The sequence below is a fragment of the Primulina eburnea genome, chromosome 9 (genome assembly GCF_022965805.1).
Source record: "Primulina eburnea isolate SZY01 chromosome 9, ASM2296580v1, whole genome shotgun sequence".
NCBI lineage: Eukaryota > Viridiplantae > Streptophyta > Magnoliopsida > Lamiales > Gesneriaceae > Primulina > Primulina eburnea.
Genome location: NC_133109.1, coordinates 11,144,120 through 11,216,208, shown reverse-complemented (window position 1 = coordinate 11,216,208; position 72,089 = coordinate 11,144,120). Strand labels below are relative to the sequence as shown.

Below are 72,089 nucleotides of genomic sequence, written 5' to 3'. Positions count from 1 at the left end.
AGCTGACTATTGGTTTAGCTATACTCGAGAAATATTTAATGAAACGGCGGTAATATCCTTCTAAACCCATAAAACTACGAATTTCGGGTACTGATGTCGGTCTTGGCCAAGAAATCACGGCTTCAACCTTACTGGGATCAACTGATATACCATCTCCGGATATAATATGACCCAGAAATACTACTTGTCTTAACCAAAACTCATATTTCGACAGCTTAGCATATAATTTCTCAGTCCTCAAAATTCGCAACACAATTCTTAAATGCTCAGCATGCTCACTCATATTCTTTGAATAAATCAAAATATCATCAATGAATATAATCACAAATTCATCGAGATATTTCTGGAATACACGGTTCATTAATCCCATAAATACAGCTGGAGCATTCGTCAAACCAAACGGCAGGACAATAAATTCATAGTGTCCATACCTGGTTCTGAATGCTGTCTTTGAAATATCAGAATCTCTAACTCTCAGCTGATGATATCCAGATCTCAAATTGATCTTAGAATATATCGAAGAACCCTGCAACTGGTCAAAGAAATCATCAATACGTGGCAAAGGATATTTATTCTTTACCGTTGCCTTGTTCAGTTGCGGTAATCGATACAAAGTCTCATCGAACCGTCTTTCTTTCTTACAAACAATACTGGAGCACCCCAAGGAGACACACTCGGTCTGAGGTACCTCTTGCCCAGTAGATCCTCCAACTGATCTTTCAGCTCTTTTAATTCTATCGGTGCCATTCTGTACGGAGTTCTAGAAATCGGAACTGTACCTGGCATCAATTCGATGCTGAAGTCTATCTCTCGGGCTGGAGGCAATCCCGGAATTTCATCTGGAAAGACGTCAGCAAACTCACATACCACTGGCAGGTCTGCCAATGATGGACTCGACTTCAGTACATCTACTGAATAAACAAGGAATCCCTCTGCTCCTTTTTGTAACAATCGAGTCATAGATAATACGGATACTAAAGGAATTCTCGATCTAGAACCCTTACCGTAAAATTTCCACTCTTCAGCCATATCTGGTATGAATCTTACAATCTTGTGGAAACAATCAACAGTCGCTCTGTACTTGGTCAGCATATCAATACCGATAATACAATCAAAATCGGACAACCCAAGTACGATGCAATATAATTCAATCTCATGCCCGTCATACTGTAGTATACAATGTTTTACAGAATTTACGGATATCAAACATGTCCCCAAAGGAGAAGAGACAGACACTACAGTAGCTAAAGACTCTACAGGTAATGCATGACTTAATGTAAATCGTTCAGAAATAAATGTATGTGAAGCACCAGTATCAATCAATACATAAGCAGGGTAACCACATAAAGAACAGTTACCTGCCACAACGTCATCTGGTGCTTCCTGGGCCTGCTCCTCTGTCAAAGCGAATACTCTGGCCTGCTGTCTAGGAGGCTGGCTACCTGTCTGGCTTCCTACTAGCCTTTTCTTTGACTGAGCTGGCGCTGGCTGGAATGTATGAACAGCAGCTGATCGTCTCTCAGTCTGTGCTGCTGATCCCGATGACTCGGCTCCGTCGGATATTTGGGAACCTCTCTGTGGACACACTTTAGCAAAGTGTCCCGGCTGCTTGCAGATGTTGCAACTACCAGTCACTCCCTGGCATTGCTCAGTTGCATGTCTTCCTCCGCAAGTCCTACAATAAACTCCAGTGTAACTCTGGCTCTGTCGAGAAACACCGGAGCTAGAAGAACTACTGCCAGATTTCTTAAATTGCTTTCCTTTGGCTTTCAAAAATTCTTTCTTCCCACCACTGCTGCTGCCACCCTCAAATCTGGGAGGTGGTTGATGTGGTCTCGGTGCTGGAGGCACAAATGAAGCCCCTTTCTATCTCATCAGACCATCTTCTGCTTCTTTGGCTCGATTCAGGGCATCAGTGAAATTATTCGATCGCCCTGTGTTCACCAATGTAAAAATATCGGGGTTCAAGCCATTGATGAACTGATCAGCAGTAGCTTCCTCACTTTCAGCAACATGTTGAGCAAATCTCAACAGGGTAGAGAATTTGGACACATACTCTTCTATATTCATCTGCCCCTGTCTCAAATTAGCAAATTCTGCCCCCTTATCTTTCCTGTACGACACTGGGAAGAACCTCTGATAGAATTCAGTTCTAAACACATTATAGGTAATGGTCGTACCTCGGTGTTCCAATGCCCTCTTCGTCGTAATGCACCAGTTCTTGGCAACGTCGTGTAACTGGTGTCCTATCAGTTTCACTTTCCGCTCATCAGTATATTCCAAAGACTCAAACATCATTTCAATATCATCCAGCCAATTCTCACAATCCACGGAAGTCTCCGTTCCCTTCAAAGTTGGTGGGTGAAATGACTGAAGTCTTTTCAAAAGTGTCTCCATTGGAGTGGCTATGACATCCATCGGAGGATTTGAAGTACTGCCCTGTTCTGGGATTTGTCTGGGAGGCATATCAGGTTATCAACAGGATTAGTAACCCAAATACAATAACCAGCTTCTGCCCTCCTCTGATCATATTACTGCTGATCTAGAATCGGTGCTGATCCATTCTCAATAAAACATATTACTATATCAAATCAGATAAGGAAGTAACATGTATTAAAGCAGTAAGACATGCTAGCATTCAAAAGCAGTAAAGAAAACCTCAATCTACCCCGCTCACTAGCCTCTTCTATCTCAATCTAAAGGATCTATCGCTCTGATACCACCTGTTGTGGGGACCCGGACGCTAATCATCTTTTTAATCGTCATTGGGACTAATTTAATCAATTATATTAAACAAGGTCTAATTTTTTTTTTAAAAGTACATTGTCAAAGGCGGAACGTAATGGCATACATCTTAATATACATGTCAGTATTAAAAGTACAAGTTTTGCACTATATACAATCAGTCTCAACTAAGGTTTAACAACTATATAGTGTGGGGACCCGGACGCTAATCAAGTTCTTAATCATCATTGGGACGAATTAATCAATTATAAGACAGGGTCTAAATTTTTTTTTTTAAATACAAAGCGGAAACGTAATGTAATTTACTCAAATTACATATTAAACATGAACATACAAATCTTGTGTTATCTACAAGAATTCAACTAGGTTCAACTACATATCAGTGCTGAATCCTATGTTGCTTCGAAGCCCGGATCTCCACGCTATCTAATCTTCTCTCATCCTCTTCCTGACCCTGATCCAGCCCCACCTGTTGTCATGCCCACATACAAAACAAGACAACAGCCGGATGACTCCGGTGAGATATAAATATCCCAGTATAAACAATGTATACATGCAATCATATAAAAGCATATACGAAAGCATATAAGAATTATTCATAACATGTCTCAAATCAGAAACATAAATCAATATCTAGCATTCAATAAACATGAATGATATAACCAATGTAAATCAACCAGGAGTATCAGACTCAACTCAATCGACGCGTCGTCTCAGACTCGACTCCACTGACGCGTCGTCTCAGACTCGACTCCACTGACGCGTCGTCTCAGACTCCACTGACGCGTCGTCTCAGACTCGACTCAACTCTAACCTAGGGATCCCGATGTCTGGATAATGATAAATATACCGAATCTCAGTCGATAGGAATGAATCAATCCCTAAACGACATCGATATAATTAATATATCCAATGTCTGGGCGAATCAGCAGCAGGATTGACGAATCAGTCAATAATTTGGCAAATCAACCAACAACTAGGCGAATCAGCCTGTAATTAAGCGAATCAGCTTAAGTTAAGACGAATCAGTCAATAACCAGACGAATCAGCCGGTGACTAGGCGAATCAGCCCATGACTCAACGACTCAGTAATCAATACATGCATTCAGTATCTAAGCAAATCAATCGATGACTAGCGAATCAGCAGTCATTACATGCAGTGGCTATAAATCAATAGACTACAATCATAAGTCTCATCAATTGCAAATATCAATGCAATAAATGAAAGTATGTGATTTAGGGAGACTCGAGTCAAACCTCACTCGAGTTATGCAATCCCAACTCAACATTAATTTATACCTTTCTTTCTGATACTCTAGTTCTGTCGAAGTCTCGAACCCCAAGCCTGTCAATACTCAGTCAGACAATAAAAATATTGAAGGTACAGTATCAATACACCACTCAATCCATACTGGATAAAATCAGAATTCAATCAAATTCTGTTTCAACAACATAACGGCGTAATCTCAATATATCCAGCCATATCATATCAGTCAGATATCAATTCTAATATCTCATAATCAATAACATCTCAATTCTGATATCAACTCGACTCCAAAAATACTCCGAAAATCATAACAATTTCATAATCAGTCCGTTTCTTAATCTGACTTCGATTCTATGATCTCTAATATGTCAAGAACAACATATATGAGTTCCATTCAATTCTGACAATATCATAATTTCAAAGCATGTCAAAACGTAGCAAAACTTACGTCCAGTTGTAGCCTACGTTGCTAGGAACTCGATACCGAAGTCGGATTCGAAATCAGACGGACGGATTTCTCGCAAAAGGCGTAAGGAATTCCCAAAATCTCTCCTCTTCTTTCTCAGATTTTCTCCTGAATATTTCGAAGGATCCCTTGCTATATATGTAATATCCCAAGTTTTTATTGTGCTATGATCATTGATTTCATGTGTTATGGTTAAGGGATATTCATATATTGATATGATCAAGTTTTGGGAGATGTTTTATGCTTGATTATAGAAGGAGTTTGGTTGTTATAATTCATAAGAATTTAGTGGAATAAGAAAAGGTTGGATATTAAGTCAAGAAAGGATGTTTTTAGGAGTTCGTGTCGGAGGAGTAGCGCTCGGGTACAGCAGCGCCGCACCTGCGCTGCCATTGGCAGCGCAGAGGCGCTGCCTGGCCGAGGGCAGGCCGCACCTGCGCTGGGCGCTGCCTGTGCGGCAGCAGGCCGCACCCGTGCTGCTATATGCAGCGCGGGTGCGTTGCCTGTGCGGCAGCAGCGCCGCACCCGCGCTGCTATGTGCAGCGCGGGTGCGCTGCCTGCGCGGAGCGCTGCCCAGTCGAGCGCGGGTGCGCTGCCCTGCATTATTTGTCGAAAGTGTTATTTCAAATCACGATTTTAAGTTTGGGGATTGATTTTTATGCTTGGTTTTGAGATTTATCTTCATTCCTTCATTTCTCCTTCTCTCTCATACGCTTCCTTCTCATCTTCTTCCCCAAAATTCTCTTCCAAATCTTCAACCAAGTTCAAGGATTTTTGAGGAAATCTTAGCATCTCCTAGTCTAGGTGCAAGCTACAAGGTAAGATCTTAGTTATTCTTTGGTTTTGCAAGGAATTGTTGGGTTGAAGGTTTGAGTTGACTTTTTGGATCTATGTATATATGGTGTTAATTCATAGATTTTATGGTGTTTATTGTTGTAGGGATTCTTTTGAGGTCATCTTTGCCACCAAGTGTTGATTGGGTTGTAAGTAGAGGCTATTCCTTGTGCTCACATGATATATATGTATCCAAGCCATTTTTATTGATGTCTAGCTTCTTTAATGGACATGTTATTGCCATATTTGTTGATATATATTCATTGATCCAAGAATTTTATAGATTTCATTGATAAAGAAGCTACCAAGCTATTGTGCCTATCAAGTGTTTGTTCAATTGTCCAAATGAATTTCATATGCTACAATTCAAGGAATGATAGTAATTCATGCATGTCATTGGCCAATCACATGAAGAGTATCTCTCACAGTCTGGTATATATTTTCATATATCACAGAGATACTATCCATAGGTTATCTCTCACAGTCCGATATATATTTATATATATTAACAGAGATAACATTCATAGGTCACAGATTACAAGTTACAGACTATCATTTCCTCTCATGGCTATCTCTCACAGTCCGATATATATTTATATATATTAACAGAGATAACATTCACAGATTACAGATCATTGAGCTATTGTTTCATTTCCTTTAATTCATGTTATGATATACCATCTATATCGATTTTATCATTATTGTTCATCGAAGATGGTATTATTCAATGTTTATTGCCATTGCAATGTTTCAAGCCAAGCCATATAAATATGTATTTGTTATGTAAAGTTCTCTACTTACTGAGTTTTATCTCATTTCAGTTAATGTCATGTGATGCAGGTAATAAAAAGATTTGAAGCAGATTGTCCAAGGGGAAGAAGTCATATAGCTACTGTACTGGAAAAGTTTTATTTGAATATGTTAATGATTTTATTGGGGTGTGATGAACATTTAAAGTTTTAAAAATAGCATGTATTTTATTATATGTAATAATGGTATTTGAATTAGATGTTTGAGATTATGTATTGTAAGATAATGTTTGCAATGTATATACAGTATATTTTATTTTAAAGATAAATGGTTCCGCTGATGTCGAGTTATTTTTAAATTTAAAAATGTTTATTTAAGTGGGGTGTTTCAATATATATCAGTGCATGCATGTCATGAGGTGTCCTCATTTTCGCACAACACGTCGCACCGCGGGGGCGGTAAGTTCAAGACCGCGGGTGCGCTCATGCTTCGGCATTCTTATCTATTCTGAAATTGCACGACCGCGGGTGCGGTCACCCTTCGATAAAACTGACCAAGTTTCTGTCCATGCACCGCGGGTGCGGTACATGCAAGGGCGCGGGTGCGGTGTTGCTTCGGCAACACATTCTAAAATTCAGAATAATGGCCGCAGATTTTCTTAAATCGTGTCTCAGTTGGCCCTTCAATACTCACGTTAAATTATAAATCAATAATCCTTGATTAACAGTGATTAATTCTCGGGCATTACATTTCTCCCCCTTAAGATACGATTTCGTCCTCGAAATCAAAGTAATCAATTCAGATTGGTCAGAAGAAATGTATACAGAGTTTAAATCAGAAACTCATCTCAATGAATCTGTTCTGAAATTTTAATCTCATATCAAGTTCTATTTCTGGAAATAGCTCTGATAAAGTCAATCTCGCAATACTGGTTATACAACATCTGTATATACCCAACTAGCAGTTCGTAACAGCTCAACACCATCAGCTGTTATTAAGTCTGTTTATCTCAATCAAAGATATATTCGATCTTTGGTCTCAAATACCAACAGTCATCGTCCGACGTTGGCATATTCAGTCTGTCTATTATGCGCTGTTTTCATTTTCATCTGAATTAGCTTCCTCTTTTCAGTCATATCTTTGATCATTTCAGATCCAATCTCAAGAACTTCAGAGATATCATTTCAATAAAGAGAAAATCCATATATCTTTCCATACAACGCTTCGAAAGGAGTTATCTCAATACACGTTTGATAGCTGTTGTTGTACGAAAATTCGCAAAATGACAATGAATCCTGCCATTTAGTGTTAAAATCAAGCATTACAGCTTTCAGCATATTCTCCGAAATCTGGATAATCCGCTCTGACTGTCCATCAGATAGTGAATACTATTCAGTATTCAGATATAATCTAGTATCTAACTCTTATGGTACATTCTGTCCAACGTGTAAAATCAACCAAAATCACGGTCTAATATACTCAACTCTCAGTACTCCGTGTAATCTAATCATTTTCCTGACGGAATACTAATAGTATATCATATTTGTACATCTTCATGTACGGTTTAGCACTCGCAGACTGGATCAGTCTGTCATTCCTAACTCAATCCATACTCAATTCCGAGAGGAATGTAGTAACTTTATCACGATATCCTTGGAAATGTAATCTTATTTCCATTCAGGATCCGACAAGTTACATAACCAATCTCTTGGTTTGTTTTCTTTCTATCTTTATCTGTCTGTAATTCAGACATTTCAGCCCAAATTCTGCCATATCTAATCTCATCTGTTTCTATCAAAACATTTTCTGCTATCAGGATGCCTACTGAATCAAGTATTGCACCCTTCTGACAATTCTGTCATTTCAAATTTAAAATATCGGGCACCAAAAAATCAGTTATTAATATACAATACAGTATTACTTACCTGATATTCTGATCGACACTCTGTTCTGACTATTGATATTGAGTTCTAAACATTCTAATCAACTTTTTGAGCTTCTAACTTTTCAAAATCAGCTCTAGTTCGGACAGTACAATATAATCTCCATTGTCTACAATCTGTCCCAAACACGTATTCAGAATAACATCAATATTCAATCAGATTCAAAACACGCTAAACTCATTGATACGGATCTGTTAAACTCATAAACCTCAATGTCTGACACCGATGTCAACCTCGGCTGACTAATCATGGTTTAATTCTGCTAAAATCAACAGATACCTTATTTTCAGATATAAAAATCCTTGAGCCCAATCTGTCTCAATCAGGATTTACTATATCAACAATTTCTGATATCAACTCAAAGCTGAAATCGATCTCTCTGAAATCAGATCTAGAGTCTTATTCGAGGAAAACATTAATAACTTTCTTATCATTGGTAAATCAGCCAATGATAGACTCAACTTCAGTAATCAACTGAATACATAAGGAGTTACTCTGCTCCTTTCTGTAATAATCGAGTCATAGCTTGTACGAATATCAAAGGAATTCTCAGTCTAAAATTCTTATCGTACAATATTCATCTCTTGGTCATCTCAGGTCTGATTCTCACCATCTTCTGGAACTAATCTATGGTAGCTCTGTACTTGATCAGCATATCAATATCAGTAATGTAGTTCCAAAATCATAGAACACCAGTACAATACCATCTACCACACAATCTAACTCGATCTCATTCTTATCCTACAGTAGTATACAAGATCTAACAGAAATCACTGATACAAGATCTTTTCCCAAATGAAAAGAAACAAATACTACAGTAAATAGGGACTCAACAGATAATGCATGCATCAATGCAAATCTCTCAGAAATAATAGTATGTGAAGCATCGGCATCACTCAATACATATGCAGGATAATCAAACAAATCAGTTACCTGCAATATCATCATCTGGTGCTTCCTGAGCCTGTTCCTCCGTAATGCCCGGAAATTTAATCCTAATAATCTATAATTATTGAATTATAATTTGACATGATTATGAGAGGATTAATCGGGACATGAAATAAGAATACGTGTGGAAATGTATGTGCGAGGACAGTAGCATCGGCGCACATGCGCGATAGAACGCGCGCACTTGCGCCAAGCAGACAGTAGGCCTTGCGCATATGCACGGCGTGTATCCGCGCATATGCACGACACAACCCGAGAGTTGTGAAGAAATCCTCGCGCATATGCGCGGAAGAGTGTCGCGTATATGCGCGAGTCCCCGTGAAGCTACGCGCCGAGACAGAATGTCTCGCGCATATGCGCGGAAGGTGATCGCGCATATGCGCGAGACGTGGTTGGCCAAGAGTGAGCCATTTGCCATTTCGCATGTTACGTATGTATATATATATATATATATATATATATATATATATATATATATATATATATATATATATATATATACATGCAAGCTTCTTTCAGAAAAGAGGGAAAACGGAAATCCGGGGAAAACTTTGCTCCTTGATTCCAGAATTCGATTTACGATCAATCCGTCCGTTAGATTTTAATTCCGACTTCGGTACTGAGTTCCTAGCAACGTAGACTACAACTTGACGTAAGTTTTACTACGTTTTGACATGCTTTGAAATTATGATGTTGTCAGAATTGAATGGAATTCATATATGATGTTCTTGACATATTAGACATCGTAGAATTGAAGTCAGATTGAGAAACAGACTGATTATGGAATTGTTATGAATTTTTAGGGTATATTGATTTATACCGAACAGATTTGAATTGTGATTGAATTACAGATTGTAATGGATAAGAGTTATGATTGGTAATTGATGTCTGTTGATTTAGTATTGACGGGGATACTAAGACTGTACCATTATGCCGTTGATGTTGAAATAAATCCAGATTAATCAGATTGTTAGTAATTCGAATGGTATATTGATATGAGATTATTGGTATTACCATTGTCAGATTGAGGGATTGACAGAGTTTGGATTCCAGACCGAAATTGCAACGGAAGGTATAAGTCAATGTGTATTGGGACATCGACTCAAGTAGGATGTACTTGAGTTTCCCTAAATCACATACTTATTATTTGTTTATCATTGTGTTTAATGATTTGATTTAGATGCTTGTTCTATGGAGTTATAGGAGCATGCATTAGACGAGTAATCTTGTGACAGAAGTACCTGATAGTGGAAGGTAACCACGGGTACATTGCACGATGTCACAAGAAATGGTGATAGACCATAGTCTATGACGGATGCGTCTGGACACTAGATGTTTGGTTATATCGACTTGGATAGAACTGGAGTCTTTTCTATTACTGGTTGTCGATATAGGAATGCCACATCTGGAAACCGGGATCCCTAGGCTAGGAATGAGTCTAGTCTGAATCGTGGAGTCACGAGTATTGTCGACAGATTGATATTGTTTACATTTCTGATTTTGATATGTATTACTGTTATCTGTTTCATACTTTGTATTGAACATATGACTGGATGTTCTTGAAAGGGGATCGGTTACGGTGACCGGAAGCGCAACGGAAGTTTAAAAAATCAAATTTTTCATAGAAATTTTCGGCCACTCCTCATTTCATGTAGCAAAAAAAAAAAAACACAACTATGTCATACATAGGGTGTAAGAAAATCGTTACCTATCAACCTCTTGAGGTTGATGAATGGCACCAACCAAGTTGTAAACAACTTGGCTCTTCAAGGATGACAACTATCTTCAAGCTTTCCAAGTTCTTGAATCTTTCCTTCAAATTAGGCCCACCACCAACTAGGTAGATCCCCTCATATTTTGCACTAGAAAAATATGAGGATTTTTCAAAGAGAAGTGCAAGATTTCCTCAACAAATTGAAGAACAAAAATGAGAGAAAAATGGGAGAGAAATGTATGGAGAATTTCGGCCAAGAGGGAGACAAGAATGAGGAGTGAAGTCTCTTCTTGGTTGTGGGAAAAGTTGGGAGAAAAAGTTGCATGCCACGCCTTGAAAACTCAAAAAGTAGTCTCCCAACCTTTCACCTCCCATGCATGCATATTATATGGTTTTTATCAAAATAAAAACCATGGACTAAATTTAATTATCTCAAACATATTTGAGACAAATTAAACATTACTTGAATTTACCCAAGTCCCACTAGTTAAATAATTAATTTAAATTGAGCTCTACAAGACTCAATATAATTTAATTAATTCAACACTTGAATTAATTTAATTATTTGGACTCTACTAGGTCCACTAGTGTTTAATTAATTCAACACTTGAATTAATTTAATTTAGACCATAATAATGTTTATGAAAATCACAATTTTCAAATATATTATTCACTTGGCCAACTTTTAATTTAGGAACACTTCCATAAATTAAAATTTACATTTATCTCATAGAAGTCATACTTCTATTTTCTTTACGCTTATAAACTCATTTATAAGCCGTTCAACACATTGAACTATTTTTCTCTTTTGTAGAAGTCATACTTCTAATTTTCCTTACGCTTATAAACTCCTTTATAAGCCGTTCAACACATTGAACTATTTTTACTTCTCAACGGGATCTAGAAAGCTAGTACTTGTGTAGCCCTCAATGGTTCATTGATACAACTAGCCGTGGGTTCACATCTCCATGTGATTCGGACTAACATGTCCTTATATTAGCATACCCCAATTGCTCCATTCTTACTTATCAACACCTTGATAACAAGAACGTCAGAACTCAAGTCTGATAGTACCCAACCAATCATGTTAAACGCCTAGCAGCATCGCTTACATGATTCCCTAGGTATCAAATGATAGTGCCTGCAAGAACCATTCAATTATGGTTAGCGTACAGTATGGTCCCTTCAACTCATATATCCCGACCGATTCGACAACCATTGGTTTATCGAGAGTTGTCAATGAATCGATACTATGTGTCATGTCGTAGTTGCCTCGATGGTGTAATCTATGAAACCCCTTTCATAATGACAACCATACTCTGGCAAGAGATTTCAACCTACATACACATGATAACACATAGGATATCCATACCCGAAGGTAAGCGGTGAATCCCCGACTACAATGCATCGACTCCTATGTGTTTCGACAGAACACCCAACCTTGCCACCTGATGACCCCATAAGAGTTGGTAAACAAGTCAAAGTGTAATTCTAGCACATAGAGTCTCAATGTTGTCCCGGGTCATAAGGACTAATGGTGTACAACCATAAACCAGGACTTTTCCACTCGATAAGTGAGAACCACTTGGAAAGTCCTTTTATGGAGGGTTGTTCAGTGCACTCTACCAGGAGCACCTATCTGCATGCTCGGACATCACAATGTCCCCTACCAATGAAACATGGTACTCACATCGCAGATACTAGTCTCTAACTCGAGCGGCCTATATCGTTCTTAGTGGCGGCTGAATCGACTAGGAACCGTTTAGAATATACAGTATTACAAATATGAGTTTCATGATACCCATCATATGAGCATCTCATATTCTTTCTACCATTTTTATATTCAAGGGCTTTATCTATGCAACTAGCATGGGTATACAGATAAAGATGTACCAAAATAATAATATCAAATATTACTAAAATAAAGATTGCTTATACATAGAGTTTCATTGTGAACACTCGGCCAACACTTGGCTCGACGGGCACCTACTCTAACAATCTCCCACTTGCACTAGAGCCAACTACCAATATGCTTTAAACCCATTGATTCGCGATGCTTGTCGAATAATGGTCCAGGTAAAGGCTTAGCTAGTGGATCAACAACATTGTCTGCGGAGCCGACTTTGTCGATAGACACTTCTCTTTCCACAATCTCTCCGAGGATGTGGTACTTTCTCAATACTAGTTTGGATTTCTGATGAGACCTTGGCTCCTTTGCTTGAGCTAAAGCTCCCATGTTGTCACACAATACCGGGATAGGAGCAACTCCATTAGGAATAACGCCCAACTCTTGGACGAATTTCCTTATCCATTCAGCCTCCCTTGCTGCATCTAATGCAGCAATGTATTCGGCCTCTGTGCTGGAATCTGTAGTATTGTCTTGCTAGGAACTCTTCCAAGAGACAGCAGCACCATTGAGCATGAATACAAACCCAGAGGTTGACTTCGAGTCATCGATATCGCTTTGGAAGCTAGAGTCGGTATAGCCTTCAAATTTCAGTTCTCCACCCCATAGACCAAGAACAATTTATTGGTCCTTCTCAACTACTTGAGGATGTCTTTCACAGCTTTCCAATGTGGAAGACCGGGGTTCGATTGATATCTACTCATTACACTTAGTGCGAAAGCCACGTCAGGACGTGTAGATATCATCTCATACATGATGCTACCAATCGTATATACAAGCGCCGCTATCTCTGCATCAGTCTTGGGAGACAGACTTGGATAGGGACATGCCATGACACATTGGTAGATGTCCTCTCTTGGACTCATCCATCGAGAACCGCTTCACGATGGTATCAATGTATGTGGACTGGGTGAGACCAAGCAATCTTCTTGATCTATCTCTATAGATCTGTATTCCTAATAATAAGGTGTTTCACCCAAATCCTGTATCGAGAACTCACTTGCTAACCATATTTTAGTTGATTGCAACATTCCTACATCATTCTCAAAGATTAGAATGTCATCAACATAAAACACCAGGAATGTCACAACACTCCCACTGACCTTCTTATACACACAGGGTTCCTCAGGATTCTTAGTAAAACCAAACTCTTTGATTGTACTATCGAATCTGAGGTTCCAACTCCTAGATGCCTGCTTTAGACCATAAATAGATCTTTGAAGTTTGCATACCATATGCTCACTTCCGATAGATGTAAACCCTCCAGGTTTGAGACATGTAAATCTCTTCCTTAATATCCATATTATGAAAGGCTGTCTTAACATCCATCTGTCATATCTCATAGTCATACCATGCAGCTATGGCTAGCAATATCCTTATAGACTTGAACATTGCAACTGGTGAAAAGGTTTCCTCAAAGTCAACTCCTTGTCTTTGAGTATATCCTTTTGCCACCAATCGCGCCTTGAAGGTCAATACCTTCCCATCCGCCCAAGTTTCCTCTTGTAAATCCATTTACACCCTATGGGAACAATTCCCTCAGGTGGATCCACGAGATTCCACACTTGGTTCGAATGCATGGAATTCATCTCAGAATCCATAGCTTCAAGCCATTTGGATGAATTGGCATCAGATAACGCTTCCTTGAAGATCCTTGGATCACATTCATGGTTAGGCTCATCATGGCCCTCTTCAAGAAGCAGACCATACCTCATAGGTGGTCTCGAGACTCTCTCGGATCTTCTAGGAGTTTGTATCTCCTCACTTGGCTCTTCAGGTGTGGGTTCTATAATTGTGGGTGTCTCTCGAACCTCTTCGAGTTCTATCATCTCCCATTTTCTATCCAATAGAAATTCCTTTTCCAAAAAGGTTGCATTCCTAGAAACAAACACTTTTGTTTCTTGGGGATGATAGAAATAATATCCAACTAAATTCTTTGATATTCCACAAAGTAACATAAAATGGATCGACTATCCAATTTTATCACCCACTACCTGCTTCACATAAGCAGGGCTCCCATATTCTAAGATAAGAATATTTGGGAGGCTTACCCATCCATATCTCATATGGTGTCTGCCTTTGAATGGACATTTAATGGAATATCTTTCAATTTTAAGTTATAGAGATCGTTTTCAAGTTCTCAAGTACCAATTAAACATTCATTCTTGTAAATGTTGCAAACACCTTTGCTAAATAAACAAGAATATCCATTTTTATCACCATAGAAATGGAAACATTGTTTTCACCAAAAAGGTACAAACAAAACATCTCTTAAAATTAACTTAAAATCATTGTTCAACAATAAGTAAACATTTCTTAAGGTCTTGCCAGCAACTCTTGCTCCATAGCCATTCTCAAGAAGGTCTCACCTTCCCTTAAGCTTCCTACTTCTTCCCATCACCTGTAACCCATTACAGAGATGTGAGCAACATTTGGTATCCAATACCCAAGAAGTAGAGTTAACTGAAATGTTTACTTCAATGTAGAATATACCATTTCCAGAACTTTTCTGGGCAAGATATTCTTTGCAGTTACGCCTCCAATGTCCAGGCTTCTTGCAGTGATGACATACATCATCAGTCTTGTCAGCCTTAACTGGTCTGGCTGCCTCAACGGGATTCGGAGATTGCCTCATCAAGGGCACGTTCTTCTTGGGACGTTGGAAAGAACTCTTCTTTCCCTTCCCATGTGGATCAATCTTCGTACCAGATGAAGAACCCACATAAAGAACCAACTTCTCTTTCTTGATGGTGGATTCAAACGTAACAAGCATGTTCACCAACTCCTCAAGGGTCGGTTCCATCTTGTTCATGTTGAAGTTCACCACAAAAGGATCAAATGAGCTAGGCAATGATAACAGCAACACGTCGGTGGTCAACTCCGAAAGCAAGATCATATCCATGCCAACGAGCTTATCCACGAGCCCAATCAACTTCAGGCCATGCTCATGGACCGAGGCCCCATCTCGAATGCGCATAGTGATCAGCTCCTTGACGGTAGCATGCCTAAGAGGCCGAGTCTGCTCACCAAAGAGCTCTTTGAGGTGCTTATGAATGTCAGCAGCATTCTTTGCATCCTCAAAACGCCTCTGCAGCTCATCATTCATAGAAGTCAGCATATAACACCTGGCTATCAAGTCATGGTCACACCATTCCTTGTAAGCCTGCAATTCCTCAGGATTGCAGTCAGTCGGAGCCTCAACAGGGGGCGACTCAGTCAGTGTATATGCTACCCTTTCTGAATTCAAGACGATTTTCAGGTTTCTTAGCCAAGTGAGGTAATTAGGTCCAGTTAATATGTGTTTGTCGAGTATTATGGATATCGGATTGCGAATCGAAGACATTATCAATTTGTACTGAAAAGTGAAAACAGATAAGTGTTGGTGACTATTTTAAAATATTTAGTAAGATATGAAGTTTGGACTTTTACTTCATAAATATTTGCTCCCACTATTTTGACATCTTTCACTACCCTCTAGTGAAAACGAGAAACTCCTTTCCTCAGTAGGTACGTAAGGTCCAATTAGCGAATTATGATCCCGAATAATATCAGCCAACCAAAATTCCTAAAAGGTAGTTTCCAATTGCATCACAATGCAACCCTTTACGTAAACTTTTGTCTCACGTTTGATTAGGACCCAATAATATGACGTCGTTCATCTTCACGTGTCAAGCCTTACCCATCGATGTTGAACCTTAATGGACGGTCGCCATGAGTTCCCCCAATAATATGAGCCGAAATCATGGGAGTTCCACGTAGTTCACATCACCATGTCAATGGATGTCACAGCTTTCCGGCACCCAAAGCTCTCCCAATAATATGAGCCGAGCCCCGAGTACGGGTAGCGTTCATCATGCACCCATTGTCGATGGAAGACAAGGAAATTATAAACAAATTTATAATTCCCCTTTTCGGGCTTGATATTAATTTTGAATCTTATTCAAAATGAGGGTTTTTAATTTTGAAAGGTCTCATCATTAATTTTATTTTAAAAGCTTGCCATGTTTGATCGTATGTTTGCCGGATTCATGCAACTTTGTTATTATCATAATAATAACGCACATAATCATTATTTATAACATATCATGCATATATTATAAACAGTAAACAAACAAGGATGATCAATCGCCCCAATACTAACGGACCGTGTGAGCTAAACATGGGCCTAGGTCCAATCCTAGGGAAATGCACGGGATGCAAATGCAACTATTACATAAGCTTCCAATATTTACATGTCTTCGATCTTCATAATCATCATGGCCACCATCTTCCAATCTTGATCATCCACTATACTAATATTTACAAATAAATATCCATGGCAAATAGGGATACATCTCATGGGGTGGGAACGGGCCATAAACCAAGCCCACTTTATAAATTGATAATTATTACAATCATTCAACACAAAATATCCTAGCGTACACCTAGCAAATTGGGCTTGGGCTTTTGATCATCCTTCATGCATAATATTACATATCATACACCATCAATTAATTATCACAATAATTAATTGATCCAATATTATATATCTTGATCAAATCACTAACCGCCACGATTATAAACTAAATTAACAAAGTATACAAACACCTTTGTCTACTTTCCAATTAATTTATTTATAACCGAATTTCTTGTAAATCACCATTTACTATAAATAATTAAAGTCCAACTTAAATTATTTATTTCATGAGAAAATATTTGCAAATTTTGTAATTTTAAACTTAAGGGCCCAAAAACTCATTTTTCACCAAAAATATTTTGGCCCATTTAAAATTTCACAAATTATGTTAGCCATCCAATGGCCCAACAACTCAAGGCCCATGACACTTTGATAATCCAAAACACTTTTGGAAACCATAGCCGTCATCGCCGTCGCCGGAGCTCCGTCGCCGGATTCCGGCAACAAAAATTTTTTTTTTTTATTAAATTGATGGGGCTGTTCTGGGCTGCCCCAGCTGCCCGAAACGGGCAGCCCCTCGGGCAGCCGAAGCTGCCCGACACGGGCAGCAACATGCTGCCCGAAATCCCCATTGTAATGCCTTGATTTTTCTTGCAAATTTCATTCTCATGCGGTTAGAAATCAATCTCAATATAATATGTTGTATTTGCTACACAAAATCGTAACCATAGCTCTGATATCACTTGAAAGGGGATCGATTACGGTGACTGGAAGCGCAACGGAAGTTTAAAAAATCAAATTTTTCATAGAAATTTTCGGCCACCCCTCAATTCATGTAGCAAATACAAAAACACAACTATGTCATACATAGGGTGTAAGAAAATCGTTACCTATCAACCTCTTGAGGTTGATGAATGGCACCAACCAAGTTGTAAACAACTTGGCTCTTCAAGGATGACAACTATCTTCAAGCTTTCCAAGTTCTTGAATCTGTCCTTCAAAATAGGCCCACCACCAACTAGGTAGATTCCCTCATATTTTGCACTAGAAAAATATGATGATTTTTCAAAGAGAAGTGCAAGATTTCCTCAACAAATTGAAAAACAAAAATGAGAGAAAAATGGGAGAGAAATGTATGGAGAATTTCGGCCAAGAGGGAGACAAGAATGAGGAGTGAAGTCTCTTCTTGGTTGTGGGAAATGTTGGGAGAAAAAGTTGCATGCCATGCCTTGAAAACTCAAAAAGTAGTCTCCCAACCTTTCACCTCCTGTAATAGCCGAGCCCGGTGTACGGTACGGTTTAAGCTTTATTGTGTTTATTGGGTTTTATGATTTAGATGTTTAGAGTTGTGTTTTGGGCCATAGTATTATTGGTTATTATTGTCTTGAGGTATTAGATGTTGTTGGTTGTTCGTTTCAGTGTTTCGGTTCGATTTTCAGTTGCCTTGGTTTGTTCTTGGCCGAAGTGGTACCGCACCCGCACCCTTGCAAGGACCGCACCCGCGGTCACTAATGTTGAATTTTGATGGTTTTACCGTGAGGACACCGCACCCGCGGCAGTGTAAGCACCGAACCTGCGGTGAGACCGCACCCGCGGTAATTGTAACACCGCACCCGCGGTGATCGTGCATGGGAATTTTGTTGGAAGGCCGTGAGCTTAGCGCACCCGCGGTGCTTGTGTGACCGCACCCGCGGTGTAAGTATGGGCGAGATATTTAGTACCTTTTTGATTGAGTTGACTTCATTTCTACCTTATCCTCCCCTTCATTTCGAGATTTCCTCTCATTTCTTAGGGTTTTCTACCATTTCTTTTGTTCCCTATCTTCAATCCAAGCTTCTTTTCGACGATTCGACTTGAGATCGACGTTCTCCGTGGTATAAGGAAGCTTAGGTAAGTTTTTGGTGCGATTCTAACATGGTTTTTGGAGATGAGTTGTTATAGGGTGTTGTTATTGTTGGTTTAATGGGATATTTGACTTGTATTTTTGGATATAGAGTTGATTTTGGTGTTGTTTATGGATTATTGTTGTAGGTGGTGTACCAAGAGTATAGTTTGAAGGTGTTCTATTGGTTGTAAGTGGAATTTCATCCCTTTGCTCACATGATGATATATGTATTGTGTTTTAAAGATTTTAAAGTGATATTCCCTTCAATTGATTCATTGTTATGTATTGATTTCATTGATTATCTATTGGAGGCATTGTATGTCTCACTATTGTTAAAAAGGGAATACTAGAGAAAAGATAGAGATTGCGAAACGACGGCTTTAAATGCTATTCAGAGTTCAAATGTTTTATTGGATTGATTTATCATAGTCAGAGCATTGCATGCAATTAGATGATCATCGACCATAGGCTTTTATCCCTCACAGTTATCGATTTATATCGATGGGATATTTGCAACCACAGACAGAGATACTATTGATATCAATCCAACCAGAGAAAAGAGAATACCATCGTATTTCTATTGCTATTGCTACAGTTATTGCTACAGTATTCATGTTTCAGAGTTGATGGTATTTATAATTTCAAAGTCATGTTTTACAGAGTATACTATGTATCATTGCTATGTAGAGTTCCACTTGCTGAGATTTATTCTCATTTCAGTTATTTCATGTGATGCAGATAAGAGTGACCGACCAGGACAGTGATCGTGGATGGGGGTCATATGCATACACCGTTGGAAGGAAGATTATTTTGCAAATATTTTGGGACATGATCATAAGAATGATTGTTTTGTATTTTGTATATCATTTGAATGATCATGTATTTATTTTGTAAACATTTTATGAAATGTATTTTGAAACTCCTTCCATATTTGAAATAAAATTTTAAATTCCGCTGTATTTTAATCGTTACGGGATAGAGGTGTCACATTTAGTGGTATCAGAGCGGTGTTCTTCGGACCAATGCATATGACTTCGTCTGCTTTCAACTGTCCGGGTATGTTTTCTTGCATCTATCTATTCATTGTTATCTATTGATTGGTGTCTTGTGAGCAATTGTAGAGTATGCCTCCTAAGCGTAAGGCGACCGAGGGTGAGGATAGTTCTTCCTCGAGAGTTGTCGACGAGTTCGGCAAGTTGCTTAAGGAGCAGGCTCAGGTGCATAGCGAGCAGATTCAGCAGCTCATTCGTATGCAAGGAACTGGACAGGGTAGAGGCCAAGTGAGAGGTCAGGTTGCACAGGCTGTTGGCACTGATGCCGTCTTTTCTGCTTTCAAGAGAATGGATCCACCGGAATTCGCAGGTAGCACCGATCCTCTAGTTGCTGTCGAGTGGGTCAAGGCTTTAGAGGCGATCTTCGATCATCTCCAGTACGAGGACAAAGACAGGATCAGCTGTGCCGTTTTCATGTTGGTTAAGGCTGCCCGCATTTGGTGGAATGCGACGAAGGTTGGTGTGACTGTTGCGACATTGAAGTGGTCAGAGTTCACAGACTTGTTCTATGACAAGTATTTCCCCGATGCACTTCGAGCGAGGAAGGTTACGGAGTTCTTGGAGCTTCGTCAGGGGAGCTTGGATGTTGGTGAGTATATTCTGAAGTTTGAAGAGGGTTGCCTATTTGCTCCGTACATTGCTTCCAATGACAAGGATAAAGGCGCTCATTTCATTCGAGGCCTTAGAGCTGAGATTCGTCGTGATATCAACATGTCCAAGGCTGTTACTTTCAAGGAGATCGTGTCCAAAGCTTTGTTGGCCGAGCAGGATGAGAAGGACATCGCCAGGGAGAGGCAAGAGAGGCATCAAGCTATTGCTCAGAGAGGCCAGGGTTCTACTCAGAGGGGCAGGGATCGTTTCAAGGGCAAGGTCAAGATGGAGCCGAGTCCTAGACCACCGCCAGTTCCAGTTGATCCCGAGAAGCCACTGTGTCCTAAGTGTGGCAAGCATCATCGAGGAGAGTGCAGACTTGGCACTCATTCTTGTTACCGTTGTGGCACGGCAGGCCACGTTGCCAGAAATTGTCCACGAGGAGCTAGCCAAGGGAAGGTGCAGGGTCGTATCTTTGCGATGACGAAGGAAGGTATTAATCATGATTCTTCATTGATCTCTAGTACTATTTTGATTTCAGGCAGAGTAGCTACGACTTTGATAGATACTGGTGCTACTCATTCTTTTATGTCTGATTTGTTTTTGAGATCTTTGGGTATAGTTCCTTCTGTTCTTTCTCTCCAGCTTAGTGTTGTTTTGCCTTCGGGGGACGTGTTGTGCCCGACATCGATTGTGTTTGCTTGCCCCGTTCGTATTGTTGATAAGGAGGTTTTTGCTGATTTGATTGTCATCCCGATGGTTGCCTTTGATGTTATTCTTGGCATGGATTGGCTTTCGACTTACCGTGCAGTTATCGATTGTGTTGCTAAGAAGGTGACTTTTGCAGATGATGGTCAGGGAGGAGTTCTCGCCAGCTCATGTACTTCGCTGGTCCTTCCTTTTATTTCTTGTCTTGAGGCTGAGAGATTGCTGTGTAGAGGTTGCGATGGGTTTCTTGCTTCTACTGTGGAAGTGGATGGACTGATTAAGTTGAATATAGATGATATTGATGTTGTGAGGGAGTTTGCTGATGTGTTTGAGGATGATGTTCCGGGTTTGCCGCCGGACAGAGATGTTGAGTTCGTTATCGATTTAGCTCCAGGTACGGTTCCTATCTCTAAGGCTCCGTACAGGATGGCCCCTACTGAGATGAAGGAGTTGAAGACTCAGTTGCAGGATCTTTTAGACAAGGGTTTTATTCGTCCAAGTTCTTCGCCTTGGGGAGCTCCGGTTCTGTTTGTCAAGAAGAAGGATGGATCTTTGCGGCTGTGTATCGACTACAGGGAGCTTAACAAAGTGACTGTCAACAACAAGTATCCGTTGCCACGGATTGACGACCTATTTGACCAGCTCCATGGTGCCACTGTCTTTTCGAAGATTGATCTTCGGTCTGGCTACTATCAGTTGAAGGTTAGGGAGTCCGATATCCCTAAGACGGCTTTCAGGACCAGGTATGGTCATTTTGAGTTTCTTGTGATGTCTTTTGGTCTGACCAATGCCCCTTCAGTCTTCATGGACCTGATGAACCGTGTGTTCAAGCCTTATCTGGATAGCTTCGTCATTGTCTTTATAGACGATATTCTGATCTATTCCAAGACCAGAGAGCTTCATGCAGAGCACCTCAGAGTGGTTCTTCAGTTGTTGCGAGAGAAGAGGTTGTTTGCCAAGCTGAAGAAGTGTGAGTTTTGGTTGGATCAGATTTCTTTTCTAGGCCATGTTGTTTCGAGGGATGGCATTGCTGTTGATCCATTGAAGATAGAGGCGATTCAGAATTGGCCTATTCCTACTTCTGTTTCAGAGGTACGCAGTTTCCTTGGTTTGGCGGGTTACTATCGTCGTTTCATTTCAGATTTCTCCAAGATTGCCCTTCCATTGTCCAATTTGACGAGGAAGACTGTGAAGTTCGAGTGGTCCATTGATTGCCAGAGTGCATTCCTGGAGTTGAAGGATAGATTGACGACAGCTCCTGTTCTTTCTTTGCCTAGTGGTTCCGAGGATTTTGTGGTCTATACTGATGCGTCGAAGAGAGGCCTTGGTGCAGTGCTGATGCAGCGAGGTAAGGTCATTGCTTATGCTTCTCGTCAGTTGAAAGACTATGAGAGGAATTATTCGACGCATGATTTGGAGCTAGCAGCTGTGGTTTTCGCCCTGAAGATTTGGAGACATTACTTGTATGGCGAAAAGTGTGAGATCTTCACAGACCACAAGAGTTTGAAGTATCTGTTTTCTCAGAAAGAGCTCAATATGCGGCAGAGGAGGTGGTTAGAGCTTGTTAAAGATTACGATGTGACGATCAGTTATCACCCAGGGAAGGTGAACGTTGTGGCTGATGCTTTGAGCCGCAAGTCGAGTGCTTCATTGGGTTCTTTGATTCACAGGCCATTGTTGATGGATTTGCAGAGAGACGAGATTGATCTGGTGATTCCAGGTACCATTGCTCGTCTTTCAGCGTTGGTTATTCGGGCTACTTTGACGGACAGGATCCGTAGAGAGCAGACTGTCGATGTGCAGTTGCTAGAGTTGAGAGCTAGAGCTGAGGAGAGGGGTAACTCAGAGTTTGCGATGAATGGTGATGGATTGGTGACTTTCAGAGGCCGTATTTGTGTTCCTGTTGGCGATGATATTCGGCGAGATGTCTTGACAGAGGCTCATACCGCGCCTTATTCGATTCATCCAGGCAGTACGAAGATGTATCAGGATCTTCGTCGACTCTACTGGTGGCCAGGTATGAAGAAAGATATTGCTTTGTTCATTTCTCAGTGCCTTACTTGTCATCAGGTGAAGATTGAGCACAAGAGACCTGCTGGGACATTGCTATCATTGCCGATTCCTCAGTGGAAGTGGGAGCATATTACGATGGATTTCGTGACTGGTCTTCCCAGAGTGCAGAAAGGTTATAATTCCATTTGGGTCATTGTTGATCGATTGACCAAGTCGGCGCACTTTCTCCCAGTCAAGACGACGTACTCCATGAAGCAGTACGCCGAGGATTATATTGCAGAGATTGTTAGACTTCACGGTGTTCTTGTGTCGATCGTGTAATGCCCAGAGCAATGATTGACATGTACGAATTCATAGATATGTTGTGAAGATTGTACATAACCATAAGAAATAAGAAATGATATCTATTGAGATTAGATTGACCGATATCGAGAATGTTGGATTATTCATATTTCGGTGAGACCGGAAGGACCGAACCAGGATCGGATCGTCCGATGCGTTCGGATCGTCCGTTCGGCGTTCGGAGCGTCCGAGCCAGGTGGCTGGACACATGGATGGCATGCAGAGTTCGGATCGACCGATCGTAGTTCGGATCATCCGAGACAGTTGGCTAGAGACGTGGAAGACATGCAGGATTCGGAACGTCCGAAGTGAGTTCGGAGCGTCCGAAGTGTGTCAGATCGGAGCGTCCGAAGTGGATCGGATCTTCCGATCATTGTCTATAAATAGAGGCGCGAGATTTCATTTGATTAGTAAGTGTTAAAGAAACATTTCCTAGAAAGTGTTAGACATTCTATTGCCGATTCATCTTCACGACTGTAACAGCAATTCTACGACGAAAGGTATAATACATGTTTTGTTTTGGGGAATCACGACTCAAATGAGATCACATTTGAGTTTCCCAACCAAAACCACATACGAGTTTTATTGTTTATATCTTGATATAGGTATTATTATTATAGATTTGTTTATAGATCTTGTATGCAAATCTCGCTATGCTTTGTTTACAGATCATGTTACATTGCATTAGATGTTTATTAGAACTTGTATTCAATTCTTATTATGCTTTGTTTACAGATCATGTTACATTGCATTAGATGATTATGCTTGTTTACAGATTTTGTATTCATGCATTAAGATAGGACAGTCTGGAGATCAGGCAGACTTCTAGATGTTCGGTTCTATCCCAGCTTAGGGGAAGATCACCGCCCCTTTGTAGACGTGGATACAGATCAGGCCGAAGTCTAGGAATAAGACGTACCGTCACCCCGATTGGGAGGGTAGGTGATAGATCGTCTTATTCACACCGGGATCCCTAGAGTTTTAGTCGAGTCGCATCTAGACATGATTAGGCTCGCATTTCATGATTTTATATGAATGACATTCATATCAGCATGTTTCATGTTTTATAGTATTTATATGCATGTTCACATGTTTATACTGGGATGTGTTCTCACCGGTTTTCCGGCTGTTGTTATGTCTGTATGTGTGCATAACAACAGGTGGGGCAGGATTTGGGTCGAGACAGAGATGATCGTGTTAGCGTGGAGATCTCGGGCCTAGCAGACGGACCAGTAGTTGTCTTTTGTTATGTACTGTATTTTATTACTGGTTAGTTGAGGATATACGGAACAGGACATAGATTTTATGTTTGTATGTTGTAAATTAAATAAAGAACTTGTGCTTGTCTAGTTACATTTTGATTTAAATATAAAAGCGAAAAATTGACCCACATTTTAGAATAACAATCCATTTAATCCCAAGAAAAAGATTTAGAGCCCGGGTCCCCACAACAGGTGGTATCAGAGCCGATAGTTCCGTTAGACTGAAATAGGATAGAATGAGCGGGGTAGATCGAGTCTTCTTCCTTGCTTGATGATGTGCTAGCATGATTATTGCTTTCTTATTACATGTTGTTTGGTATTTGATTAATTTCAGCATGTGATTGACTGAATCAGAACCGATTCTAGATCAGAGGTAACTGACTAGATGATGGCTGAGACAGTTGTATATCTTGTTTACTAATCAGTTGGATTATTAGATATGCCTCCTAGAAGAGCAGCCGTACCTCTACGACCAGCAGCGCCAGAGCAGGGGAGTACATCCGGAGATCCTATGGATGTTACGGCGACCCCTATGGAGACGTTGCTGAAGCGATTCCAATCCTTTCGACCTCCCACTTTAAAAGGTACCGAGAATGCCATCGAGTGCGAAAGTTGGCTTGAAGATATTGAGATGCTATTCGACTCGTTGGAGTACAGTGATGAGAAGAGGATCAAGCTAATTGGCCATCAATTGCAAGATATAGCAAAGAATTGGTGGTTGAACATTAGGAGAGCTTTAGAGCAGCAGGGGTACCGAAATTTCTTGGAAGGTATTCAAGACCGAGTTTTATCAGCGATTCTTCCCTGTATCCTACCGTAAAGATAAAGGCGCTGAATTCGCAAACCTGAGGCAAGGGCCATTGAACATTGAGGAGTACGTTGCTAAATTCTCTTCTTTGCTTCGTTTTGCACCCCATGTTTCAGGAAATGACGAGGCCATGGCGGATCAGTTTATAAATGGCCTGAATCCAGATATCTTTACGTTGGTCAATACTGGGAGACCCGATAACTTCTCGGATGCATTGAATCGTGCCAAAGGAGCTGAAGCAGGATTGCTTAGACAACGGAGTGCTCCGTATGTTGCACCGAGTCCGAGACCGCCACTACCTCCATCCCAAGTTCCTCCTCCTCGATTCGAAAGTGGTGGTAGTGGTAGTGGACGCAAAGAACAGTTGAAGGCGAAGGGGAAGCAGTTTAAGCGACCTGGGAGCAGTTCATCCAGCTCCAGCGGATCAAGACAGACTGGTTTTGATCAAAGTTCAAGGACTTCAGGTGTATATTGCAATAATTGTGGAGGTAGGCATGCGACTGAACAGTGCCAAGGAGTTACAGGCCGATGCAACATTTGTAGGCAACCGGGGCATTTTGCCAAAGTCTGTCCACAGAGAGGTGTACAGCAAGGCCAGAGTGGAAGAGCATCCGGTTCAGTACCTCAGTTTGAGCGGCAGGCATCGTCGGTTCACTCTTTTCAGCCTCCACCAGCACCGACTCCACCCAGAGGCCGAGGTAGTCAGACTGTGACTCAACCTCCGAGGCAACAGGCCCAAGTGTTTGCGTTGACAGAGGAGCAAGCACAAGATGCACCAGATGATGTTATAGCAGGTAACTGTCTCCTTTATGGTTATCCTGCTTATATCTTGATAGATACAGGTGCATCGCATACATTCATCTCAGAACGATTTGCATTGTTGCATTCATTGCCTGTTGAGTCTTTGTTAGACGTTGTGTCTATTAATTCTCCGTTGGGAAGTGGATTAATATCTGTAACTACGGTTAGACATTGCATTCTACAGTTTGAGGGGCATGAGATTGACCTAGATTGTATAGTGTTGGGTCTAGCTGATTTTGATTGTATAGTCGGTATTGACATGCTAACGAAGTACAGAGCCACCGTGGATTGTTTCCACAAGATTGTCAGATTCAGACCCGAGATGACAGACGAGTGGAAATTCTACGGGAAGGGTTCCAGATCTCGGATTCCCTTGATTTCGGCTCTTACTATGAACAGACTGTTACAGAAAGGAGCGGATGGTTTCTTTGTTTATGCTGTAGATATGCAGAAGTCGAGCCCGGCATTGGCAGATCTGCCAGTAGTACGGGAATTTCCAGATATTTTTCCAGATGAGATCCCAGGATTACCTCCGGTTCGTGAGGTAGATTTCAGCATTGAACTTGCGCCAGGTACCGTACCTATTTCGAGAGCTCCATATAGGATGGCACCCATCAAACTCAAAGAATTGAAAGCACAATTAGAAGATCTTCTAGCCAAGGGATATATCAGACCTAGTGTATCTCCTTGGGGCGCTTCGGTGCTGTTCGTGCGAAAGAAAGATGGGTCGATGCGGTTGTGTATCGATTACCGGCAGTTGAACAAGGCAACGATCAAGAATAAATATCCTTTGCCTAGGATCGATGACCTATTTGATCAGTTGCAGGGATCCTCGGTCTATTCTAAGATTGATTTACGTTCTGGTTATCATCAGCTCAGAGTTCGAGATATAGACATACCAAAGACAGCGTTTCGAACCAGGTATGGACATTACGAATTTATTGTCATGCCTTTTGGTTTAACAAATGCTCCTGCGGTATTTATGGGCTTGATGAACCAAGTGTTTCAGAGATATCTAGATGAATTTGTGATTGTCTTCATTGATGACATTTTGGTGTATTCGAAGAACAGAAATGAGCATGCAGAGCATCTCAGAATTGTTTTGCAGACGTTGAGAAACGAGCGACTGTATGCTAAATTGTCAAAGTGTGAGTTTTGGTTGAATAGAGTTGTCTTCTTAGGACATATCATTTCTGGAGATGGTATTTCTGTTGATCCGAGTAAAGTGGAAGCTGTGATTAGTTGGTCGAGACCGACTTCTGTACCAGAAATACGCAGTTTCATGGGCTTAGCCGGATACTACAGAAGATTTATCAAAGATTTCTCCAGTATTGCAAAACCAATAACTCAATTAACACAAAAGAATGCACCATTTGTTTGGTCAGAGGAGTGTGAGTCTAGCTTTGTTGAATTGAAGAAAAGGCTGACCAGTGCTCCAGTATTGACGATACCTTCAGGTACAGGTGATTTTGTTGTATATTGTGATGCTTCTCATAGAGGTTTGGGATGTGTTCTTATGCAGCGAGGTCATGTGATCGCATACGCCTCGAGACAATTGAAGCCACATGAAGTTCGATACCCCATTCATGATCTTGAATTGGCGGCTATCGTGTTTGCATTAAAGATTTGGCGTCATTATCTCTATGGCGAGAAATTTGAGATCTTTTCCGATCACAAGAGCTTAAAGTACCTATTTTCTCAATCAGAATTGAATATGAGGCAACGTAGATGGCTAGATCTTCTGAAAGACTTTGACTGTGAAATCAAATATTATCCAGGAAAGTCAAATGCAGCAGCCGATGCCTTGAGTCGTAAGGTATGTTCTTTGTCCTTATCGACGATAGGTGTTAACAAGTTAGTTGAAAATTGCTGTACATCTGGATTAGAATTTGATACAGATAGTAAGCCACTACGACTCTTTACGATCCAAGTTGAGCCCAATTTGATTATGAGGATTAAGGAAGCACAAAGAACTGATCAGAATGTGCAAAGATCAATCCAAATGGTCAGATCAGGGCATGTATCAGAATATCAGGTACGAGATCATGTGTTGTACGTGAATAACCGTCTAGTTGTGCCAGATGTTGCAGATTTGAGACAGCAGATTCTGACGGAGGCACATTGTAGTCGGTTCAGCATCCATCCTGGTGGCAGAAAGATGTACAATGACTTGAAGACACAGTTCTGGTGGAAGCAAATGAAGTCAGACATTGCCGAATTTGTGTCTAAATGCTTGAACTGCCAACAGGTGAAGGCCGAGAGGAAGAAGCCGGGGGGTTTACTTCAGAGTTTATCCATTCCAGAATGGAAATGGGACCACATTTCCATGGATTTCGTGACGAAGTTACCTCGATCATCCAGAGGTTGCGATGCGATTTGGGTCATTATTGACAGATTGACAAAATCTGCTTGTTTCATCCCTTATAGAATGACGTATAGACAGGATCAGATGGCGGAGATTTATATTCGGGAGGTAGTCAGATTGCATGGAGTGCCGAAGTCTATCGTATCAGATCGTGATCCACGATTCACTTCACACTTCTGGCACAGTTTACAGCAGGCGTTAGGTACGACCTTACACCTTAGCACTGCTTACCATCCTCAGACAGACGGACAGTCAGAACGGACTATCCAGACATTAGAGGATATGTTGAGAGCCGTCGTGCTAGATTTTGGCATTAGTTGGCAAGATTCTCTACCTCTTTGCGAATTCTCGTACAATAATAGCTATCAAACAAGCATTGAGATGGCACCGTTTGAAGCTTTGTATGGCAAGAGGTGCAGATCTCCGCTATATTGGGATGATGTTTCAGAAGTACCAGAACTTGGGCCAGATATGATTCGTGACATGACTGAAAAGGTAAAGGTTATTCAGAAAAGAATGAAGACAGCACAGGATAGGCAAGCAAAGTACGCCAATATCAGACGTAGACCGTTAGTATTTGAGGTAGGAGATAGGGTATTCTTGAAAATTTCTCCTTTTAGAGGCGTTGTGCGATTTGGCAAACGTGGGAAGCTATCTCCTCGATACATTGGTCCGTACGAGATTCTTGAAAAGATTGGCGATCGAGCTTATCGACTTGCTCTTCCTCCTTCTTTATCCGGAATACATGACGTATTTCATGTATCAATGTTACGCAGATATATGCCAGATGTTTCTCACGTTATTCAACCGAACGAAGCTGAACTTGATCAAACCTTGAGCTATATAGAACGACCGATACAGATTCTTGATCGAAAGGACAAACAGCTCAGAACGAAGACCATTCCACTTGTGAAAGTTCAGTGGAGTCGACATGGCATTGAGGAAGCGACGTGGGAAACGGAAGAAAACATGAGGCAGAAACACCCCGAGTTATTTATATGATATGAGTATGTATTCAGTTTTAGATTATCAAACTGTTTTAGATACTTTGTATGGTTACTTCAGTTCGAGGACGAACTTCTGTCTTAGAGGGGGAGAAATGTAATGCCCAGAGCAATGATTGACATGTACGAATTCATAGATATGTTGTGAAGATTGTACATAACCATAAGAAATAAGAAATGATATCTATTGAGATTAGATTGACCGATATCGAGAATGTTGGATTATTCATATTTCGGTGAGACCGGAAGGACCGAACCAGGATCGGATCGTCCGATGCGTTCGGATCGTCCGTTCGGCGTTCGGAGCGTCCGAGCCAGGTGGCTGGACACATGGATGGCATGCAGAGTTCGGATCGACCGATCGTAGTTCGGATCATCCGAGACAGTTGGCTAGAGACGTGGAAGACATGCAGGATTCGGAACGTCCGAAGTGAGTTCGGAGCGTCCGAAGTGTGTCAGATCGGAGCGTCCGAAGTGGATCGGATCTTCCGATCATTGTCTATAAATAGAGGCGCGAGATTTCATTTGATTAGTAAGTGTTAAAGAAACATTTCCTAGAAAGTGTTAGACATTCTATTGCCGATTCATCTTCACGACTGTAACAGCAATTCTACGACGAAAGGTATAATACATGTTTTGTTTTGGGGAATCACGACTCAAATGAGATCACATTTGAGTTTCCCAACCAAAACCACATACGAGTTTTATTGTTTATATCTTGATATAGGTATTATTATTATAGATTTGTTTATAGATCTTGTATGCAAATCTCGCTATGCTTTGTTTACAGATCATGTTACATTGCATTAGATGTTTATTAGAACTTGTATTCAATTCTTATTATGCTTTGTTTACAGATCATGTTACATTGCATTAGATGATTATGCTTGTTTACAGATTTTGTATTCATGTATTAAGATAGGACAGTCTGGAGATCAGGCAGACTTCTAGATGTTCGGTTCTATCCCAGCTTAGGGGAAGATCACCGCCCCTTTGTAGACGTGGATACAGATCAGGCCGAAGTCTAGGAATAAGACGTACCGTCACCCCGATTGGGAGGGTAGGTGATAGATCGTCTTATTCACACCGGGATCCCTAGAGTTTTAGTCGAGTCGCATCTAGACATGATTAGGCTCGCATTTCATGATTTTATATGAATGACATTCATATCAGCATGTTTCATGTTTTATAGTATTTATATGCATGTTCACATGTTTATACTGGGATGTGTTCTCACCGGTTTTTCGGCTGTTGTTATGTCTGTATGTGTGCATAACAACAGGTGGGGCAGGATTTGGGTCGAGACAGAGATGATCGTGTTAGCGTGGAGATCTCGGGCCTAGCAGACGGACCAGTAGTTGTCTTTTGTTATGTACTGTATTTTATTACTGGTTAGTTGAGGATATACGGAACAGGACATAGATTTTATGTTTGTATGTTGTAAATTAAATAAAGAACTTGTGCTTGTCTAGTTACATTTTGATTTAAATATAAAAGCGAAAAATTGACCCACATTTTAGAATAACAATCCATTTAATCCCAAGAAAAAGATTTAGAGCCCGGGTCCCCACAGATCGTGTCTGATCGTGACCCCAGGTTTACCTCCGAGTTTTGGAAGAGTCTGCACAGAGCTATGGGATCACGGTTAGCTTTCAGTAAAGCTTATCACCCTCAGAGCGACGGTCAGTCAGAAAGAGTCATTCAGATTTTAGAGGACTTGCTCAGAGCTTGTACTATTGACTATTCTGGTAGCTGGGATTCTAAATTGCCACTTGTGGAGTTCACGTACAACAATAGCTACCAGGCGTCGATTGGCATGGCACCGTATGAGGCTCTTTATGGCAGGAAGTGCAGATCGCCTTTGTATTGGGATGAGGTTGGCGAGAGAAAGATGTTGGGACCAGAGTTGGTCCAGCAGACGGCCGATGTTGTTGCTGTGATCCGTGAGAGGATGAAGACAGCACAGTCCAGACAGAAGAGCTATGCAGATGTTCGTCGTAGGCCTTTGCAGTTCGAGGTTGGCGATCACGTGTTCTTGAAGATAGCACCTCTCAAGGGTGTGATGAGGTTTGGCAAGAAGGGCAAGTTGAGTCCGAGGTTTATTGGTCCATTTGAGATCTTGGACAGAGTTGGTGACAGAGCCTACAGATTAGCCCTACCGCCAGATCTTGACAGAGTTCATAATGTTTTTCACGTATCGATGCTCAGGAAGTATATTGCAGATCCTTCCCATGTTCTTCGCCACGAGCCATTGGACTTGACGCCGAATTTGACTTACCAAGAGATTCCGATTCAGATTCTGGATCGCACAGTTAGAGTATTGAGGAACAAAGAGATCGGCATCGTTAAAGTCCTTTGGAGGAACCATTTGATCGAATAGGCTACGTGGGAACCAGAGGATGAGATGAGAGAGAAGTATCCTGAGTTGTTCGTGCAGTGACGTCAATTTCGCGGACGAAATTCCTCTAAGGAGGGGAGATTGTAATAGCCGAGCCCGGTTTACGGTACGGTTTAAGCTTTATTGTGTTTATTGGGTTTTATGATTTAGATGTTTAGAGTTGTGTTTTGGGCCATAGTATTATTGGTTATTGTTGTCTTGAGGTATTAGATGTTGTTGGTTGTTCGTTTCAGTGTTTCGGTTCGATTTTCAGTTGCCTTGGTTTGTTCTTGGCCGAAGTGGTACCGCACCCGCTGATGAAACTTAAAATTAATAATTTATTATATGTTAAAACCTGTATTTTAAAATTTTAAGTTTCATTAAAATTATAAATTATGTTATTTTAGTATTGTTTGTTTATATTTAAATGTCTTACTAAATTTGTTTTATTTTCAGGTTTTTTACGTGTTGGTAAAATAATGATAACTCAAGCTAGAAAATTCAAATGGAGGTGACTCAAACATGGTTGGAATCCTTGAGAAGTTATTTACAACTTTGCAGAAGACATGATTGCCTAAAAAGCTCATTAAGATGATCAAATTGTGCAAAGATAAAAAAGAGGACACATTTACTTTTACTATGACCATCATTTAGTAAAAAATTCATAACTATTTCAATATTTATCCAAATGAGGTGAATCAAGTGGCCAAACTCATCTACACAAAATTCCCCACATGTTTGTGGCCTTAATCAGAGTCAAAGTGGTGAGAAAAGTCGTGGAACAAGGCATTGAAAGAAGGGACATGGAATTGGAGTTGAGGAGACAAAGAATACTATTACAACTACATGGCATTAATAGAATTTTTGACTCTTTCTCTCATTTGGCCTATAAATAGAGGCTTTGTGCTAGCTTGAGAATCATTCTATCTCATTGTAAAATATAGTGTGAGTGTGTATCAAAGTTCTAAGTTTAAATATATTTTCTTTCATTTTCTCAACTATGAGTGATATTTTAGTGTTGATCAAAAGTAAGTTCATGGCAAGCTAAATCTATTATGTCAAGGTGAAGAGGATGCATTCTTGGTGAAGTAAGATTGTTTATATTTTGTATATTATTTCTTTATCTCTTTTCATTTAGCTAACTTATTTTTATTGTAGGTATAAAAATGAATTATTTGTTGTTATCAATTTACATCAAATGCTTGATACCATTAAAGTGGTTATCTTGATTTGTTGTTTAATTTTGATACAATAAATATTTCATCACTTATTATTATATATATATAGATATATATATATATATGTATATTTATATAATAATATCATAATATTTCATTTAGGCGATAGCGTGGCTCTGCCGGTTGTTCTAAATGAAATATTATGACTTAATACTAACATCTAACAATCTAACATTACTTTTTCGCAACTAACTTTTATTTTTTGCATCTAACATTTACTTTCTTGCAACTAACTTTTAATTTTCCGCAACTAACATTTACTTTATTGCAACTAACTTTTACTTTACCGCAACTAACTTATTAAATCAATATATTTCATTTAGGCAATAGCGTGGCTCTGCCGGTTGTTCTAAATGAAATATAATGATTTAATTTAACATTTAATTTATGCAATTATTTATTTATATAGTTATAATTATAATCATAGGTACCATATATAAAATATCGGTTAATTCGGTATTTTCTATAGTGGGAACTATATTAGATTATGTGTGTGTTTAATTTTCTTGGAACCATTATTTATGGTAGTTTCTTTTGTTTCACTTTTAGTTAAACAATATTACATAAACCAAGAATAAATCCTCAAGCCTTGACAATATTTATAATTTGTAAACTTCAGTCTTGCATTTGGTAATCTATAAATTAATAAATTTAAACTCAAAATAACCTCTCTGTGGATCGATCTCGTACTTACGAAATATATTACTTGCAGACAACCTACACTTGGGTGAATTATTATTTAAGTAGTAACAAGTTTTTGGCGCCGTTGCCGGGGAGGTATAAATTAAGTTTATATTTGTTATTTATGTTTTATTTATAAGTATTGTGTGTTTTTACTTGTATGAGTGTTTGGAGTCGAAAAAAAAGTGTTAGACTTATTCGAGTATCTGAAAATAATTTAAACATGGATGATAATTCAAATAATCAAGATAATGATAATAATAATAATAATAATAATAATAATAATAATAATAATAATAATAATCAAGAACATGATCAATTAAGAACACTTAGGCACCATATGAACCCTATTAGAACTAGTGCCCCATCTTGTTTAGTTTTTCCTCCTGACGCATCAAATTTCAACTTTAAACCTCAAATTATTCAACTTTTACCAAATTTTCATGGCTTAGATTCTGAAAATCCATATTTGCATCTAAGAGAATTTGAGGAAGTTTGTAACACTTATAATGATCAAAATTGTAGCATGGATATAGTTCGATTAAAGCTTTTCCCTTTTTCTTTAAAAGATAAAGCTAAAACATGGCTACAAAATTTAAGATCAAGTTCAATAAGATCATGGGAAGAAATGCAACAACAATTTCTCAAAAAGTTTTTCCCTTTCCATAGAACAAACTCTTTTAAAAGACAAATTACAACTTTTTCTCAAAAACAAGGAGAAACATTTTATCAATGTTGGGATAGATATAAAGAATTACTTAATACATGCCCACATCATGGTTTTGAAACATGGAGAATAGTTTCTCACTTTTATGAAGGTCTTATACCTAAAGATAGGCAAATGATAGAATTCATGTGTAATGGAACTTTTGAAGATAAAAACCCAAATGAAGCTATGGAATATTTGGATTCATTAGCAGAAAATGCTCAAAATTGGGATAATATAGGTACAATAGAACCATCAACAACTAAAAACAATAATTCAACAAATGGGGGTGGTATCTATAATCTCAAAGATGATGTAGATATTCAAGCTAAACTTGCATCTTTAGCAAGAAAAATTGAGTCATTAGAAATGAAAAAGAGTGGTCAATTAAAAAGTATTCAAGAAATTGTTTGTCATATATGTGATACACATGATCATGCTACAAAAGATTGTCCAACATTACCTTCATTTAAAGAATGTCTCCATGAACAAGCAAATTATGTTAACAATTATAAAAAACCAATACTAGATCCTTTTTCACAATCATATAATCCGGGATGGAAAAATCATCCTAATTTTAGTTGGAGGAATGATAATAATGCACAACCGTCACAACAATATTTTCAAAATAACCAAAATCATCAAGGTTATATTCCTTATGTTACACCTCCAAGAAAAAACTTTGAAGATGTAATTCATGCATTTATCCAAAAGCAAGAGTCTATCAATATTCAAAACAGTCAATCTATGAATGATTTGAAAGAAACTCTTGCGAAATTTGCATCTGCACTTAATATTCATGAAAAAGGAAAATTTCCATCTCAACCTCAACCTAATCCTAAAAATCAAAATCAAGAATTAAAAAATGAAAAAATTGATCAAATAAAATCTGTTATTAGCCTTAGAAGTGGTAAAATAGTTAATGATCCATATATTAATGAAAACAATGATCATTTAAAATCAAAGAGTAAGGATGATAATCTTGATACTTTTGAGAATGATGATACCTTAAATTCTAAGAATAATATGGTGAATGATAAATCATCTAAAATAGTAAATGACTCAAATAAACCTCCACCATTTCCTCATGCATTAACAAATTATAAAAAACAAAAAAGTGATTCTGATATCTATGAAGTTTTTAAACAAGTAAAGATAAATATTCCATTATTAGATGCTATTAAACAAGTACCTTCCTATGCAAAATTTTTAAAAGACCTATGTACTGTGAAGAGAAAATTGCATGTGAAGAAGAAAGCATTCTTGGCTGAACAAGTAAGTTCTATTCTTCAAAACAATTCTAGTTTAAAATATAAAGATCCTGGTTGTCCAACAATTTCATGTATTATTGGAGAAAATAAAATTAAAAAAGCTTTGTTGGATTTGGGAGCAAGTGTGAATTTACTTCCTTATTCAGTTTATGAAAAACTTAATTTAGGGGAATTAAAACCCACTTCTGTTACTCTTTTACTGGCGGATAGGTCAATCAAAATACCTAGAGGTATTGTAGAAGATGTGTTGGTTCAAGTTGATAAATTCATATATCCAGTAGATTTTATTGTTTTGGATACACAACCAATAGAAGTACATAATGAAATTCCAGTAATATTGGGACGACCATTTCTAGCAACTTCAAATGCTTTAATTAATTGTCGAAATGGAATAATGAAATTGTCTTTTGGAAATATGACTCTAGAACTTAGTGTGTTTAATTTATGTAAACAACCAAGTATTAATGAAAATGAAAATGAAGATGATAATGAAATTCAAACAATTGTGGAAGAAAATATACAAGAAGAAAACTTAAATCAACAATGTGAAGTTTTTTCAGTAGAAAGTTTGGAGTCTGAAAATAATTTTAAAGAAGATGATAATATAAAACTTGAATTAAAAGCTTTACCATTAGAATTGAAATATGTATTTCTTGGTCAAAATAAAACATTTCCTGTTGTAATTTCTTCCACTCTTCTACCAAATCAAGAAGAAGATTTAATTCAATTACTTAAAAAATATAAAAATGCAATTGGATGGACTTTGAAAGATATAAAAGGTATGAATCCTTTAATTTGTACACATAAAATTCACTTGGAAGAAAATGCTAAAACGTATCAACAACCGCAAAGAAGGTTAAATCCACATATGAAAGAAGTTGTTAAGAATGAAGTATTAAAACTATTAGACGCTGGAATTATCTATCCAATCTCAGATAGTAAATGGGTAAGTCCAACACAAGTAGTACCTAAAAAGTCAGGCATCACTGTTATAAAAAATGAAAAAGGAGAGTTATTACAAACTAGGATTCCATCTAGTTGGCGTATGTGTATTGATTATAGAAAATTAAATGATGCAACTAGAAAAGATCATTTCCCACTACCATTTTTAGATCAAATTTTAGAAAAAGTAGCAGGAAATTCTTATTACTGTTTTCTTGATGGGTATTCGGGGTATTATCAAATACCTATATCATTAGAAGATCAAGAAAAAACTACTTTTACTTGTCCTTTCGGAACTTTTGCATTTAAAAGAATGCCATTTGGTTTATGCAATGCTCCGGCTACTTTTCAAAGATGCATGTTAAGTATTTTCAGTGATATGATTGAAGAATATGTAGAAGTTTTTATGGATGATATAACTGTTTTTGGAAACTCATTTGAAAATTGTCTTAAAAATCTAGAAAAAGTATTAAAAAGATGTGAAGAAAAAAATCTTGTTTTAAATTGGGAAAAATGTCATTATATGGTTAAATCTGGGATTGTCTTAGGACATGTGATATCTGAAAAAGGAATTGAAGTTGATAAAGCCAAAGTTGATGTTATTTCTAATTTAACATCACCAAAAACGGTCAAAGAAGTTCGATCATTCTTGGGTCATGCAGGATTTTATAGAAGGTTTATAAAAAATTTCAGCATAATATCTAAACCAATTTCAAATCTTTTAACAAAAGATACACAATTCGAATGGACTCAAAAATGTGAAAATTCTTTTAAAAAAATAATTAATCTTTTAATTACATCACCTATTTTACAACCTCCAGATTGGTCTTTACCATTTGAATTAATGTGTGATGCAAGTGATTATGCTATAGGAGCTGTGTTAGGACAAAGAAAAGAAGGAAAACCTTATGCAATCTATTATGCTAGTAGAACCTTAAATAGTGCCCAAATAAATTATTCAACTACTGAAAAAGAATTACTTTCAGTAGTATTTGCATTAGATAAGTTTCGATCTTATTTAATTGGTTCTACTACTATTGTTTACACCGATCATTCTGCCATAAAATATTTATCAAATAAACAAGATGCTAAGCCAAGATTAATACGGTGGATTTTATTGTTACAAGAATTTGATATTATAATTAAAGATAAAAAAGGAAAAGAAAATGTTGTAGCCGATCATTTATCTAGAATAATGACTGAATCATCTCATAATGAAATACCAATAAATGAAAATTTTCCAGATGATCAGTTGTTTTATGCTACTATTATGCCATGGTTTGCTAATATTGTAAATTTTCTTGTGACAAATAAAATGCCTTCTCATTGGAATTCACAGGATAAGAATAAATTCTTGATAGAAGTTAAAAAATTTTATTGGGATGATCCTTACTTATTTAAGTATTGTCCTGACCAAATTTTTCGACGATGCATACCCGACAATGAAATAAGTAATGTTATTAAATTTTGTCATTCTGAAGCATGTGGAGGTCATTTTTCATCCAATAAAACAGCTACAAAAATCTTACAATGTGGATTTTATTGGCCGTCTTTATTCAAAGATACGCATTTATTTTGCAAATCTTGTGAAAATTGTCAGAAGATGGGATCAATTTCAAAACGAAACATGATGCCTTTAAATCCAATCATAATTATTGAATAGTTGGGGGATAGATTTTATGGGTCCATTTCCATTATCTTTTGGATATAAGTACATTTTAGTCGCTGTTGATTATGTTTCAAAATAGATTGAAGCGATTGCATGTAGAACTAATGATCATAAAGTTGTTATAAAATTTTTAAAAGAAAATATTTTTAGTCGATTTGGAATACCTAGAGCAATAATTAGTGATGGGGGAAGTCATTTTATAAATAAATCATTTTCTTCTTTGTTAAGAAAATATGGCATTACACATAAAGTTTCTACCCCATATCATCCTCAAAATAATGGTCAAGTTGAACTAGCAAATAGAGAAATAAAACAAATTTTAGAAAAAACAGTTAATCCAAATCGAAAAGATTGGTCTTTAAGATTAACTGATGCATTATGGGCATATAGAACTGCATTTAAAACATCATTAGGGATGTCACCATATAGGTTAGTTTTTGGTAAGCATTGTCATTTACCGGTTGAACTAGAACATAAAGCTTATTGGGCAATTAAAGCATTTAATACTAATTTAGATGATGCATCTAAATTAAGAAAATTGCAAATAAATGAACTTGAAGAATTAAGAAATGATGCATATGAAAATTCAAAGATTTATAAAGATAAAACTAAAGCCTTTCATGATAAAAATATTATGAGAAAGTCATTTGAAATTGGACAAAAAGTTTTGCTTTATAATTCTCGTTTGCATTTATTTCCAGGTAAACTAAGATCGAGGTGGTCAGGACCATTTATAGTCAAATTTGTTTATCCTCATGGTGCTGTTGATATTGAAAATCCTAAAAATAATGACGTGTTTAAAGTTAATGGGCAAAGACTTGAGCCTTTTATAGAAAATGAAATTCTTAATGATGAGTTTATGCCTTTATATGATCCACAATAGCTGTTTGATATTTTCATTTTGTTTTGCAGATTCTAGTTCATTTCCCGGTTAAGTGGCGGATAACGGTACTCCGTGACTGTTTAAGTCGGTTTCTTCAGTTTTCCCAAAATAATTGAAATATATATAATAATAATAATATGGATGTGTGTATTATGAATCTTCGTAAATATTTTGCTTGTTTACCTGATAATGCGTTGAAAAAAATTTATAAAGCTAGATGTGAGCGGCTAAGGTTGATGATGTTATATGGCATACCGGATGATATCCGTTTGATAATTGAAGCAAAAGTCCGATTGGTTGGGGAAGCAAGTGAATTAATAATAAGACATATGCCAGGATTTGGTAAAAGCACATATGCCAAAAAGCGAAGAGCTAAACGTATAGGTGGATGTCATAAATGTGCAAGGTGGACTTGTAAAGGAAATTGCAAAAATGTTGGAATGACATCAATGAATAGAGAAGATAAAATTTTATTCATTAAGAATGGTCTGAGTAAAGAGCCTTTGGATAATTTTCTAGAGGTTCTTGATACGCATTCTAGTGGGTACGTGCAAAATGAACTTCTTAAACTATGGTGGCAATTTCAACAGGAGGAATATCAATATGGACGGTGGAATCTGCCTTACAAAGATCCTACTGTAGTAACGCATATCTATTTAGATAATTAAAAATATACACAATTTCGTCTTGGGAATCTGACGTTAAAAGACCCTGTTTGCCAATTTATAAGAAAATTGGATGGGAAGCATATCCTCGACTCATAGAAGGCGTTGAAGCCGTTACTGAACGTAAAATCAGAGGAAGATGTGAGCCACAATCACAACTACGCTGTATATATTTGTTTTAATTTTGTCATTTTTATTTTCTTTTAATAATAATAATTTCCTGTTCAAATATTGACTTTTGGCATGTTACGTTTATAAATTCAAATGCTGTGATCTAACAATTACAGAAAACATATTTCTCAACATGTCAACGTCCACGGTAAGTAAAATCAAAAATATTTGTGTATTTTGTGGATCTAGTGCAGGAAAAGATTCAATTTATGAAGATGTAGCAGAAAAGCTTGGAATAACACTTGCTAAAAGAAAGATTCATTTGGTATATGGTGGTGGTGAAGTTGGCCTCATGGGAAAAGTTGCAAAAGCTGCGCATGCAGGTGGAAGTGAAGTCTTAGGCATTATTCCGATTACTTTAGCCAATCTTACAGGACCAACAATAGGAGAAGAAATGCAAGTGGACAACATGTATGAACGAATTACTCAAATGATTGAACATTCAGATGCTTTCATTGCTCTGCCAGGAGGTTTCGGTACTTTGGAAGAAATATTTCATACTGTTTGTTGGGCACAATTAAATATCCACAATAAGCCAATTGGTTTGTTAAATGTTAACAATTATTATGATAAACTGTTATCGTTTCTTGATGATGTTGTGGAACAGGGATTTATTTCATTAGCTTCGCGAAGGATGTTAGTTTCTGCTACAAGTGAAGGTGAACTTATTGATTTACTGCAAGGATTTAGTCATGAACCAGATCCATTCTTATCTCAACTTAATTGGCCAACATCCAAGAGTAAGAAAAGAAAATTCATGTGATGCTAAACTTGCGATTCAACGGTATGTTTTTAATGTTTTTTTTAAGGTATGAATAATTTCTTCTTCTTCTTCTTCTTCTTCTTCTTCTCTTCTTAGTTTTTTTTATTATATAAAAATAAAAATATGTAGTAATAATAATAATACTTTTTAGTTCAATGTCGAGTAAGGTGTCAGTAAAATGCACCTGAGACACATTAGTTAATAATTATCGGAAAATCGCAATACACTAGATTTTAATATTCATTATATTCAAATTACAGACTACAAGAAAAATTAGTTTTCATATGTACCAATTTATATACATATATATTTTGATCAATTAATATAAAATATATAATAGATGTGTTTATTTATTTACATATATGTATATAATTGTGTGTGTTTTCAAATAAAATAATTTCTAAAATTTTTATGAGAATATAGTTAAAAGATATGGTTTGTATGGTTGTTAACATGTATAATTGAAAGAATTCTTTTGTAAAAGTATAATATATACTCACATATCTTTTGTGAGTGAGTGGTGAGAAATGAGAAAACAATTAATAAACTTTTATTGATGATTAAAAAATGGTTTATTACAAGAATATAAATCCCCTAAAAAAAAATATTTATTGAAAAAAAAAAGAAGTAAATAAATAACGGACTGCAAAATACTTTATTCAGTGTAAATTTTTTTTAGATTTGATTGATGTACTATCAATGTGTTCTAAAAACATCAATCAATGTTCTCAAAAAAAAAAAAAAAAAAAAAAAAAGAAGATTTGTTTGTGCTAGATAAGTTCCAAAGGAAATCGGATGTATCCGTTATATAAATGTTTATATATATACATATATATATATTTATGGTAGAATGTTTGGATAGAAAATTTTATGTTATTGTAAAATTTTGCAGTCACGTTATTTAAAAAAAAAAAAAAAACAATAACAAAAAAAGAAAAAAAGAAAAAAGAAAAAAGAAAAAAGAAAAAAAGGGGATTTTATTCTTTGTAAATTTTCCTATTTTGTTTTCAATATTAGTTTAATTAATTGTCTGCTTTAATACTTGGCCTTTTTCGATGAGAGTTAATATTCATTCCAACTCCATGAGTGAAAACTAGCTATTCCGTAAACATTTTGACCTGAAAGATTATATGGAGTTGAGGCTTTTACAATAATATTCTTGATATTATACATGTTATGGTGGGTGGTGTGAATTATCTTTTTGACTATATTATTATAAATTTTTTTAGAAATTTAAAAATTATATATATATTGTTACTTTATATATTATGTGAAAATAAGAATAAAAACACATCTAATCATATATTATTATATTAAACGAATATATATATATATAAATCGGTATATGATTTTGTTTTTAATGAATATGTTTGTATTTGAATATATAAAAGGAATAAAGAATCTAGGTTGTGACTTTCCGATAAATTTTATTACTAAGGGACTAGTAATAAGATAGTGTGGGGGTGTGATGAAACTTAAAATTAATAATTTATTATATGTTAAAACCTGTATTTTAAAATTTTAAGTTTCATTAAAATTATAAATTATGTTATTTTAGTATTGTTTGTTTATATTTAAATGTCTTACTAAATTTGTTTTATTTTCAGGTTTTTTACGTGTTGGTAAAATAATGATAACTCAAGCTAGAAAATTCAAATAGAGGTGACTCAAACATGGTTGGAATCCTTGAGAAGTTATTTACAACTTTGCAGAGACATGATTGCCTAAAAAGCTCATTAAGATGATCAAATTGTGCAAAGATAAAAAAGAGGACACATTTACTTTTACTATGACCATCATTTAGTAAAAAATTCATAACTATTTCAATATTTATCCAAATGAGGTGAATCAAGTGGCCAAACTCATCTACACAAAATTCCCCACATGTTTGTGGCCTTAATCAGAGTCAAAGTGGTGAGAAAAGTCGTGGAACAAGGCATTGAAAGAAGGGACATGGAATTGGAGTTGAGGAGACAAAGAATACTATTACAACTACATGGCATTAATAGAATTTTTGACTCTTTCTCTCATTTGGCCTATAAATAGAGGCTTTGTGCTAGCTTGAGAATCATTCTATCTCATTGTAAAATATAGTGTGAGTGTGTATCAAAGTTCTAAGTTTAAATATATTTTCTTTCATTTTCTCAACTATGAGTGATATTTTAGTGTTGATCAAAAGTAAGTTCATGGCAAGCTAAATCTATTATGTCAAGGTGAAGAGGATGCATTCTTGGTGAAGTAAGATTGTTTATATTTTGTATATTATTTCTTTATCTCTTTTCATTTAGCTAACTTATTTTTATTGTAGGTATAAAAATGAATTATTTGTTGTTATCAATTTACATCAAATGCTTGATACCATTAAAGTGGTTATCTTGATTTGTTGTTTAATTTTGATACAATAAATATTTCATCACTTATTATTATATATATATAGATATATATATATATGTATATTTATATAATAATATCATAATATTTCATTTAGGCGATAGCGTGGCTCTGCCGGTTGTTCTAAATGAAATATTATGACTTAATACTAACATCTAACAATCTAACATTTACTTTTTCGCAACTAACTTTTATTTTTTGCATCTAACATTTACTTTCTTGCAACTAACTTTTAATTTTCCGCAACTAACATTTACTTTATTGCAACTAACTTTTACTTTACCGCAACTAACTTATTAAATCAATATATTTCATTTAGGCAATAGCGTGGCTCTGCCGGTTGTTCTAAATGAAATATATTGATTTAATAAGTTAGTTGCGGTAAAGTAAAAGTTAGTTGCAATAAAGTAAATGTTAGTTGCTTTAGGCAATAGCGTGGCTCTGCCGGTTGTTCTAAATGAAATATAATGATTTAATTTAACATTTAATTTATGCAATTATTTATTTATATAGTTATAATTATAATCATAGGTACCATATATAAAATATCGGTTAATTCGGTATTTTCTATAGTGGGAACTATATTAGATTATGTGTGTGTTTAATTTTCTTGGAACCATTATTTATGGTAGTTTCTTTTGTTTCACTTTTAGTTAAACAATATTACATAAACCAAGAATAAATCCTCAAGCCTTGACAATATTTATAATTTGTAAACTTCAGTCTTGCATTTGGTAATCTATAAATTAATAAATTTAAACTCAAAATAACCTCTCTGTGGATCGATCTCGTACTTACGAAATATATTACTTGCAGACAACCTACACTTGGGTGAATTATTATTTAAGTAGTAACACCCGCACCCTGGCAAGGACCACCCCCGCGGTCACTAATGTTGAATTTTGATGGTTTTACCGTGAGGACACCGCACCCGCGGCAGTGTAAGCACCGCACCCGCGGTAATTGTAACACCGCACCCGCGGTGATCGTGCATGGGAATTTTGTTGGAATGCCGTGAGCTTAGCGCACCCGCGGTGCTTGTGTGACCGCACCCGCGGTGTAAGTATGGGCGAGATATTTAGTACCTTTTTGATTGAGTTGACTTCATTTCTACCTTATCCTCCCCTTCATTTCGAGATTTCCTCTCATTTCTTAGGGTTTTCTACCATTTCTTTTGTTCCCTATCTTCAATCCAAGCTTCTTTTCGACGATTCGACTTGAGATCGACGTTCTCCGTGGTATAAAGAAGCTTAGGTAAGTTTTTGGTGCGATTCTAACATGGTTTTTGGAGATGAGTTGTTATAGGGTGTTGTTATTGTTGGTTTAATGGGATATTTGACTTGTATTTTTGGATATAGAGTTGATTTTGGTGTTGTTTATGGATTATTGTTGTAGGTGGTGTACCAAGAGTATAGTTTGAAGGTGTTCTATTGGTTGTAAGTGGAATTTCATCCCTTTGCTCACATGATGATATATGTATTGTGTTTTAAAGATTTTAAAGTGATATTCCCTTCAATGATTCATTGTTATGTATTGATTTCATTGATTATCTATTGGAGGCATTGTATGTCTCACTATAGTTAAAAAGGGAATACAAGAGAAAAGATAGAGATTGCGAAACGACGGCTTTAAATGCTATTCAGAGTTCAAATGTTTTATTGGATTGATTTATCATAGTCAGAGCATTGCATGCAATTAGATGATCATCGACCATAGACTTTTATCCCTCACAGTTATCGATTTATATCGATGGGATATTTGCAACCACAGACAGAGATACTATTGATATCAATCCAACCAGAGAAAAGAGAATACCATCGTATTGCTATCTATTGCTATTGCTATTGCTACAGTTATTGCTACATTATTCATGTTTCAGAGTTGATGGTATTTATAATTTCAAAGTCATGTTTTACAGAGTATACTATGTATCATTGCTATGTAGAGTTCCACTTACTGAGATTTATTCTCATTTCAGTTATTTCATGTGATGCAGATAAGAGTGACCGACCAGGACAGTGATCGTGGATGGGGGTCATATGCATACACCGTTGGAAGGAAGATTATTTTGCAAATATTTTGGGACATGATCATAAGAATGATTTTTTTGTATTTTGTATATCATTTGAATGATCATGTATTTATTTTGTAAACATTTTATGAAATGTATTTTGAAACTCCTTCCATATTTGAAATAAAATTTTAAATTCCGCTGTATTTTAATCGTTACGGGATAGAGGTGTCACATTTAGTGGTATCAGAGCGGTGTTCTTCGGACCAATGCATATGACTTCGTCTGCTTTCAACTGTCCGGGTATGTTTTCTTGCATCTATCTATTCATTGTTATCTATTGATTGGTGTCTTGTGAGCAATTGTAGAGTATGCCTCCTAAGCGTAAGGCGACCGAGGGTGAGGATAGTTCTTCCTCGAGAGTTGTCGACGAGTTCGGCAAGTTGCTTAAGGAGCAGGCTCAGGTGCATAGCGAGCAGATTCAGCAGCTCATTCGTATGCAAGGAACTGGACAGGGTAGAGGCCAAGTGAGAGGTCAGGTTGCACAGGCTGTTGGCACTGATGCCGTCTTTTCTGCTTTCAAGAGAATGGATCCACCGGAATTCGCAGGTAGCACCGATCCTCTAGTTGCTGTCGAGTGGGTCAAGGCTTTAGAGGCGATCTTCGATCATCTCCAGTACGAGGACAAAGACAGGATCAGCTGTGCCGTTTTCATGTTGGTTAAGGCTGCCCGCATTTGGTGGAATGCGACGAAGGTTGGTGTGACTGTTGCGACATTGAAGTGGTCAGAGTTCACAGACTTGTTCTATGACAAGTATTTCCCCGATGCACTTCGAGCGAGGAAGGTTACGGAGTTCTTGGAGCTTCGTCAGGGGAGCTTGGATGTTGGTGAGTATATTCTGAAGTTTGAAGAGTGTTGCCTATTTGCTCCGTACATTGCTTCCAATGACAAGGATAAAGGCGCTCATTTCATTCGAGGCCTTAGAGCTGAGATTCGTCGTGATATCAACATGTCCAAGGCTGTTACTTTCAAGGAGATCGTGTCCAAAGCTTTGTTGGCCGAGCAGGATGAGAAGGACATCGCCAGGGAGAGGCAAGAGAGGCATCAAGCTATTGCTCAGAGAGGCCAGGGTTCTAATCAGAGGGGCAGGGATCGTTTCAAGGGCAAGGGCAAGATGGAGCCGAGTCCTAGACCACCTCCAGTTCCAGTTGATCCCGAGAAGCCACTGTGTCCTAAGTGTGGCAAGCATCATCGAGGAGAGTGCAGACTTGGCACTCATTCTTGTTACCGTTGTGGCACGGCAGGCCACGTTGCCAGAAATTGTCCACGAGGAGCTAGCCAAGGGAAGGTGCAGGGTCGTATCTTTGCGATGACGAAGGAAGGTATTAATCATGATTCTTCATTGATCTCTAGTATTATTTTGATTTCAGGCAGAGTAGCTACGACTTTGATAGATACTGGTGCTACTCATTCTTTTATGTCTGATTTGTTTTTGAGATCTTTGGGTATAGTTCCTTCTGTTCTTTCTGTAGTAACCCGATTCCTAATTTGAGTTAATTATTGGATTAATTATATTTCGGTGGGATCGGAAAGACCGAACCAGGTTCGGATCGTCCGAAGAGGGTTCGGATCATCCGAAGTGGGTTCGGACCGTCCGAGACAGGTGGCTGGACACGTGGAAGGGTTCTGGACACGTGGAAGGGTTCGGATCGTCCGATCAGGGTTCGGATCGTCCGAGCCAGGTGTCTGGACACGTGGAAAGGTTCGGATCGTCCGATCAAGACTCGGATCGTCCGGGACAGGTGGCTGTACTCGTGGAAGACATGCAGGGTTCGGATCGTCCGAAGTGGGTTCGGATCGTCCGAAGTGTACCAGATCGGAGCTTCCGAAGTGGATCGGAGCGTCCGAACATTGGCTATAAATAGAGGCGCGAGGCTTCATTTGTGACTCGCCATTTCAGAGAGTTCCAGAGCATTTCAGTCGTTTCTGACAGGTTTCTAGTCTTTTTCCGAGGTTCGGGCACTAGCGGGGAGCTACTAGTGTTGTAGCGGAGCTGTGCTCTAGTTTGGAGCTAGCGGCACCAGTAGGCTGACTGCGGACGCAGGCGTGAGTCTAGGACTGATTGTTAGGATCTGCTGGTTTGAGGTACGAAAGTACTATCCGAGATATCCTGGTCGAGTATACATCCTTATATGTGTTGCATGATTATGTGGTGCATTGATATATGTCATATGATGCATGCTATTATGTCATGTTTTATGATGCATGTTGCATTTCATGTTGAGCCGTATCTCCTTTGAGATAGCCTTTACTGTTGAGCTGTATCTCTTTCGAGATAAGCTATATCTTGTGGGGCCGCTCAGCCCTGTCTTGTCTTGTGGACGCATGGACACCGAGAGTACACAGTGGCCGACGGGTCCAGGAGGGCTTCGGTGATCCGGGACATTTTAGGTCCACGTCTGTTCTTGTAGTGGATGCAGTGACCCAGAGGAGTACCGCGCGGCACTATCCACTTGGCGCCTCTAGACTGAGCATTTTGAGATCCTTTGTGACTCCTATTTCTTGACTACCCTGGTATCATATCATAGCATGTGCATTTCATATAGGTTTGTATACTCATGCTTTTGTACTGGGCGTTCTTATCGCTCACGTCCTCGGTTTTGTTTATCTTGGACACCCCATTCCCACGGGGCAGGCCTCAGGTTGGACAGCTCAGGAGGAGGAGGAGGAGGACGTTGAGTAGCTGGTTGGTTTAGTTCTTCGGTATCTTTTTGTTTCGATATGGTTGTACCGTATATTTCATTTTAGTTTAGTTGTCCTGGATTTTTCGATTGGGTTGTATAACTATCGTTTGGTGTCAGTTTTCCGCTGTTATCTCTGATTATTATTAATTAAGTTAATTGCATGCTTAGTTCTTCATTAGTAGGTGATTCTGGAACGGGTCACTACATTTATGGTATCAGAGCATGCTTACGATTTTGGGATATAGATTCTGTTTTAGGATTTTCGTTGACCATTTTACCATTTTTCCCCATTCTATCTTGTAGCGATGGCTGACCACTTTGGTGATGAGAGTAGTCAGGGAAGTGTAGGTCGTTGGGGTGACCAGGACGATCGTAGGCGTCATCGTGAACATCGTCATCGTCGGGATGGTCCTAGGCGTTTTGATTTGCACCGTTTCATTCAGATGGGGCCTAAGCCTTTAGTCGGCGGTGAGACTCCCGATGATGCTGAGGATTGGTTAGAGCGCATGGAGAGTTGTTTCCGTGCATTCCAGTGCACCGAGGAGCAGCAGATGGAGACCCTTAGTTTTCTTCTCGAGGGCCGTGCGCGCAAGTGGTGGCGATCGACTTCTGCGCCGATAGTCCAGTCCCAGGGTAGGGTGACTTGGGCCGATTTCCGTGCCGCTTTCATGCAGCTGTATTTTCCTCCAGCCCTTCGTCAGGCAAAGACGATTGAGCTCCTGAATCTTAAGCAGGGGAGTATGTCTGTTGATGAATATCAGCAGAAGTTCTTTGAGTTGTTACCTTTTGCTCCTCATATCAGTGGCAGTTCTGAGGCCAAGTATGACCATTTCCTCCAGGGTCTTAACCAGGAGATTTTTGATCGAGTCACTGTCTGTGATAATCCTACTTCGTATGATGGGTTAGTGAACCGGTGTCGCCAGGCAGAGATCAGTCTCCAGCGTGGTAGGGCTATTCTTTCTTCTAGACCTCCGAGTACTTTGAGCCCTCGATCTCAGTCTTTCAAGAAATCTGGTTCTTCTTCTTCTGGATCTGGATCACGGTCTAGCGGTGTTTTCCGCTTTGGTAAGAAGAAGGTTTCTTGTGTACATTGTGGGAAGAACCATCCATCGGAGCAATGCCGATCAGCCGCGGGAGCTTGTTTTCAGTGCGGAGAGATGGGTCATCTCAAGAAGAATTGTCCTCAGTTGCGAGGTGGAGCAGGATCTGGTTCCGGATCTCAGACGACTGTTCAGCAGAGGAGGCAGGGTCAGGCAGTGGGTAGTTCAAATCTTCGACCTCGTGCCCAAGGTCAGGTTTTTGCGCTGAACCAGGATCAGGCTGCAGATGAGACAGAGAGAGTCATAGCAGGTACTTTTCGTTTATGCGGTATTCCTGCTTTTGTTCTTATTGATACCGGAGCATCACATTCATTCATTTCTGCACGATTTGTTAAGCGTCATAAGTTACCGTATGTTTCTCTAGACGTCATTCTTTCCGTTTCTACCCCGATGGGTCATTCGGTGTTAGCAAAGCGTCTAGTGATGGGTTGTCCCTTAGATTTTGAGGGTAACGAATTGATTGCGAATCTTATGATCCTGGAGATGGAAGATTTTGATTGTATTCTAGGTATAGACCTATTGACTACCTACCGAGCTACCGTGGATTGTTACCAGAAGCTTGTTCAGTTTCGTACGACTGAGAGCTCTAGTTGGTTTTTCTATGGTGAGGGAGCGCGACCTCCGATGCCAGTGGTATCTGCTCTGAAAGCCTGTCGTGCTTTAGAGTCGGGCGGGGAAGGCTACCTCATCTATGCGATTGATTCATCCACAGGTAGTGTTGGTATAGAGGATATTCCAGTGGTTTGTGAATTTCCTGATGTTTTCCCAGATGAGATTCCTGGTTTTCCTCCGGTTAGAGAGGTGGAATTTGGCATTGAGTTAATGCCAGGGACTGCACCGATTTCTCGTGCCCCCTATCGTCTTGCTCCGTCAGAGATGAGAGAATTGAAGCAGCAATTGCAGGATCTTCTTGATAAAGGTTATATTCGCCCGAGTGTTTCACCTTGGGGAGCTCCAGTCTTGTTTGTCAAGAAGAAAGATGGATCTATGCGATTGTGCATTGATTATCGCCAGCTGAATCGTGTGACGATCAAAAACAAGTATCCATTACCTCGTATCGATGATTTGTTCGATCAGCTTCAGGGTACTTCTGTTTACTCCAAGATTGACTTGCGATCGGGTTATCATCAGATGAGAGTCAGAGATGATGATATTTCCAAGACTGCATTTCGTACTCGATATGGGCATTACGAGTTTCTAGTTATGCCATTCGGATTGACGAATGCGCCAGCGGTGTTCATGGATCTAATGAACCGAGTCTTTCGGGATTTTCTGGATCAGTTTGTTGTGGTTTTCATCGACGATATCTTGATTTATTCTCACAGTGTGGAAGAGCATATCCAGCACTTGAGGATTGTGTTGCAGATTCTTCGCGAGAAGCAATTGTATGCTAAGCTGAGTAAGTGCGAGTTCTGGATTGATCGTGTAGTATTCCTTGGTCATGTGATTTCCAAGGAAGGAATTTCTGTGGATCCCAGCAAGATCGAAGCAGTGCTGAATTGGTCACGTCCTACGACGGTGGCTGAGATCCGTAGTTTTCTAGGTCTGGCAGGGTATTATCGTCGCTTCATCGTAAATTTCTCTCAGGTAGCTAGACCATTGACGCAACTTACTCGGAAGGATGTTCCATTTGAGTGGTCATCTGAGTGCGAAGATAGTTTCAGAGAGCTTCGTCGACTTCTGACTTCTGCACCTGTTTTGGCGTTACCGTCAGGATCTGATGGTTTCAGTGTTTACACCGATGCTTCTTTTCAAGGCTTAGGGTGTGTGTTGACGCAGAATGGTCATGTGATCGCTTACGCATCCAGGCAGTTAAAACCTCACGAGGAGAAGTACCCTGTTCATGATCTAGAATTAGCTGCTATTGTGTTTGCGCTAAAGATCTGGCGTCATTACTTGTACGGGGTTAAGTTTGAAATTTTCACTGATCATAAGAGTCTGAAGTATCTGTTCACTCAGGCTGAGTTGAACATGAGACAACGTCGTTGGATGGATCTACTTAAAGATTATGACTGCGAGATCAAATACCATCCAGGTTCTGCGAATCTCACAGCCGATGCTCTTAGTCGCAAGGTGAGAGCCTCTGCACTTCAGACCAGTGCTATGATTAGTACTATCCAGGATTGTTGTTCATTGGGATTTAATTTCAAACATCGGAAAGGTATGGAGAGCATTCGTGTTGCTACCATTCTATCTGAGCCAGCTTTGTTCGCTCGAATTCGAGATGCTCAGATGTCTGATCTCAAGACTCAGAGATTAGCTCGGTTGGCTGGTGGAGATAGCAATTTCCATTATCAGTCTAATGGTCTTCTGTGTTTGTCTAATCGGGTTGTGGTACCAGAGGATGATACTTTGAGGGAAGAGATCTTGGCTCAGGCTCATCGAAGCAAGTTGAGTGTCCATCCAGGAAGCAACAAGATGTATAAAGATTTGAGGACACGATTTTGGTGGAAAGGGATGAAGCGCAGCGTTTATCAGTTTGTTTCCAAGTGTCTTGTTTGTCAGCAGGTTAAGGCAGAGCACCGTCGACCGGGAGGATTATTGTTGAACTTACCTATTCCCGAATGGAAGTGGGAGCATATTGCGATGGACTTCATTACTCACTTACCATTGTCTTCGAGGAATAGTGATGCTATTTGGGTAGTGGTGGATCGACTCACCAAGTCTGCTCATTTTCTGCCATATAACCGTGATTTCACTTTCGATCGTATGGCTCGATTGTACATTCAAGAGATTGTACGTTTGCATGGGGTGCCAGTTAGTATTGTCAGTGACAGAGATCCTCGTTTTACCTCACGATTTTGGGGTAGTTTCCAGGCGGTATTGGGTACGTCCCTAAGTTTAAGTACAGCTTATCATCCAGAGACCGACGGTCAGACGGAGAGGACTATCCGTACACTTGAGGATATGTTGCGAGCCTGTGTTATGGATTTCGGAACCGCTTGACAGGATCATTTGCCTTTGATTGAGTTCGCGTACAACAACAGCTACCATCGTAGTATTGGTATGGCACCATTTGAGGCGTTGTATGGGCGACGTTGTCGTACTCCATTATTTTGGGATGAAGTTGGGGAACGACATGTTGAGGGACCGGAGTTAGTCCAGCAGGCTATTGATAAGGTTGCAGTAATCAAGAAACGGATTAAGATCGCTCAGGATCGACAGGCTAGTTATGCGAACACCAAGCGGCGACCTCTTTATTTTCAGCCAGGTGAGAAAGTGTTTCTCCGAGTTTCGCCTTTTCGCAGGATTTTGAGATTTGGTCTCAAGGGTAAGCTGTCTCCGAGATTTATTGGTCCATTTGAAATATTGGAAAGCGTGGGAGATTTGGCTTACAGACTTGCATTGCCGCCGTACCTATCAAGTATTCATGATGTATTCCACGTATCTTTGTTGAACGATACGTAGCAGATGAGTCTCACATTTTGCATCCCTCTGAAGTTCAACTAAATTCAGATTTGTCCTACGTGGAACGACCAGTGCGGATTCTCGATCGCAAAGACAAGGTATTGCGGAATAAGATCATTCCTCTTGTCTTAGTTCAGTGGCAGCGCAGAGGCACTGAAGAAGCCACTTGGGAGCTAGAGAGTCGTATGCGTACGGAGCATCCAGAGCTCTTTTGAGTTGTACTATGGTTGTAATATGGAGGTGTGTGTGTTTTTCTGTTGTAATCCAAATATCAGTTGTATTCAACAACAATTGAGATGTAATAACAATGTTGTTATTTCAGTTTTTGTTCATCCTATAAACCTGATTTCGAGGACGAAATCTTTTTAAGGGGGGGAGAATGTAGTAACCCGATTCCTAATTTGAGTTAATTATTGGATTAATTATATTTCGGTGGGATCGGAAAGACCGAACCAGGTTCGGATCGTCCGAAGAGGGTTCGGATCATCCGAAGTGGGTTCGGACCGTCCGAGACAGGTGGCTGGACACGTGGAAGGGTTCTGGACACGTGGAAGGGTTTGGATCGTCCGATCAGGGTTCGGATCGTCCGAGCCAGGTGTCTGGACACGTGGAAGGGTTCGGATCGTCCGATCAAGACTCGGATCGTCCGGGACAGGTGGCTGTACTCGTGGAAGACATGCAGGGTTCGGATCGTCCGAAGTGGGTTCGGATCGTCCGAAGTGTACCAGATCGGAGCTTCCGAAGTGGATCGGAGCGTCCGAACATTGGCTATAAATAGAGGCGCGAGGCTTCATTTGTGACTCGCCATTTCAGAGAGTTCCAGAGCATTTCAGTCGTTTCTGACAGGTTTCTAGTCTTTTTCCGAGGTTCGGGCACTAGCGGGGAGCTACTAGTGTTGTAGCGGAGCTGTGCTCTAGTTTGGAGCTAGCGGCACCAGTAGGCTGACTGCGGACGCAGGCGTGAGTCTAGGACTGATTGTTAGGATCTGCTGGTTTGAGGTACGAAAGTACTATCCGAGATATCCTGGTCGAGTATACATCCTTATATGTGTTGCATGATTATGTGGTGCATTGATATATGTCATATGATGCATGCTATTATGTCATGTTTTATGATGCATGTTGCATTTCATGTTGAGCCGTATCTCCTTTGAGATAGCCTTTACTGTTGAGCTGTATCTCTTTCGAGATAAGCTATATCTTGTGGGGCCGCTCAGCCCTGTCTTGTCTTGTGGACGCATGGACACCGAGAGTACACAGTGGCCGACGGGTCCGGAGGGCTTCGGTGATCCGGGACATTTTAGGTCCACGTCTGTTCTTGTAGTGGATGCAGTGACCCAGAGGAGTACCGCGCGGCACTATCCACTTGGCGCCTCTAGACTGAGCATTTTGAGATCCTTTGTGACTCCTATTTCTTGACTACCCTGGTATCATATCATAGCATGTGCATTTCATATAGGTTTGTATACTCATGCTTTTGTACTGGGCGTTCTTATCGCTCACGTCCTCGGTTTTGTTTATCTTGGACACCCCATTCCCACGGGGCAGGCCTCAGGTTGGACAGCTCAGGAGGAGGAGGAGGAGGACGTTGAGTAGCTGGTTGGTTTAGTTCTTCGGTATCTTTTTGTTTCGATATGGTTGTACCGTATATTTCATTTTAGTTTAGTTGTCCTGGATTTTCGATTGGGTTGTATAACTATCGTTTGGTGTCAGTTTTCCGCTGTTATCTCTGATTATTATTAATTAAGTTAATTGCATGCTTAGTTCTTCATTAGTAGGTGATTCTGGAACGGGTCACTACACTTTCCCTCCAGCTTAGTGTTGTTTTGCCTTCGGGGGACGTGTTGTGCCCGACATCGATTGTGTTTGCTTGCCCCGTTCGTATTGTTGATAAGGAGGTTTTTGCTGATTTGATTGTCATCCCGATGGTTGCCTTTGATGTTATTCTTGGCATGGATTGGCTTTCGACTTACCGTGCAGTTATCGATTGTGTTGCTAAGAAGGTGACTTTTGCAGATGATGGTTAGGGAGGAGTTCTCGCCAGCTCAGGTACTTCGCTGGTCCTTCCTTTTATTTCTTGTCTTGAGGCTGAGAGATTGCTGTGTAGAGGTTGCGATGGGTTTCTTGCTTCTACTGTGGAAGTGGATAGACTGATTAAGTTGAATATAGATGATATTGATGTTGTGAGGGAGTTTGCTGATGTGTTTGAGGATGATGTTCCGGGTTTGCCGCCGGACAGAGATGTTGAGTTCGTTATCGATTTAGCTCCAGGTACGGTTCCTATCTCTAAGGCTCCGTACAGGATGGCCCCTACTGAGATGAAGGAGTTGAAGACTCAGTTGCAGGATCTTTTAGACAAGGGTTTTATTCGTCCAAGTTCTTCGCCTTGGGGAGCTCCGGTTCTGTTTGCCAAGAAGAAGGATGGATCTTTGCGGCTGTGTATCGACTACAGGGAGCTTAACAAAGTGACTGTCAAGAACAAGTATCCGTTGCCACGGATTGACGACCTATTTGACTAGCTCCATGGTGCCACTGTCTTTTCGAAGATTGATCTTCGGTCTGGCTACTATCAGTTGAAGGTTAGGGAGTCCGATATCCCTAAGACTGCTTTCAGGACCAGGTATGGTCATTTTGAGTTTCTTGTGATGTCTTTTGGTCTGACCAATGCCCCTTCAGTCTTCATGGAACTTATGAACCGTGTGTTCAAGCCTTATCTGGATAGCTTCGTCATTGTCTTTATCGACGATATTCTGATCTATTCCAAGACCAGAGTGCTTCATGCAGAGCATCTCAGAGTGGTTCTTCAGTTTTTGCGAGAGAAGAGGTTGTTTGCCAAGCTGAAGAAGTGTGAGTTTTGGTTGGATCAGATTTCTTTTCTAGGCCATGTTGTTTCGAGGGATGGCATTGCTGTTGATCCATTGAAGATAGAGGCGATTCAGAATTGGCCTATTCCTACTTCTGTTTCAGAGGTACGCAGTTTCCTTGGTTTGGCGGGTTACTATCGTCGTTTCATTTCAGATTTCTCCAAGATTGCCCTGCCATTGTCCAATTTGACGAGGAAGACTGTGAAGTTCGAGTGGTCCATTGATTGCCAGAGTGCATTCCTGGAGTTGAAGGATAGATTGACGACAGCTCCTGTTCTTTCTTTGCCTAGTGGTTCCGAGGATTTTGTGGTCTATACTGATGCGTCGAAGAGAGGCCTTGGTGCAGTGCTGATGCAGCGAGGTAAGGTCATTGCTTATGCTTCTCGTCAGTTGAAAGACTATGAGAGGAATTATCCGACGCATGATTTGGAGCTAGCAGCTGTGGTTTTCGCCCTGAAGATTTGGAGACATTACTTGTATGGCGAAAAGTGTGAGATCTTCACAGACCACAAGAGTTTGAAGTATCTGTTTTCTCAGAAAGAGCTCAATATGCGGCAGAGGAGGTGGTTAGAGCTTGTCAAAGATTACGATGTGACGATCAGTTATCACCCAGGGAAGGCGAACGTTGTGGCTGATGCTTAGAGCCGCAAGTCGAGTGCTTCATTGGGTTCTTTGATTCAGAGGCCATTGTTGATGGATTTGCAGAGAGAGGAGATTGATCTGGTGATTCCAGGTACCATTGCTCGTCTTTCAGCGTTGGTTATTCGGGCTACTTTGACGGACAGGATCCGTAGAGAGCAGACTGTCGATGTGCAGTTGCTAGAGTTGAGAGCTAGAGCTGAGGAGAGGGGTAACTCAGAGTTTGCGATGAATGGTGATGGATTGGTGACTTTCAGAGGCCGTATTTGTGTTCCTGTTGGCGATGATATTCGGCGAGATGTCTTGACAGAGGCTCATACCGCGCCTTATTCGATTCATCCAGGAAGTACGAAGATGTATCAGGATCTTCGTCGACTCTACTGGTGGCCAGGTATGAAGAAAGATATTGCTTTGTTCATTTCTCAGTGCCTTACTTGTCAGCAGGTGAAGATTGAGCACAAGAGACCTGCTGGGACATTGCTATCATTGCCGATTCCTCAGTGGAAGTGGGAGCATATTACGATGGATTTCGTGACTGGTCTTCCCAGAGTGCAGAAAGGTTATAATTCCATTTGGGTCATTGTTGATCGATTGACCAAGTCGGCGCACTTTCTCCCAGTCAAGACGACGTACTCCATGAAGCAGTATGCCGAGGATTATATTGCAGAGATTGTTAGACTTCACGGTGTTCCTGTGTCGATCGTGACCCCAGGTTTACCTCCGAGTTTTGGAAGAGTCTGCACAGAGCTATGGGATCACGGTTAGCTTTCAGTACAGCTTATCACCCTCAGAGCGACGGTCAGTCAGAAAGAGTCATTCAGATTTTAGAGGACTTGCTCAGAGCTTGTACTATTAACTATTCTGGTAGCTGGGATTCTAAATTGCCACTTGTGGAGTTCACGTACAACAATAGCTACCAGGCGTCGATTGGCATGGCACCGTATGAGGCTCTTTATGGCAGGACGTGCAGATCGCCTTTGTATTGGGATGAGGTTGGCGAGAGAAAGATGTTGGGACCAGAGTTGGTCCAGCAGACGGCCGATGTTGTTGCTGTGATCCGTGAGAGGATGAAGACAGCACAGTCCAGACAGAAGAGCTATGCAGATGTTCGTCGTAGGCCTTTGCAGTTCGAGGTTGGCGATCACATGTTCTTGAAGATAGCACCTCTCAAGGTTGTGATGAGGTTTGGCAAGAAGGGCAAGTTGAGTCCGAGGTTTATTGGTCCATTTGAGATCTTGGACAGAGTTGGTGACAGAGCCTACAGATTAGCCCTACCGCCAGATCTTGACAGAGTTCATAATGTTTTTCACGTATCGATGCTCAGGAAGTATATTGCAGATCCTTCCCATGTTCTTCGCCACGAGCCATTGGACTTGACGCCGAATTTGACTTACCAAGAGATTCCGATTCAGATTCTGGATCGCACAGTTAGAGTATTGAGGAACAAAGAGATCGGCATCGTTAAAGTCCTTTGGAGGAACCATTTGATCGAATAGGCTACGTGGGAACCAGAGGATGAGATGAGAGAGAAGTATCCTGAGTTTTTCGTGCAGTGACGTCAATTTCGCGGACGAAATTCCTCTAAGGAGGGGAGATTGTAATAGCCGAGCCCGGTGTACGGTACGGTTTAAGCTTTATTGTGTTTATTGGGTTTTATGATTTAGATGTTTAGAGTTGTGTTTTGGGCCATAGTATTATTGGTTATTGTTGTCTTGAGGTATTAGATGTTGTTGGTTGTTCGTTTCAGTGTTTCGGTTCGATTTTCCGTTGCCTTGGTTTGTTCTTGGCCGAAGTGGTACCGCACCCGCACCCTTGCAAGGACCGCACCCGCGGTCACTAATGTTGAATTTTGATGGTTTTACCGTGAGGACACCGCACCCGCGGCAATGTAAGCACCGAACCCGCGGTGAGACCGCACCCGCGGTAATTGTAGCACCGCACCCGCGGTGATCGTGCATGGGAATTTTGTTGGAATGCCGTGAGCTTAGCGCACCCGCGGTGCTTGTGTGACCGCACCCGCGGTGTAAGTATGGGCGAGATATTTAGTACCTTTTTGATTGAGTTGACTTCATTTCTACCTTATCCTCCCCTTCATTTCGAGATTTCCTCTCATTTCTTAGGGTTTTCTACCATTTCTTTTGTTCCCTATCTTCCATCCAAGCTTCTTTTCGACGATTCGACTTGAGATCGACGTTCTCCGTGGTATAAGGAAGCTTAGGTAAGTTTTTGGTGCGATTCTAACATGGTTTTTGGAGATGAGTTGTTATAGGGTGTTGTTATTGTTGGTTTAATGGGATATTTGACTTGTATTTTTGGATATAGAGTTGATTTTGGTGTTGTTTATGGATTATTGTTGTAGGTGGTGTACCAAGAGTATAGTTTGAAGGTGTTCTATTGGTTGTAAGTGGAATTTCATCCCTTTGCTCACATGATGATATATGTATTGTGTTTTAAAGATTTTAAAGTGATATTCCCTTCAATTGATTCATTGTTATGTATTGATTTCATTGATTATCTATTGGAGGCATTGTATGTCTCACTATTGTTAAAAAGGGAATACTAGAGAAAAGATAGAGATTGCGAAACGACGGCTTTAAATGCTATTCAGAGTTCAAATGTTTTATTGGATTGATTTATCATAGTCAGAGCATTGCATGCAATTAGATGATCATCGACCATAGGCTTTTATCCCTCACAGTTATCGATTTATATCGATGGGATATTTGCAACCACAGACAGAGATACTATTGATATCAATCCAACCAGAGAAAAGAGAATACCATCGTATTGCTATCTATTGCTATTGCTATTGCTACAGTTATTGCTACAGTATTCATGTTTCAGAGTTGATGGTATTTATAATTTCAAAGTCATGTTTTACAGAGTATACTATGTATCATTGCTATGTAGAGTTCCACTTGCTGAGATTTATTCTCATTTCAGTTATTTCATGTGATGCAGATAAGAGTGACCGACCAGGACAGTGATCGTGGATGGGGGTCATATGCATACACCGTTGGAAGGAAGATTATTTTGCAAATATTTTGGGACATGATCATAAGAATGATTGTTTTGTATTTTGTATATCATTTGAATGATCATGTATTTATTTTGTAAACATTTTATGAAATGTATTTTGAAACTCCTTCCATATTTGAAATAAAATTTTAAATTCCGCTGTATTTTAATCGTTACGGGATAGAGGTGTCACACCTCCCATGCATGCATATTATATGGTTTTTATCAAAATAAAAACCATGGACTAAATTTAATTATCTCAAACATATTTGAGACAAATTAAACATTACTTGAATTTACCCAAGTCCCACTAGTTAAATAATTAATTTAAATTGAGCTCTACAAGACTCAATATAATTTAATTAATTCAACACTTGAATTAATTTAATTATTTGGACTCTACTAGATCCACTAGTGTTTAATTAATTCAACACTTGAATTAATTTAATTTAGACCATAATAATGTTTATGAAAATCACAATTTTCAAATACATTATTCACTTAGGCCAACTTTTAATTTAGGAACACTTCCATAAATTAAAATTTACATTTCTCTCATAGAAGTCATACTTCTATTTTCTTTACGCTTATAAACTCATTTATAAGCCGTTCAACACATTGAACTATTTTTCTCTTTTATAGAAGTCATACTTCTAATTTTCCTTACGCTTATAAACTCCTTTATAAGCCGTTCAACACATTGAACTATTTTTACTTCTCAACGGGATCTAGAAAGCTAGTACTTGTGTGGCCCTCAATGGTTCATTGATACAACTAGCCGTGGGTTCACATCTCCATGTGATTCGGACTAACATGTCCTTATATTAGCATACCCCAATTGCTCCATTCTTACTTATCAACACCTTGATAACAAGAACGTCAGAACTCAAGTCTGATAGTACCCAACCAATCATGTTAAACGCATAGCAGCATCGCTTACATGATTCCATAGGTATCAAATGATAGTGCCTGCAAGAACCATTCAATTATGGTTAGCGTACAGTACGGTCCCTTCAACTCATATATCCCGACCGATTCGACAACCATTGGTTTATCGAGAGTTGTCAATGAATCGATACTATGTGTCATGTCGTAGTTGCATCGATGGTGTAATCTATGAAACCCCTTTCATAATGACAACCATACTCTGGCAAGAGATTTCAACCTACATACACATGATAACACATAGGATATCCATACCCGAAGGTAAGCGGTGAATCCCCGACTACAATGCATCGACTCCTATGTGTTTCGACAGAACACCCAACCTTGCCACCTGATGACCCCATAAGAGTTGGTAAACAAGTCAAAGTGTAATTCTAGCACATAGAGTCTCAATGTTGTCCCGGGTCATAAGGACTATTGGTGTACAACCATAAACCAGGACTTTTCCACTCGATAAGTGAGAACCACTTGGAAAGTTCTTTTATGGAGGGTTGTTCAGTGCACTCTACCAGGAGCACCTATCTGCATGCTCGGACATCACAATGTCCCCTACCAATGAAACATGGTACTCACATCGCAGATACTAGTCTCTAACTCGAGCGGCCTATATCGTTCTTAGTGGCGGCTGAATCGACTAGGAACCGTTTAGAATATACAGTATTACAAATATGAGTTTCATGATACCCATCATATGAGCATCTCATATTCTTTCTACCATTTGTATATTCAAGGGCTTTATCTATGCAACTAGCATGGGTATACAGATAAAGATGTACCAAAATAATAATATCAAATATTACTAAAATAAAGATTGCTTATACATAGAGTTTCATTGTGAACACTCGGCCAACACTTGGCTCGACGGGCACCTACTTTAACAGTTCTTTGATTTATACTGGGATTTATTCTCACCGGAGTTATCCGGCTGTTGTCTTGATTGTATGTGTACATGACAACAGGGGGGACAGGTTCAGGGTCCAGGAGATGAGGAGAGATCGTGATTAGAGTGGAGGCTCCGGACTTGGATTGTATATAGGGTTTGAACACTTGATAGTAGTTGTTGAACCTTATTTTGTACTGAATTGTAGACGGTACAGGACTTGTACTTTATTATATACTGAGTTGTATATTAGATTGTTGTCACTACGTTCCGTATTTTAAAAAAAAAATTTTAGACCCTGTTTTATCATTTGATTAATTAGTCCCAATGACGATTATGAATATGATTAGCGTCCGGGTCCCCACATCCTCGGTCAAAGCAAATAATCTGGCCTGCTGTCTAGGAGGTTGGCCAACTATCTGGCTTCCTCATGGCCTCTGCTGTGACTGAGATGGTGCTGGCTGAAATGAAGGGACAACCGCTGATCGTCTACTCCACTTTGCCGATGATCCCGCGGATTCGGCTCCCTGGGATTTTTGGGAATCCCTCTGTGGACATACTCTGGCAAAATGTCCCTGTTGTTTGCAGAAGTGGCAACTACCAAGTACTCCTTGGCATTGCTCAATGGAATGTCTCCCTCCACAATTTCCGTAGTACACGCCAGTATAACTCTGCTGAGAACCACTAGAGCTAGAAGAACTGTCGCCAGACTTCTTAAACTGCTTTCCTCTAGCTTTCAGAAAATCTTTCCTTCCACCACTGCTACTGCCACTCTCGAATCGGGGAGGTGGTTGCGGTGGTCTCGACACTGGAGAAACAAATCCAGCTCCTCTCTGCCTTATCAGACCCGCTTCAGCGCCCTTTGCTCTATTGATGGCATCAGCAAAGTTATTCGGTCGTCCTGTGTTCACCAATGTAAAAATATCGGGATTCAAGCCATTGATGAACTGATCAGCAACGGCTTCGTCATTTTCAGCCACATGTGGAGCAAATTTCAACAAGGTAGAGAACTTGGTCACATATTCTTCAATGTTCAGCTGACCCTGTCTCAAATTGGCAAACTCCGCCCCCTTGTCTTTCCTGTACGATACTGGGAAAAATCTCTGATAAAACTCAGTTTTAAATACATCTCAAGTAATAATCGTACCTCGTTGCTCCAAGGCCCTCTTCATCGTAATCCACCAGCTTTTTGCAATATCCAGCAACTGGTGCCCAATCAATTTAATTCGGCGCTCATCACTGTACTCCAGTGAATCAAACAGAATCTCAATATTACCTAACCAACTCTCACACTCAACTGATGTCTCAGTACCCGTAAGAGTCGGTGGTTTGAATGACTGAAACCTCTTCAGCAAGGTTTCCATTGGAGTCGGTGTTACATCCATTGGAGGATTCGATGTACTACCCTGTTCTGGTATTCTTCTGGGAGGCATATCTGAATATCACAAGGATTAGTAACCCAATCCAACAACCTGTTTCAATTCAGTCTCTCCTCCGATCATCTTAATGCTGATCGAGAATCGGTTCGAATTCATTTCAAATAATACATATTACAAAATCAAATCAGATAATTCAAGTAACATGTATATATAAAGCAGTAAGCATAATAGATTGCTAGCATGAAAAAGAAAGGAAGAAAACTCAATCTACCCCGCTCACTAGCCTCTTCCATCTCAATCTAAAGGATCTATCGCTCTGATACCACCTGTTGTGGGGACCCGGACGCTAATCAAGTTCTTAATCATCATTGGGACTAATTAATCAATTATAAGACAGGGTCTAATTTTTTTTTTAAAATACAAAGCGGAAACGTAATGTAATTTACTCAAATTACATATTAAACATGAACATACAAATCTTGTGTTATCTACAAGAATTCAACTAGGTTCAACTACATATCAGTGCTGAATCCTATGTTGCTTCGAAGCCCGGATCTCCACGCTATCTAATCTTCTCTCATCCTCTTCTTGACCCTGATCCAGCCCCACCTGTTGTCATGCACACATACAAAACAAGACAACAGCCGGATGACTCCGGTGAGATATAAATATCCCAGTATAAACAATGTATACATGCAATCATATAAAAGCATATACGAAAGCATATAAGAATTATTCATAACATGTCTCAAATCAGAAACATAAATCAATATCAAGCATTCAATAAACATGAATGATATAACCAATGTAAATCAACCTGGCGTATCAGACTCAACTCAATCGACGCGTCGTCTCAGACTCGACTCCACTGACGCGTCGTCTCAGACTCGACTCAACTCTAACCTAGGGATCCCGATGTCTGGATAATGATAAATATATCGAATCTCAGTCGATAGGAATGAATCAATCCCTAAACGGCATCATATAATTAATATATCCAATGTCTGGGCGAATCAGCCGCAGAATTGACGAATCAGTCAATAATTTGGCAAATCAGCCAACAACTAGGCGAATCAGCCTGTACTTAAGCGAATCAGCTTAAGTTAAGACGAATCAGTCAATAACCAGACGAATCAGCCGGTGACTAGGAGAATCAGCCCATGACTCAACGACTCAGTAATCAATACATGCATTCAGTATCTAAGCAAATCAATCGATGACTAGCGAATCAGCAGTCATTACATGCAGTGGCTATAAATCAATAGACTACAATCATAAGTCTCATCAATTGCAAATATCAATGCAATAAATGAAAGTATGTGATTTAGGGAGACTCGAGTCAAACCTCACTCGAGTTGTGCAATCCCAACTCAACATTAATTTATACCTTTCTTTCTGATACTCTGGCTCTGTCGAAGTCTCGAACCCCAAGCCTGTCAATACTCAGTCTGACAATAACAATATTGAGGGTACATTATCAATACACCACTCAATCCATACTGGATAAAATCAGAATTCAATCAAATTCTGTTTCAACAACATAACGGCGTAATCTCAATATATCCAGCCATATCATATCAGTCAGATATCAATTCTAATATCTCATAATCAATAACAACTCAATTCTGATATCAACTCGACTCCAAAACTACTCCGAAAATCATAACAATTTCATAATCAGTTCGTTTCTTAATCTGACTTCGATTCTATGATGTCTAATATGTCAAGAACAACATATATGAGTTCCATTCAATTCTGACAATATCATAATTTCAAAGCATGTCAAAACGCAGCAAAACTTACGTCCAGTTGTAGCCTACGTTGCTAGGAACTCGATACCGAAGTCGGATTCGAAATCAGACGGACGGATTTCTCGCAAAAGGCGTAAGGATTTCCCAAAATCTCTCCTCTTCTTTCTCAGATTTTCTCCTGAATATTTCGAAGGATCCCTTGCTATATATATCAGTGCATGCATGTCATGAGGTGTCCTCATTTTCGCACAACACGTCGCACCGCGAGGGCGGTAAGTTCAAGACCGCGGGTGCACTCATGCTTCGGCATTCTTATCTATTCTGAAATTGCACGACCGCGGGTGCGGTAATACTTGCACCGTGGGTGCGGTCACCCTTCGATAAAACTGACCAAGTTTCTGTCCATGCACCGCGGGTGCGGTACATGCAAGGGCACGGGTGCGGTGTTGCTTCGGCAACACATTCTAAAATTCAGAATAATGGCCGCAGATTATCTTAAATCGTGTCTCAGTTGGCCCTTCAATACTCACGTTAAATTATAATCAATAATCCTTGATTAACAGTGATTAATTCTCGGGCATTACATATAACAAGTGTTTAAACCCTATCTCTAGTCCAAGTCCGTAGTCTCCACTCTAATCTTGATCTTTCTTCACCTCTGTGACCCTGAATCTGTCCCACCTGTTGCCATGCACACATACAAACAAGACAACATCCAGATAACTCCGGTGAGAATAAAATCTCAGTATAAACAATGTATCAATGCAATCATATAAATCATATATAAAAGCACAAACAAACATCAACACATGTATCCAATCTGACTACATGAATCAATACAAATCTGTATTTAAATCAATGACTCGTTATCTCATCTCATCTCATTTCTAATCTAGGGATCCCAATCTAATTTAGACTTTGGCATTCTATATCGAATATCTACAATAGAAGTCGATCTACTTCTAAGCTCATCGATATACCACAATTCTAGGGTCTTAGCGGTTCTGCCAAAGACTTGGCGGTTCTGCCCTAGCTAGGCTGATCTGCCTAGACTCGAACTCTTGCTCTGCTATAATTCAATAGACTAAACATATAAATCTGATAATTCGCAAATATCAATGCAATGAAATAAAGTATGTGATTTAGGGAAACTCAAGTCAAACCTAACTCGAGTTGTGCAATCCCGAATCAACATTTACTTATACCTTTCGTTCTGTCGCTCTGATACAATTGAAGTCTCGACTCAAAGTCTGTCAATGTTCAATCTGGTAATGACAATATCAATATACTGTATCAATATTCTATTCAAATCAATACATCTCTGTCTTATCAAATTCTGACGGCGCAACAGTACAATCCTGTGATACCACACCAGTATATACTAATTCCAATAGCTTATAATCAACCACCGTATAATTCTGACATCAATTCTAATCAATTTCATTCTGAAAATCATAACAATTCCATATGATATCTGTTTCTTAATCTGACTTTGATTCTATGATGTCTACTATGTCAAGAGCACCATGTATGAATCATATCTGATTCTGGACATAGCATAATTTCAAATTTTAATAAAACGTAACGAAAATTACGTCCTGTAGTAGCTGTCGTTGCTAGGAACACGGTGTCATATTCGGATTTAAATTTGGACGGCCGGATCGTACGTAAAACAAATTCTGAAATCAGAGAGCAATTCTTCCTCAGAGCCTCGTTTTTCCCTTCTTTTTCTCTGAATTACGTTTGCTACATATATATACATATATCATGCATGCTTCGACTAGGTGGCTCACTTCATACCACAACACGTCTCGCACATATGCGCGACCCTCCTCGGCACATATGCGCGAGACACTTTGTCCCGGCGCGTCGTTCTCACGGCAGCTCGCGCATATGCGCGCCAATCTTCCGCGCATATGCGCGAAGCATTCTTCACAACTCTCGGGTACCCTCGCACAAATGCGCGAATCTAAGTCGCGCTTGTGCGCCCAACTTTCTGGACCTCTCGCGCATGTGCGCTCTTGAGGTCGCGCATGTGCGCCCAATGCTCTGTCTCGCATTATGGCTTTCGCACAGCTCGCGCATATGCGCGCCTACTCTTCGATCATATGCACGAGGCCTTCGGTCCTTACGCCAACAAATCTTAGATGCAATCTCAATTCGTGCCTCATTAAGCCCTTTCATAATCGTCTTGATTAAAGTCAATAATCGTAATTTAACACGATATAAAATCTCGGGCATTACAGCTGTGACTTCCACCGGACATATGATGTGAATTGAGGGGAACTCCCATGACTTCGGCTCATATTATTGGGGGAACACATGGAGACCGTCTACTACAATTCAATATTGATGGGTTGGTTTGACACGTGAAATTAAACGACGTCATATTATTGGGTCCTTATTAAACGTGAGGCAAAACACGCGGAGGTTGCATAGGGATGCAATTGGATTCTACCTTTTAGAAATTATAATTGGCTGATATTATTCGGGATTATAATTGGCTAATTGGACTCTACGTGCACATTAAGGAAATACGATTTCCTTTTTTCATCAGAGGGTGGTGAAAATGTCAAAATAGTGGGAGGGAGATTTATAAAATAAAATCCATATTTTATATCTTAAAATTATTTTAAAATAATCAGCAATTATTATTCTGTTTCCATATTAGTATATTTTCGATTTCGTCACGTAATAAATTTTTATTATTAACAAGCTAATCGAATCTAATTTTCAAGACTGGTTGGGAAAATTGTTCTGAATTCGGAGAAAATGGCATACACACTAATTTCAGTCCTGGTGAACTGACAGAGCATGTAAGATGGTAGGACCATAGTATACAAGCTAAAGTGTAACATGCTCTCTTATTTGTCAAATGAACTGTAGAGACAGTTTGAGGAAGTGTTGAATGCTGCTGACATTCGAATGCTCGTGAAAGAGTTGCATGGTGCATGAAACTATGCACACCACTTTCAAGGATCTCATGAATACACGTATGCAAGACAGGGCTTTGGCCCACGAGCATGGTGTACGCATGACTGGGCCTATTAAGAATGTGATGAGCCTGGAATATGTGATTCATAATGAGTTACTAGATAACATCAATTTGTTGTCTTTCTCATTCTCATTTGACGGGGTTATGGTGAACTTCAATTTGAATAAGATAGATGATAGTCTTGAAGAGCTAGTCAATATGCTTATAACTTATGAGATCATCATAAAACAGGGAATTGTTGTTTTTCTAATGGCCCTCTCGTCAGACAAAAATGGCCCACAAGGTAAGGGAAAGAAATGTTCCACCCCTCACAAGAGAAACAATCCCAATAAGAGGCAAACTCTGAAAGAAACTTAAAAGGCCTACAAAGCCCGATAAGTTAGAACATATTTATTTCACTGCAAGAAGTCCGGACATAAGAAATTATGTGTGCCAGAAATGTTCTGGAAATGATAAGTTAATGTCCAAGTAAACATGATTTCAACAAAAACCAAAAAAAAGTTAGATGATCCAAATCCAAACAAATATGGCACGCTAGATTAGGTCATATTTCCCAAAGAAGGATGCACAAGCTAGTGGGAGAAAACATGTTTGACTTGTTAGACATAAATTCTCTACCTACTTGTAAGTCCTGTCTAAAAGGAAAATTGACCAAGACTCCATTCAATGGAAACGTGGAACGTGCACATGGTCTACTGGATTTGATCCACACAGACGTTTGTGGCCCGCTAAGTGTTTGTACAATATATGGGCAATCCTACTTCATTACCTTTACTGATGACCATTCGAGGTATTGGTATGTTTATATGATGAAACACGAATCTGAAACATTTGAAAGGTTCAAAGAATTCAGATCTAAAGTAGAAAACCAGCTAGAAAGAAGTATTAAGGCATTTCGATTTAATCGAAGTGGAGAATACTCGAGTGCTGAATTTTTGGGTTATCTAAAAGAGAATGTGATTCTCACAGTGGACTCCACCAGCAACACAACAATTGAACGGTGTTTCTGAACATTGTAAGCGAACCTTGTTGGACATGGTTCGATAAATGATGAGATTCACTGAATTGCCTACATCGTTTTGGGGCTTTGCACTTGAAACTGCGGCAATGTTGTTGGATAATGTCTATACTAGAGCAGTGGATAAAACACCATATGAGATATGGGTAGGAAAGAAACTCCCAAATATTCTTACATGAGAATATGGAGATATCTTGCTTACGTGAAGCAGACAGTGGGAGACAAATTGGATAGTAGATCCACTTTGTGCTACTTTGTAGGATATCCAAAGAATTCTGTTGAATATTTTTTCTGTCTTCCTAATGAATCAAAATTGTTTGTTTCAAAATGCCACCTTTATGGAAAGGGAATTTCTATTAGATAGAAAAAGGCAAGATGATAGAACTTGAAGAAATTCAAGATACTCCCTCAACTATAGTAACCTAATCTCCAACAACCAATAGTTGAAGTACAAGCTTCTAGGAGGTCTGATAGGGTTATGAGACCACCTGCTAGATATACGCTTCTTCATGAACAAGACCATGATGAGTCTTGTGTTGGATATGATCAAATGAACTTTAAGGAAGCAATATCTGATACTGATTCAACCAAATGGCTTGAAGTCATGCAGTCAAAAATGGGAAGGTAGTGACCTTCAAAGCAAGGCTGGTTGCAAAAGATTATACTCAAAGGCAAGGAGTTGACTATGAGGAAACTTTTTCACCAGTTGCTATGTTTAAGTCCATTAGATTACTACTAGCCATAGCATCATGGTATGGCTATGAGATATGGCAAATGGATGTAAAGCCTGCATTCCTCAATGGAGACATCAAAGAGGAAATTTATATGTCTCATCCCGAGGGATACACATCATTAGGAAGTAAGCATAAGGTATACAAACTTCAGAGATTAATAAATGGTCTCAAGCAGGCATCCAGGAGTTGGAACTTCAGATTTCATAGCACTATCAAAGAGTTTGGTTTTGCTAAGAATCCTGAGGAACCGTGTGCGTACAAGAAAGTTAGTGGGAGTGTAGTGACATTCCTAGTATGGGAGTGTAGTGACATTCCTAGTACTTTATGTTGATGATATCCTGCTCATTGGGAATGATGTAGGATTACTGCAATCAACTAAAGTATGGTTAGCCAGTAAATTCTCCATGAAGGACATGGGTGAAGCATCCTATGTATTAGGAATACAAATCTGTAGAGATAGATCAAAAAAGATGTTGGGACTCACCCAAGCCACATATATCGATTGTAAGGCTCGAGAATTGTCCGTGTCATCGATGTGAGACTTGAAGAGGAAAATGCATGACATGAAAAATGAGAATTTGAGCAAGCATGGCCGAAGCCACACCGCCCCTGCGGTGCTAGGACTACCGCACCCGCGGTGTTGGTGACAGAAAGTTGAGGGAAATGTGCGAAGCAACACCGCACCCGCGGTGCGCGCAAGACCGCACCGGCGGTGGTGAGACCGCACCCGCAGTGATGCAAGCGCCGCACCCACGGTGATCGACATTTTGGAAAATAATTGTGCTGCCGAGAGCACAGCGCACCCGCGCTCCTGCTGTACCATACCCACGGTGTTGCGTGGTGTGCAAAGGATAAACCATGTGTTACATGACATGCAAGATATATATATGTATTGTTCGATTCCTCTTCATTTCAGTACATGATAGCACCGAGAAATCCCTTTGGTTCCTTCAAGCTTTCGCATATTAGAATTTAGATTGTGCAACAATTTGCCATCCGATTTGCAATCCGAGTAGAGATTCGTGTTCCTCTTGACAAGGGCTACGAAAGGACGTAAGTTTCTTATATTTTCAGCATGTTTCGAAATATACTTGTTGGGGAAATTCAGATTTGGGTTAGAATATGTGTTCTTGATATCTTGAGCTTGTTATATTTACTATCGGATTGATTTTCGGATATCGTATGCTTTTGTTCGAAATTCCAGCATGTATTATGTGAAGATTTTACAGATTCTAGCTGGTGGATTGATGTTTAGATGATATTATGAGTTGTTGGGATTGATTATGATATTGTTATGTTGATATTGAGTTACCGGTATCAAAGATATACGCCGTTATGCCGTCAATTGAAACCGATTGTAGCCTTGTATATTGAGTTGCTTGAGATATATATATTGATAAAGTACACATCGATTATGCTATTTTAGATTTGTATTGGCTATTGTGAACGCAAGACTCCGACTACGACACCGACTATTCGACAAGAGAAGTATAATTCATGTGGTCACGGGATTGCACAACTCGATTCAGATTTGATACGAGTTTCCCTAAATCACATACTAGATAGTTATTACATTTGATTATGTAATGTCTTGTTTATTGATTTATATTCGAGTCCTGAGATAGGAGATATTGACAGATTTGTCAAACTAGACGTTCGGTGTATCGTCGCGTAGTTGCAGATTTTCTCTACGTGTAGACACTCGATACAGACCAGACCGGAGTCTAGGAATAAGACGTACCGTTACCCCGAGTGGCTGGGTAGGTGACAGACCGTCTTATTCACACCGGGATCCCTAGATTAGAAATGAGTCGAGTCAAGATTTAAATGTTGAATACAGATTTGTATTCTTCGACATGTTTAGATTTGCATTCATGTTAATTGATATATGTTATGCTTTTGTACATGATTTATGACATTGCATGCATCCATGTTTTATACTGGGATATGTTCTCACCGGAGTTATCCGGCTGTTGTCGTGTCTGTATGTGTGCATGGCAACAGGTGGGGCAGGATCTGGGTCTCGAGCTAGATGAGAGATTGACGATAGCGTGGAGATCACGGGCGTTGCAGATTTCTAGTGTTTTCCTTTTGACTTGTACTACTTATGTTGTAGTTGGGATTTGAACACTAGCGTATGATTTTACCAAACAGACATGTATGTATATTATGTTGTTTATTTAATATCAAGACATGTTATGCTTTAGTTATACATTTAAATTAATGTTAAAAGCAAATTTTTGACCCACATTTTCGAACAAAGATCCAATTAAATCCCAAAAGAATTGAGTTAGAGCCCGGGTCCCCACAACAGGTGGTATCAGAGCAGTAGGTTCTGTAGACTGAGATAGAATAGAATGAGCGGGGTAGATCGAGTCATCTTACTTGCTTTTGAGATGCTAGCATGATTATTGCTTTCCCTATTATATGTTGTGTTGTATTATCTGAATTGATTTACAGCATTTCAAGCCTGAATCAGAACCGATTCTCGATCAGAGTCTATGATCAGAGGAGGGCTGAGACAGATGATATTGATTGTGTACTAATCAGTTTGATAATCAGATCTATGCCGCCTAGACGTATACCACAGCCAGAGCAGGGTAGCACATCAGGTGCACAGATGGATGTTACTGCTACGCCGATGGAGACCTTATTGAAGAGATTTCAGTCTTTCCATCCGCCTACCCTGAAGGGTACAGAGAGTGCAGTAGAGTGCGAGAGCTGGCTTGATGATATCGAGATGTTGTTTGAGTCTTTGGCATATACTGATGAGCGACGTGTGAAACTGATAGGGCATCAGATGCAAGAGGTTGCCAAGAGCTGGTGGTTGACTACGAAGAGAGCCTTGGAGCACCGAGGCATTGATATCACATGGAAAGTCTTTAAAGATGAGTTCTATCAGCGTTTCTTCCCCGTCTCTTACCGAAAAGATAAAGGAGCTGAATTTGCGAATCTGAAGCAGGGACAGTGGAACATCGAGGAGTATGTTGCTAAATTTTCTGCATTGCTACGATTTGCACCGCATGTGTCCGGGAACGACGAGGCA

At 39.4% G+C, this 72,089-nt stretch overlaps 1 protein-coding gene and 1 non-coding gene across 2 annotated transcripts; one reads left to right on the top strand and one right to left on the bottom strand.

Annotated features, from left to right (window-relative positions):
- Positions 1-34,768: 34,768 nt before the first annotated feature.
- On the bottom strand, positions 34,769-34,879 carry LOC140842196 (small nucleolar RNA R71). The gene has a single exon (XR_012120328.1). It is a non-coding gene; the product is annotated as a small nucleolar RNA R71 (small nucleolar RNA).
- A 5,626-nt stretch (positions 34,880-40,505) lies between these two features.
- LOC140840421 (cytokinin riboside 5'-monophosphate phosphoribohydrolase LOG3-like) lies at positions 40,506-41,300 on the top strand. Its single transcript, XM_073207619.1, has one exon. The coding sequence runs from the start codon at positions 40,537-40,539 to the stop codon at positions 41,164-41,166; it is 630 nt and encodes a 209-aa protein (XP_073063720.1). The 5' UTR covers positions 40,506-40,536; the 3' UTR covers positions 41,167-41,300.
- The last annotated feature ends 30,789 nt before the right edge of the window (positions 41,301-72,089 follow it).

What these genes read in the sequence shown, in the direction of transcription:
- LOC140840421 (XM_073207619.1), top strand. Translation starts at nt 40,537, where the DNA reads ATGTCAACGTCCACGGTAAGTAAAATCAAAAATATTTGTGTATTTTGT.